The sequence below is a fragment of the Medicago sativa genome, chromosome 7 (genome assembly GCF_051527215.1).
Source record: "Medicago sativa cultivar Bolivia chromosome 7, Bolivia_mono, whole genome shotgun sequence".
Lineage (NCBI taxonomy): Eukaryota > Viridiplantae > Streptophyta > Magnoliopsida > Fabales > Fabaceae > Medicago > Medicago sativa.
In genome coordinates this window covers 7284181-7356269 of record NC_140755.1, presented here as the reverse complement: position 1 = coordinate 7356269, position 72089 = coordinate 7284181, and the positions used below count along the sequence as shown (strand labels likewise).

Here is a 72089-nt window from a genome sequence, read left to right as displayed (position 1 = left end):
CTTTCTCTGGTTCGGTTTCTCACAGAAATTGTGGAGGATCGTGACGTCTGAAATCTACTAATCCTTTATTTTCAGCGTTTCGTTCTTCCCTTTGTTGCTTTCGAATATCCCTTTCATCCTTCGCAGCAGTTTGTTCTGCAATGGTTGCTGCCATTTCTGCCATAGCTTGAATAGCTCTTTCCATACCTCCTTCGGTATTGCTTGCTTCTCCATTATCTGCTTCTATATGATTATTTCTACGAATCATTGGGTTCCTAAAATTCATAATTGGTTAGAACCTAATTATTAAATAATATAATAATCTATACAAAGTTAGTACAAACAAACGCAATAAGTACGGACTTTCTCTAACGTTCCTGAAAGAATCAACCGTGCTCTGATACCACTAATGTAACACCCCTATTTTTTTTCTCACATTATAGGGTGCGTCACATACAATAAAAATCGCAAAATGTAAATAAATATAATCCGGCCGCGTCAAAATAATAATATTCATTTTTTTTTCTCGTCTTAACTATTATGTTTTTTTTTCTTTCTCACCATTTTTTTTCCGTATGTTTCTTTTTAAAACAAAGAAACAAAATAATAGCATGCTTCAGTATATTTCTTTAATAACATTCTTTCTTTTTTTCTACTGAATGTTACATTTTTAAAATAATACTCCTAATTATATTAACTAAAACACATATAAGTCGATGTCCTTTGACATATACTTGATCGCTAGAAATTATCACCTCATCGAGAAATTAAATCTCACAAGTAGAGTTATTTACTCACACATAATCACTTAAGCACATAACTTATGCAAAATCTTTAAAACTTATTAGTAGTAATTTCCCGTACCTTCGGTTTCTTCGAAAGTTGTTGTTATATTGTTTCCGTCTAAAGCAGCTCCAATATCACCTAGAATACTCATCCAAAATAACTATCTATTAGACTATAGTTATAATCAAGGTTATACTGTCTTAGGCTTTTCATACTACATAAGACTAAAATAAAAACCCATTTTTAATTTATTCATTTCTAACTAACAAAAAGAATCCAGCTTTTTCTCCATACTCTCTTTTCTTAATTCTTTTTTTTTTCTGAAAGTGCTAAAGACATAATACTGAACATGAATTTCACAGCGCACACAACACCATCCGAACTCATTTTTGCCCTGCTGTATCTTCATCGTAAGTCTAACCACAGTAAAGGAACTTTGTTTCCATATATTTATGACTTTCTTTTTGTAGAAAAATGATGTCTTATTGTGACGAAAGTTTGTTATATTTACAAGATTTTTAAGTATACTAGAATCCAATAGACAGAAAATTTATCATTAGTCACTACAACTCATTCAACAAATGTTATACGCACATATTGTTTTCTACAACTTTGTTATGAGAAAAATTCATAACATCCAAATTTAAGTTTTTATTCTAAAAATAATAGTGTCTTTAATTTCTAACTTTTAACACAAATAGTGCAGAATAACTTACGGTTAACACAAATTTAAGTAAACAAACCTGGTTTTCTAACTTATGTTACTACCTTATATAATCACAATCTTTAAAGGCCAATTTAATAGCCAAGTAAAAGGTGTTGTTATCTCTTAACTAAAACAATCAGTGCAGCCTAAATCTATGAGGTAATTCCTCTTTGTTCCATGATCTTTAAAGGATAAAGAAAGAGCAAAAATAAAACCTATTCTTTCTTTAATTAGTAAGGTACAAGGTTATATAGACATGAGTAATATAAATGAAAAGTTTGATTGTGTCTTTTTGTTGAAAGTGATGGTGTGGTGGGGTATAGATCTAGTTTTGGAATTAAGAGTAACTTGAAAAATCAGAATTCCAGTACAACAATATAAAACAAGAGAATAAAGAATAAATATAGATTGAAGAGAGAAAGTTGAGAAAAGGAAAGGAAGAGAGAGAGAGAAGACTAACCTGGTTTTCTTAGAGAGAAGAGAGTTTTTGTGGTGTGTGTTGGTGATTAGCAAAAACCCTTATTTATAGGAAAATGAGTGTGTACTCTTACTAGAAAACTTACGGTTCCTATCTTCTTCCTTCAATTATCCATTCCATTTTTTTAATTTTTTTTTTTATTAGAAACAAAGTAACGATGGGGAGAAAGAAAATTTTATTCTTTTATATTTTTTTTTCTTTTAACAACAAAAATACTATCCCCCCCCCCCTTTTCAATTCTTATATTATTATTCTATTATTTATTTTAAAACACTTTTAAATATAAGTTAAATTTTTGGATGTTACATTTTCCACCCTTCAAAGTCTTCCCTTACCCTCCAAACTCGCAAACAAAGCCAAAATGAATAATTAAAGTTTAATGTGAATAGTCCTATTGGTACAGTAGCTGGGATTGATTTGTAAGGACTAGAAACTAAACATTATTTCCTTCCAAAAAGAAACTAAACATTATTATGTGGCTATCTATGAAATTAAATCAAGCACTCAGACACAAATAATTAATGTAATTTAACAAGATCAAATTATGTGGTTATTCAAATAATTTGATCTCTGATTGAAACAAACATTAATCTGATTTTACTTCCCAATCAAAGGGCTAAGGCTAAAAACTATAAAGCATAGAAATATCTCTGCAGGGAACAACAGTAAGAAAGATCCTCCAGGTTGTTCTTAGAGCATTAGTAAACAAACATTTTGTCTAATCTTAAGGTGAGAAATTGTATATTTCACATGTCTATTTCCAAATAGATTTACAGCAAAATTGGCTCTTATGAGAAAAGTTAAATTCCTCGATAATCAACATCATATTGAAGGTTAATTAGTACAACATATACTGAGAAATAAGTCAAAACTTTATGTTACACAGCCAACCGTGATTATGAGGCTGCAGCAGATGATCTTTGAGTCTTCAATCCAAACAGATCATCAAATAGCATTGGCGCCATGGGAGGAAGATTTGCCGGTCGAGGAGCCATAAAGTTTACTATCTTTTCATGGACATTGTACCTTCAATAACAATTCATTCAAAAACTTACTCAGTTCTTAAATGCAAAATATATATGACAATGGTAGAAAAAGGAAATGTGTGGAGATCATTCTGTACCTTATCTTACGACTTTTTGAGGCACGGCGATCAACAATTTTTCTTTTTTTGGTTTGCATTCTTTTCAAAGCATAGAATGCTTTCTCTGTTCAAATGAGAATAGCCACAAATGAGAACATGTAATTCCATACATGCAAAAGAGTCTTATTTCAAGAGTGGTAACTGACAATAATGTTATGGTGATAAACAGCACAAGTAAATTCCAGCTTTTGTAAATGGTAGTACGAACACGAAGTACTAGATAATTATACATCCTTTACCTGTTTCTTAACATTCCAAATGTTAAAATATAGTTTATAAATAAGTTATACATAGACGTCCAATCTTATTTTACCATTGTCATATCTTTAAAATTATAGTTCTTAAAATTTGTTTAGTATGACCACATTGAGGAGATGAAATATGATTGGGCATCTATATAAAACTTGTTTACATTGTCAGTGTATGATTATTTACATCTATGCTTCTTTACGATCCTCGCAAAGGCATGGTGGGGAAAATAGCAAAATTTTCAGTTCAGAGGCAGCAAGTATTAGACAATCTTCACATTTCAAAAACCAAAGTGAAATTCAAGCCAAGTGCCTACCGTGCCAGTGAAAAATATCTTTTTCTATAAGCTAAAAATATATTCAAATAAAGGAAAAAACAAAATCCTAGGTTGACATTCACCTAACCCAGGAAAGGGAGGGAGGGAGGAAAATACAAAAGCACGTTAAAGAGTGTTGAGTTCCAACCTTAGAATGCGTAGTCAGGTATTATAAACATTTCGTCAAAAAACAAAGGTATTATAAACATTAAAGTCAAAGTCAAAACTGGTGGCAGTCGCATATGCAACACAAGATTTATAAGTCATAAACGCCAATACATTTTATTTATAGAGGAAGTCTTGCTTGGTCACAAGTATTTGGACACACCATTTGGACGCACACACAAAATTATATATCATTTACTTATTTTGAAAAAACACATTATTTAATTATTTTCTCTTTCAACCTTTTCTCAAATGTGTGTGTGTGTGTCCAAGTATTTTTCTTATTTATATGTATCAGTATACATGGATAGCATATTTATTTCATGAACATGAAAAATAAAGGCTCAAACTAGTTCAATGGTACTAGAAGTAAAATTATTTTAACAAAAATAAAATTTTAAAAAAAAGTGCTACCAACAATCATTCTAACATTATCTTCTCAATATTCCATTCTTATTGTCTGAAATTTATTTGGACCCCACAACTTTATGTTGAAATTATTCTCAAAGTGGTGGAACCTACATGAACTTAACCAAATAAAAAAATTGAGTGTTGAAAAGAGTGTTAGAGTGAGTGTAGCTAAAATTAGTCAACCAAAAAGAAATTGTTTACCTGATGATGAAGGATCAATTGTCTCAAAAAATTCTTTCAATAATTGCTGATAAAATTCAGAATCGTCCAGAAGTTCAGGATCACCGTCAGCATGTGTTTCCTGAGCACAATTAAATTCAAAACTGTGATGTTCAAAACTGAAATGACAAAAAAAAAAAAAAAAAAAAAAAAAAACAAGGAGTATAACGAGGGGACGTGTAAAGTGAAAAAAAGGACTTGACAATATCACAACATCCCAATGTTGCAAGACAAACTCAAGTACCTATATTGTAATATTAAGTTATTACAAAATTAAACACAGACTTTAGTAATGTATAAGGCTTACCGGTTCATTAGAGCTATCATTAACCTCGGCATCCTGGAAACATAAGCCAATAAGTGTCAATGACAAAGGGTTATAAATCAGCTTCTAACTGTTTTGAAACAACTAAGATTAAAACTGACTTACTGATCCAAATATTTTAATAGCTGATCTTCTCAGTTGCATCTGTTTGATCATTCTACTGGGATCTCTCATATAAGCAGCAACTTGATGGCTGATATCCTGCAACACGAAACAAATCAGGAGTAAAATAATTGGCTTGTCACATGGTAAAAATCCACAGTCCAGTCACAGAACTTTACCTGATTAAAAGCATGCAATTTTCCTTTAATTGCAGCAGCACCGGTTGTCACTTGTGTCATCCTCTGCCATTTGTTAATTGACTTGTCCCTGAAAGTTGCCATACTGCAAGATACAATTGTGAATAGCATCAGCCAAGCAGCCAGGTAAAAAGAACAGCAAATTTTAAGATAAAAATGCAGCTAAAGTGAAAAACATATGGCATGGATAAGTTACAAGCATAACCGACACAAAGATGAGGCTCTTGAAACCTCTGTAGCATCAACACTTGATAGAAGTTGTATCTAGTGTCTGACACCGACACATGTGATTACATTCAAATATGCCATTTTTTTCAAATTATTACCGGTGTCAGTGTCGTATGTGGTGTCTGTGCTTCATAGCATGAAACAAGAGATATAAGTATAAAAAATGCAATATTTCGAGAAAATGAATGCCTATCACAAAATAGGGCAGTTAGAAGGTTATAAAAATACCTGCTGTGCATCCGAGAAATCTGTGACCACTCTTGATCAAGATTGTCATCCAAATTGTGAGAATCTTCTAAATCTTTTGATGACCTTTCTGAACCTTTATTAAAAGAAACGAAAAATTTGGTTACTTTGGAAGTTAAAAGTCACGCATTAGAACTCCATCATCTCCAGCACAAATCAATGTTTTCAACAAAGCTGTCCAAGAGTTTATTAAAACAAAGGAAATTTTGGTTACTTTTGAAGAGTAAAGTCACATTAGAACATTATCATATCCAGCAAAAATCTAAGTTTTGAACAATGTTGTCTTAGAGTTATTAAAAGAAAGTTTATTAACCTTGGAATTTGAAAGTAACATTAGAACAATATCATATCTAGCACAAATCAATTTTTGAACAAGATTGTCTTAGAGAGGACAAAGGCAAGTTTGGACAGTGCTATGTCTGTGCTAACAGATGATAAAAAGAAGAAAAAATGGACACAAAATTCATCATAGTTTGAGAAAAAATGGACACAGAATTCATGTTAGGTTTCACATTTCTCCATCTGCTATCAATCACAGTAAAGAGAAATATTTGGGCCATGAACGGAAATCTGCCAATTGGACGATCCCCTTCCTATAATGATTGTAAAGAAGTAAATGGTATAGATTAACCATATAGACAGATAACCTTTCCTATAATAGTTCTTCCCTAACAAAAAAATCATAATTTTCAAGTTATGACTGGCTCATGACACACACTCAACTTTTCCTTCTCTCCATTCTTGCGGCCCTTTTCAACTAGAATAACAAATGGGCTCTACTCACCATACTTCATAGGTAAATCTGGCTAAACAATATGATAATCTATGACAAAAGAAACATGTTGACATCTCATGAAAATATTCAAAATGGGTTAGTGCTGTATGCTTCAAGTACATGACACCAAAATAGAAGCAAAGCATATGGTCCATAGTATAACAGCTATATAAAAGGGGGGAAAATATAAATCCCTTCCACATTCCTAAAGCAACTGTGGTACGAGTATTACCATTGCTTACACAGAATAATCTATAGATAACTCAATAGTAACTACAAAGTACAAAGACATTGCACAAACATAAAAGACAGAGATTGGGAAATAAGAACATGAAGAACTCACCATTACTGGCTTGAGCAACTGATGGATTCTTTGCGATCAGAGCCTGGAACACGAAAAAAAGATCAATCAATAATGAATCTTTTACATAAACAGAAAATCACTTGCTAATAAATTAGAGGAGATTGAACATATTAATGTCAATAAAACAAAATACTGACTTCATAGTCTTCATATGACGTGACATGGACCTGGTTTGAATGAATTTCTAGCTTATGGTAGCTTCTCAGTTAGAATAAGTTTATGGTTCTTCACTTACAAAAAAATCTTATAATGTTATAGATGTTAGGACTGAAATTAAAAGAGAGCTTTAGAAAAAATTCAGATGCAATAGTTCATTCAACGTGGACGAGAAGCTATTTTTAAAATAACTCTGTTATTGTACGATTATTATCATATTTATTAGAGATTCAGAAAAAACTGAGACACGATAGCTCATGCAACTTAGATGAGAAACTATTTCTAAATGACTCAGTTATTGTAAATTATTATCATATTTATCATTTCAAAGGTGTTTGTTGAGAAGTTCATCCAAACTAGCTCATAGAGAAACATAGAAATGAAACAACATTCAACCATTCTTTTATTTAGATATTGACACAATCCACACCTCTTGAAGTTCCAATATAGAATCCAAAGTCTCCTTGGAAGAAGTTATCAAATCTTCATATGCGCCTCTAACTGTCTCGTCTGATTCACAAAATGATTCTTTTATTGATTCCTGCAGAAAATTAACCATGTTTGGCCATGACAATTAGATGGATAAAATAGTAAATCCCATTGAATCACAAAAGTGGGGGAAGGAAAATACCTGGGGTAGCCTATTTGAATTTGAGAATGGCTTCTGAAGTAAGAATCTAAGCTCAAGAATTTTGTACCAGAGGGCCTTCAGTCAAAACAAATTTTGATGGTATTATTATAATTAATATAAAAAGCACAAGTTCCAAGTCAAAGTTACTACTTTAAACTTCTTAACATGTGCAAATTTGCACATGATAGAAAAACCCTTATTATAAACTCAAAAGGATCTATGGCAGATATTATAAACTCGTGATAGAAACCACAAAATAATACTGAAGCAATCGTGAGAGAGCTACAAATGACAAATATCTGAGTTAATGATTAATAAACATTTTGCACCCTACTACAGTACAAAGCAAATAAGGAAACAGAAGAATAAATAAATGACAAAAACTCCAAACACAAAAGTCTACTCCATAGTGAAACAGAAAGCACACCTTCTGGCTTTTCACAGCTTGCCCTTTCAGGAGATCTTCATCCTTATGATGCTTCAAGTTCTTCAAAGTGTTTCTGAGGTCAAAAAGACAAAATTCACATATTTTAGAATCCACAGAATCTCATAGATTAAGCAAAGGAAATAATACAATAAGTTCCCTGTAACCCAATTCCTCTATAACAACAGCTAGTGAGATTATTCATGAGCCATCGGGTTATATGCAGACCAGATTTCTCACATTGACATATTGCATGGCAACCAATGTATCATTCCACAATAATGCCAAAGCAACATCATGCAGATATTATGCAATCCTTAATGTTAATAGAAGCAAGGACTCTCAGTCAAAAAGGACAGTGTTATTGATAAATGATACGAGACAAAAACAACAACAATAATAATAAACTAAATTTGTACTAATTAGATAGTCCAAGGGTATGATTTAAATTAGATTAGTGCCTAGTGGTAGCAGAAAACAAACAAATTAACCTATGTAGAGTATTTAAGTAAAAAACAAAATATTTAATGCAAATTAAACTTTTACTCAACACAGACAGAACCAGTAAAACAAGTAAAACTTAAACCAGAAACAAAGTCTTCAACTGAAACAAGTCCAAAATATGCAATAGCATAATTCTTAAACTTTGAATCTAGCAATAAAGCAAAATCAAGTAGTAGAAAGCTCCCACCATGACAAGGCAAGGAAGGGTTGGACCCATTATGGGTCTATTGTAGGGTATGAAACCCTTACACAAACATGCATGGACACCAAACAGCGACACTGATAGTGACACGTAAACACTGTTAATAATTTAAGAAAATGGAATTGATTGGATATAACCATATAAGTTGTATCAGACACCAACAAGTCTCGAACAGACACCAAACACTCCCTTAATCTAAATTGCAGGTGCTACATAGAATGTATGTAGCTCTGGCCTCTGGAGCATTGATATTTGTAAAATGGTGAAGTGCCCGTACTGAGCACGTACTTGTATTTGCAAATGCAACTATAAATCTAGCAATAGCTAGCTATGAAGCACCAACATTTCGTTTCAAAAGCAATTTTCGGTGTCTGACATGTGCCAGTGTCCGAAACCAACGCATGAGGTTGCATTCAATCACTTCCATTTTCATAAATTACGGTGTGTACATGTTAGTGTGCGATTTTGTGTCATTGTCAGTGTTTCAAAGCTAGCTAACAACAATAACAGCCAAGTCTTATCCCACTAAGTGGGGTCAACCACATGGGTTAAAACAACGCCATAATTACCTATCATATAACATATCTCTATCTATCTAACTCATTAATCTCTAAATCTTTCTTAATAGTTTTTCTAGGATCTTCCTCTGGCTCTAGTGATTTGACTACCCTCCATCTGATCTACTCTCCGTACTATAGAATCCACAAGTCTTCTATCTACATGCCCAAACGACCTAAGCTTAGTTTCCACCTATGAAGCACGGATACGCACGGACACTGACACGCCGACACCGCTAATAATTTGAGAAAATCACATAATTCAGTGTAATTATTTGTATCGAGGTCGTGTCGGTGTCAAACACGACACGTCTCCGACATCAGGACACGCCTAATCCGAAGAGTGTCCGTGCTTTATAGGTTTCCACCATCTTTTCTACTTTAGATGCTACCGAAATTCTCTCTCTCTCTCTAATGTTCTCATTTCTAATCTTATTCCGCCTAGTCTTACTACACATCCAAAGCAAGAGTCCCATATGGGTTCTTTACCAATCTTACAGCTAGCCAACAATATAAATTAAAATAACATCAACGATAAAAACAAAAGCGTATGCATAAATTACAATCTTACAGCTCCTGTTCTTGGTGATGAAGATCCCTGTACTCTTTCTCAAGTTGTTCCATTTCATCATCTTTCCATCCACTTTCCTCTTGTCCCTCATCTTCTTCTTCCTCATCACTTCCCTCATCCTCTCCATCTTCCTCCTCCTCCAACTCGCTATCATCATTTACCTACACCATCACAAAAATCAAAATTCAAAAACAAAAAAAAAAAACAACGAAATAACAAAAAAATGGAACAGTGAATGAATTGCTACCTCGTTATAGGACATATCATCATCATTATCATCGTATTCATCGAAATCACTGTCACGTTTTTGCATTTTTTTAGATTTTTTTGCAGAACTACTACCCATTTTTGTAAAACCTAAACTCAATTTTTTTTATGAATGGTAAAGAAAATTATACTGCTTCAAGGTTTATGAAAGAAAAAAAAAGCGCTTATCAAAACGGAGAGGCGTGGCTGCAACGGAAGGGAGAGGGAGGGGAGAGACAAGGGTTTTAGGAGTTTATACTGTTACTACTACTATTTTATTTTTAAATTTGTAAATTATTAAGCGTTTTTGTTGAAAATATGTTTTTTTTACAAGAGAAAATACATTGTGTTTTAACTTTTTAATTCGATTTTAACGTTGAAAATAAAAATAATTATCGTCTCGAAAAAACCATCAACTCATTCAACCCTAAATTGTGCTGATTCAAAAAAAAAAAAAATCCAACCTTAATTTGTATTGGTTTGATTCAAATTTTATTTTAAAACTCAATCGAAGCAAAACAATCCGCATGATTATTTTTTACCACAAAACTAAACCTAAACCAAATCATATCTCGAAAACTGCTAGACTCAATTCTAGTTTTTTTCTTGTCTCTAGTTTGTCATGTTTCTGAAACAGTTTTACAAATCAGACACCGTACAACTAAAGTTGTCATGTCATGTTCTTCATTTTCTAACAAATCAACACACCTTATGTCTTAAACTCATTTGATTAAAAACGATTTGTTTGGTTACTTTGCCTCTTTATTACGAACTTATAGTTTATTTTAAGGTCATGTTAACGAGTGTCTTCGGGGCACTCTTTAAGCATTCTAAATAAACAATTATTATTTAAAAAAGTTAAATATTTCGATTTCCAATGCATACACACATTTTCATAAATACTTACTATTTCTTGTCCTTAAAAAGTGCCCCGGAGGCACTCATTATCATTTCCCTTATTTTAATTAGTCTATAGGTTTTCACAAACTTATAGTGTGTCCTCGTCAGCTTAGCTCAGTTGGTAGGGACAATGCATAAAATATGCAAGGTCCGAGGTTCGAACCCCGGCCACCAACAAAAAAACAAATATATATATATATATATATATATATATATATATATATGCTAAGTCAAATATTAATTTAATATGTCATTTCAATTTATTTTTAAATAATGTCATTTCATATTTATAAGTTGGTTCAACCGCTAATTTTATCAAACGCTACAAATTCAATCAGTTAGTGTATTCACTATCAGTTATAAATTAGTTTAAGCTCTGTAAGCTATCTTGTCAGTTATTAATTATTTTTTTACCAAACAAAACCTAAAGGTAATTTTCGGTCACAATCTTACCTTTTTCATGCAAGAGGACACGTAACATCGTCTAAGACATCAACTAGCAAAGTATGACTAAGTTCAGAAGGACAATTAGTTTAAATTTTAAGGGTGACACTAGAGGTAGCATTGATCTTGGTTCGTCAATATGCATATTCAATAAAAGTCAAATGTAAATTATGAAATGAAATTGTCGAATTTGCATGATGAGAGGAGCATATGGATGAAGAGGTGAAGTTCATTGAATAATCAATCCAATTGCAATTGTAGAGCATGATACAAAAATAATACTTTTGAACTTTCACTTGTTAAACGAAGATCATTAAGAATGGCATACATCTTAGTCTTAAGCTAGAAGCAGTCTCAATAGAGCATGATTAGAAAATATTTCAAAGTTTTTGGATAAATTTGATGATGTGGATAAGAAATTGATGACTTACAGCATGAATATCGACTAAACCCAAGAAGTGGTTTTACATATTCCAATATTTTTTGTCATAGAATCTTGTATAATTTGTATGGAATGAGATGAGAGTATCCAAACTCTCAATAGTGTCCCGACAAGGCAACCACCAGGGCCGTTCCTACGAATATGGAGGCTCGGTGCTTGAATTGAAATGAGACCCATAATAAAATAAAGATGTATTTTTTTTAAAAGAACAATGTCAGTGTTGTTTTGGAAAGGGGAAAACGTTAATCTCTAATTGAACTTGTCAGCCTCATAAAATTAAACCATAAATCAGCCAATTTAGCAATTTGAAAAACTCATAAAATTAATCTCTATTTGAAGAACTCATAAAATTAATCTCTATCAATCTCTATTCCAGCATTTAGCAATTTTGACATTCAACAAAAATCAGCCAATTCCATGAAAGGAAGTAAAAGAAAAACGAAACACTGATGGTGAGATGAATGGAACGCGCGTTGGTATGTATTAGAGAAAGAGTATTTTCTTTTTTAGTGGGGGGTACTGGGCTATAAATTTTTTTTCGAGGCCCATACCCTGGGGAGGCTCGGTGCTATAGCGCTGCTTGCACCCCCTAGGATCCGGCTCTCGCAACCACTCTTCTATCGGCCACTTCTAACATTCTATTTTAATTAACAGGTGCATTGGAGTATCACAAGGTATCTCAAGGGTATTTTTATTATTGCAAAGGTATTCATGTTGTTGCGGCTCTCTCACTCCCATTGTTGTCTCTCCCTCTATGTTTATTTCTCCCTATCTCTTTCAGATCTACAATTATCGAAGTAAGAAAACGTAATTCATTACGTGAAAAAAAAAGGATGAAGACCAACGACAGCGACAATGTCATGGTTTGCGAGATCTGGACGGGATGGTGGTGATGGAGATAGCAAGGAACAATTATTTTTGAAATCAATTCATTCTTTTATTTTTTTTTAATTTTTGAAAACGAAAATCAATTAAAAAATTGCAGAGCAGAAACATCGACGGCGTACACCTCAGCACGAATGACGGTATTCAAAGGCAGCAATTTGAGTGTTGAACTTTGACCCTGTTTAGGTTTTATTGAAAAAACAAACAAACCAATGTTGTGGGAATGAAAAAAAATGATTTGATGTTTCTTTCCATTGCATGACAAAGGCATAATGGAATAGAGAGAAAGGTGTGTGTGCGACAGCAAAGGAAGAAAGGAACAATGATGTTGATGTTCATTGGGTGTTACCCCTAGATTTGTAATTACAATACCATATGGGTTTTTGCCCAGATGATTAACCATATGGTGGAAGGAAAGATGCAGTTTTTTATGTTGGAGAAACTGAAGCGGCCTTGAGAAGAAGAGAAAATAATCACATGGTTTTAATTGGTTTTAAAGTTGAAAGCATCTTAGCCTTTGGTTTTAATCTGATGGCTGATAATTGCTCCTCTTATCTCTCACTATAACAACTCCTCTCACTTCATATGTCCTATATATATATATATATATATATATATATATATATATATATATATATATCTAAACTTATCATCGCCTTTCCGTTTTGGATCCAGGTACCTCTTCTACCTAACTCTAATTGAATGACAATTAGAGGCTAAACTTTTGTTATGACTTAGTTTTAACTTAGTAAATTTAAGTACTAATACGTTGTCATGATCATAATAACTTTTATTTTAACATAAAAGAATTTTGGGACGGATCTGGTGATTCTTGTTTCAGACAAAAATCTCGTTTTTTCCCGGGGAGGGAGTTAGAGATGTTGCTTGTCTGTTGTTAACTTGAATTTTTGTCAGATTACTACGTTCGATGTCTCGTTGAGAGCGTTGCTCTTCTATCCCTGCGGGTTGATAGGTTTAGAGACTTTTATAAAAGTTTTTTAAGTCTAAACTTCTTGTTACTATGATCATGAGAAAGTTTTAATACTTTGTTCTACTTTGTTATTTAACTATGTCATAACACTGTTCGCCCTTTGTTTTCTTCATGGAAGAACCAGATCAAAATGATCTTACCACCAATCAAGAATTGGTCGAATTCCCAAACAATTTGGAAAACTTAAACAAATGGGTAATACCCTCTGTTCTTAAAAAAGAAATTTACAATTTTGGGATGTTTGACTTTAAGTCTAGAATGGCTGTTAAGACCATTGAACAAAATGTTAGAATCTCAAAAGATTCTCAAGATATATATATGTTGTGTAAAAAGGATTTAGAATCCTTTAAAGAGTATAAATATATACATGTGGGGTTAATACAAATTGCTATTAGACCTTTAACTCTGCTTGGCTTAAATACCAGTATAATGGCATACGTTAGAGATGGCAGATGCAATAATTTTAAAGAATCTTTAGCTGCTGTTATTGAGTCCAGTTTATGTCATGGACCAGTCTATTTTGATATAGCACCTAATTTGAGTTTATCTTTGTCTGATAAACATTTATTTGAAGCTTTACAAATGAATATTCATACTAATGGTTATGATTTTAAAGCTGGAAGTCAAATTATGACTGTTTGTTATAGGATATATTTTAAGGTGTTAAATACCCTTAATCCTAAAGCTAGACAAATAAGTCATCCTGGAACCACTACTTTGGTTAATACTAATTTATTGACCTCTAAGGTTGCTACCAATAGACTTATAAGATGGGAAGAATTAGATTTCCCCGATAATTGGAATCTTCCTCGTATCGTTAACCCTGAACCTATCATGAATAGAAATGTTGAACAAATTGTTCAAACTACGGATGGAGATGTTGAAATTCGTTTTAGTCCTCAGAGAATTTGCAGAATACCGAGAAGTATATCTTCTAGATATTCTTCCAACAATTTTTATTCTGTGCCTAGTAATATTTCTAGGAAATCTTTTTCAGAAGCTTCGACATCTAAAACTAAAGATGAATCTGAAACTGTTGAACACGTAATTATGAGTGACAACAAAATTCCTTATGGAGTTTATGAGACTAATAACAGTCAAAAGGAAGGTAAAACCTCCCCAACCCAATCAGATTTTTAATGGATCTTACGCCTAATAGTCTGTGGAGAAAATTCATAAATGATGAATTTATGATGGAAAAATATTCCGATTTCAGAAAATGGTTTTTCAAGAAATTCCCAGATTGGGAAAGAGAAAAAATTAAAGATGATTATTATGAACATCTCAGGATAACTCAAGAGTTCATTAGATTTGTTGAATGGTTTATAACCTATTTTCTTACTCAAAATGAAAAAGAAATTTTGACTCTAAAATCTAGGTCTTGGTATATTATTGGGCAAAATGAGCCTATTCAATCGCCTTTCCCTCCTGAAAAAAGTTTGACTTTGGGAACTGACGTTGAAGCTGTTGCGTATTCACACACTAATTTAGGACCTAAAATAGGTAATACCTTAAATAGCCTTAATGAGTTAAACTCTATAATCAAAGCGCAAAATTTTTCTAATGCTTATTTGACTCGAATCGGAGATCAACTGTTGTCTTTAGATAAAGATATCGCGTTTTTAAAATTTTTAGTTGAAAAGAACATCGACAATCAAAAGATTATAATTGACCATTTTGAAAAAAAGGATATTCCTTCAACTTCAACTTCAAAAGGGTTTTATGACCAAATTAGTGAAACTCCTATAATTCAGCCTCCCACTAAAATTGAGAATTTCAAAATTGATGATAATTCGAATGAATTTATGAATACCTTGTAAGAAAAACTTAAGAAATTAAATCTTAATGTTATTTCTAAAGATGAAGATTCAGAAAATGAATCAAAAAATTCTAATAAGGATTTTGAAAATATTGATGAATTGGCTACTATGTTCAATGATTTTAGTCTTAATGAAAAGGCTGATATTAATACCGTTTATACTAAACGCGGAGTTGATAAAATTTATTACGATAGACCTTCTCCTCAAGATTTGCTTTTCGAAGAAAATGAGGACATTGTTCAAAACTCGTACTCGGGTAGATCCATTTATGAATGGAATATTGACGGTCTAAATGATAGACAAATTGTCACAGTCATTCAAAAAATGCTTATGTATTCTACCATTTGTAAACATCAAGGAAATTCTGATAGAAATATTGCTAGTTTCATAACCGTTGGTTTTGTCGGTCAACTTAGAGGTTGGTGGGATTGGTATCTCACAGCTGCTCAAAGAGAAGAAATTCTTTCTCATAAAAAGACCATTAAAAATGAAGCCACAGGATCTGTGACTAATACTAATGAAGAAGACGCTGTTTATACCCTAAGTCTTTCTATCATAAATAATTTTGTTGGTACTAGAATACCTGTTGGAGAACGTATTTGCACTCTTTTACAAAATTTACGTTGTCCTTCTTTGACACATTTTAGATGGTACAAAGATACCTTTCTATCAAGACTTTTTATGATTGAAAATCCTAATGACAGTCACTGGAAAGCTAAATTTGTTGATGGCTTACCTCATCTTTTTGCCGAAAAAATTAGGCAATCGTTAAGAAATAAGAATGATGGGATAAATATTAATTACCCGGAATTAACTTATGGTCAAATTACGAATACTTGTATTCAAGAAGGCCTTTCTTTGTGCAATGACATAAAATTAAAAAATCAGCTTAAAAAGCAGAGATTAACTGAGAAACACCAATTAGGTGAGTTTTGTGAGCAGTTTGCCTTCGACTTAGGTAAACCTACTGTTGAAAGAAAGAATAAGAAGAAAATTATTTCTTCTAATGATACTTCTCAAACTAAGAGAAAGAAACATCATAAGTCTTCTAATAAGAAGAAACATAGAGAAAATTTCTCTAAAAAATCTAGGGAAAATTTTCCTAGTTCTAAAAACAAAAGGAAAGCTGATAAGTTTTCAAAAAATATTACTTGCCATAAATGCGGCAAAACTGGTCATTATGCCACTCAATGCTGGACGAAAAAACAGCTTAATGACATAGAAGATGATAATCTTAGATCTCAACTTGAGAAAGTTTTATTTAAATATTCTGATAATGAATCAGAAGATAATAATGATGTTATAGATCAAATTGATGATTCTTCAAGTGATAACAAGTCTAATAAAAGTTCAGACTCTGATTGTCTTTGTAATGAAGAGATAGACTATTGGAAACAAATAGTCGAAATGAATGGTTTAAATGTTCTAACTGCAGAACATGATGAAGCTTTAAAAGCTATTGATAACATTTCAGATAATAATCTGAAAAGAAAAATGTTAGAATTTCTTATTAAAGATGGCTCTAATAAGGATAAAGGTCCTCAAATTATTGAGACACCTTATAGGATCAGTGAAGTCTTATCTAGATTTCGTGAAACTAATATTAAAGAAACACCTGTTTCTACTGATGATTTAAGGAGAGAAATTAATCTCTTAAAAGGAGAAATATCTCAAATAAAGAGAGATAATAATATATTATCTCAGCGGGTTTCTAAATTAGAAAATTTAAAGATTGAAGAAATTATTCAGGACATTCCTAAAATTGAGGATTCTAAACCTTCTACTTCCGAAGAAAAATCGGAAAATACCTTTTTAACTACTCTTCAAAGAGTTACTTCGCAAAAATGGTTTGTAAAAATTACTTTAGTCATTAATAAAGAATATATTCTTAAAAATGAAATAGCCTTGGTTGATAGTGGTGCAGATTTAAACTGCATTCAGGAAGGAATCATTCCTACAAAATATTTTTCTAAAACTACTCAATCTCTAACCCAAGCTGGAGGAGATAAGCTTCAAGTTAATTACAAACTTTCTAATGCTTATATTTGCAACCAAAATATTTGTCTACCAACTAATTTTATTTTGGTAAAAAATTTAACTCATAGAGTTATTTTAGGAACTCCGTTTTTGCATAATATTATGCCCATCAAAAATATTGATCAAAAGGGAATTACTACTTTGATTGACAATCAAGAAATTACTTTTGAATTTATCACTAATCCTCATACTAGGATGCTTAATGAAGTTAAGGATATTCTTAACAAAAAAGAAAAACAAATATGTTTTCTTAAAGAAGAAATTAGTCTTCGTAATATTGATAGTCAACTTAAGAGAGCTGAGATACAAAGACAGATTAAGTCTTTAGAGCTTCAATTCAATAATGAAGTTTGTAATGATTTTCCTAATGCTTTTTGGGATAGAAAGAAACATATTGTTTCTCTACCCTATATTGATGACTTTAATGAAAGTCAAATTCCTACTAAGGCTAGACCTGCTCAAATGAATGATGCTTATCAAGATTTATGTAGAAAAGAGATTCAATCTCTTCTAGACAAAGGATTAATTAGAAAATCTAAATCTCCTTGGAGTTGTATTGCGTTTTATGTTGATAACGCAGCTGAAAAGGAACGTGGTGTTCCTAGACTTGTTATTAATTATAAACCTCTTAATAAGGTTTTAAAATGGGTTAGGTATCCTATTCCTAACAAGAAAGATTTGCTTGATAGATTAGCAACTGCTGCTATATTTTCAAAATTTGATATGAAATCTGGTTATTGGCAGATCCAAATTAAGGAATCTGATAGATATAAAACTGCTTTTACTGTTCCGTTTGGACAGTTTGAATGGCTTGTGATGGCTTTTGGATTAAAAAATGCGCCATCAGAATTTCAAAAAATTATGAATGATATTTTTGAGAAATACTCAAATTTTATTATTGTTTACATTGATGATGTTTTAGTCTTTTCAAAAACTATAGATCAACATGTTAAACATTTAAAAATCTTTAAAGACGTTAAAAGAAGTGGGCTTGTTGTCTCTGCGCCCAAGATGAAACTTTTCCAGACCAAAATTAGATTTCTGGGTCATACCATTGATAAGGGAACTATTATTCCTATTAATAGAAGTATTGAATTTGCTTCTAAATTTCCAGATATTATTCTGGATAAAACTCAATTACAAAGATTTTTAGGTAGTCTTAATTATGTGTCTGACTACTATGAGTATTTATCTAAAGATACAGCTATTTTGTACAATAGGTTAAAATCCAAACCTAAGCCCTGGACGGAGGAACATACTCATGCTGTTCGTAGGATTAAGAGGAAAGTCAAAAATTTGCCTTGCCTTTCTCTAGCCAATCCTAATTATTTCAAAATTGTTGAAACTGATGCTTCCAATTTGGGTTATGGGGGAATCCTTAAGCAGGTTAACCCTACTTCTAATAAAGAAGTATTAGTTAGATCTACTTCTAATAAAGAAGTATTAGTTAGATTTACGTCAGGAAAATGGAATCCTACCCAATCCAAGTATGCTACGGTTAAGAAAGAAATGCTTTCCATCATAAAATGTATCTCTAAATTTCAGAGTGATTTACTTAATCAAAAGTTTTTGCTTAGGATTGATTGTAGTTCGGCAAAACCTATTATTGAAAAAGATGTTAAAAATCTTGTAGCAAAGCAAATCTTTGCTAATTGGCAAGCTCAATTATCTGCCTTTGAATTTGATATTCAATATATTAAAGGAGAAAATAACTCTCTTGCTGACTTCTTAACTCGTGAATTTTTGCAGGGATATGACAACCCCTTATAGGGGAAGAGGAGGTCGTGGCCAACATGGTCGTGGCTATCAAGGGAACAATAATATGTTGCCCCAAGCCCAAACTGACCCTAATATTCCAGTCATTGGTAACTGGTCTATGGTGCAGTACAACAGAGGAAGACCTAATACTTCCAACATAAAGAAGGAAAAAGAAAAAGCATCTTCTTCGACCTCAGTCAAAAGTAAGAATATTTCTTACAAGCAAATAACTCTGGAAGAATCTTCCCAAGAGTATTTAGAAAACCCTATTAATGAAACCATCATGTATATTGATGATGAAGATCTTTCACTAAATAATAGTGATGGTTGGACTATTAAAGACAGGTATTTGGATACTAGATGTTACCCAGGTATGGCTGGGAAATCTAGACCTCATCTTGAGATGCTTTTGATCGGATCAGGATCAGTTACCATTACTCATAATCACCATAATGGTAATACGAAAGACTTTATAAGTTTTTCTAAATGTCACATTAACAAGATTTTACTTCCTAAAGACTGGGGAATAAACCCCAATAATGAAAAGGCTATTATAGATAGTCAAAACAATCCTATTAATTTCAACTATTGGGATTATGTTAACGCTTTTACCCAAATGTTTTATTACCAGAACCCTAAGAACAAGCATTCTTGGTTCTTTTCTATTAACCCAGAAATTGTGGAAAAATCTATCCCTAACTGGTTCTTTTCTTGGTGGCAAAAATTTGGCCCATCTTTAGAAATTCTTCCTGAAGAAATACAAAACTTGTATACCTCTTGGTGTAATACTAGCCCTTTAATTGAAAAGGTTGCATCTAGTAAACTTATTACAGGACAATGTCCTTGTCTGTTTTTCTGTAAATTTCAAATTCCATGGATTTGGAGATGGAATATCACTATCTCTAAAGACCGGTTTAATGTTCCCATTCTCCAAAGAAATTTCTTTTACAAATTTTGGACTAATATGAGTTCGGACGACCTTAAAATTTTGGTTGATAAAATAAAGACTTCTATTTCTTCAGATAAAGTCAAGAGTGTTAAAAATTCTAACACTCAAAACTTCTCTATGAACGAAGTAAAAACTTATTTTCAGAGGAAATATCCTCAAGAAACTAATGATCAAATTAAGGTCAGAGTTCTTGATTTCATGAAAGATCAGTTTTTCTGCTCTTTCCCAGAAGATAATATGTCAGTCTCATCAAAAGGATCCAAAGAAGTTGATGAAGACGAAGATGTTCTTCCTGGTGAATCCCAACCAGACCCCACAATGGAAGATATTTGGGACTCTATGATTGAAATTGTCGCTAGCAAAGCCAAATAATTTCCCTCAGCAATTAACTCAAAGAATCTTTTGACGGACAAATGGTCCTTTTCAGCTTTTGCTTTAGTCGTAATCAGCTTTAGCTTTAGCTTTTTCTTTTTCTTTTTGACAACTTTGTTAAAAGTTGTTTGTAATTTTGTGATTATTGTTAAAGTGGCGATGGGGCCCAATGAGCACCCGGCTTCGGCAATAATGTTGTTTTGTCGTTTTTAACCGGCCACCGAATGTTTAGGTTGCCTTTTACCGGTTCAAATAGTGAACCTTTTTTCCTTTATAAGGATCACTTGTTGTTTGGTTGAGGCACGCTTTGCTTCCGCATCTTGTAACCTTTTTCAGTTTAATACATAAATTTTGTGAATCTTTGTCTTTAGTTAGAATTTTCTTAAGATCTTCATCCAAACTACTCAATCTCTAACCCAAGCTGGAGGAGATAAGCTTCAAGTTAATTTTCATAAAAAAACTATGTAATCATTATATCATTATTTTATCATAAGTAACATCTTATATTTGCAAGACAAAATTTCTATTTATAGATTCCTTAACTATTGTCTTAAGGACACAGGTTAACAAAATTTATATTTTAAATAGGTTATCGGGTATTGTCTAGTAGATAGAAAATGTCAGTGGAATAGGAGAACTTATTAAAGTGGTCACTGAGTTCAAGCTTTCCGGCCATATGAGATTAATCATCAATAAAGAGAAATCCTTCACCTTAATAACATGATTAAAGTGGTCACTTGCAATTTTTTGATTAAGTTTAGATGATTACAAGGAAGAGAACCAATTGTAATTTTGATGTGAAGGATTGGAAATAGAATTTTAGATCCCTGTCATTGTTTAATTTTTTTTTCTTTCTAATATTCGTTTGTTTCAACTAAATGATTTCATGTCATCGCCTACTTCTTTATTATTTGAACTTAAATAGTGTAATGACTGCTATAATTATGTTGAAGAATGTATATCACTCCTTCTTTATTATTTTTCATTTGATTTTATTAAAATTGCTACTTTATAATACCCAATTTATCATTCCCTTGATTTGCGATTACCAACCTAAAATCAATTCTTATTTGGTGAACTGCAACAGCAAATGATTCCCTTAACACAAACTCCGGAACCCTTGGTCAAAATCAATTCATTCTTTTATTTTTATTTTTGAAAACGAAAATCAATTAAAAAATTGCAGAGCAGAAATATCGACGGCGTACACCTCAGCACGAGCGACGGTATTCAAAGGCAGCAATTTGAGTGCTGAACTCGGACCCTGTTTAGGTTTTATTGAAAAAACAAACAAACCTATGTTCTGGGAATGAAAAAAAATGATCTGATGTTTCTTTCCATTGCATGACAAAGGCATAATGGAATAGAGAGAAAGGTGTGTGTGCGACAACAAAGGAAGAAAGGAACAATGATGTTGATGTTGATTGGGTTTTACCCCTAGATTTGTAATTACAATACCATATGGGTTTTTGCCCAGATGATTAACCATATGGTGGAAGGAAAGATGCAGTTTTTTATGTTGGAGAAACTGAAGCGGCTTTGAGAAGAAGAGAAAATAATCACATGGTTTTAATTGGTTTTAAAGCTGAAAGCATCTTAGCCGTTGGTTTTAATCTGATGGTTGATAATTGCTCCTCTCATCTCTTACTATAATAACTCCTCTCACTTGATATGTCCTCTCTCTCTATATATTGAGGATATTGTTTCAATTAAAAAACAAATGGCATTTACACTAAAAAAATTAAATTAACCTTTAAAATTGCATTTACTCAATAATTTTACTAATCCAAACACACTCTAATTGATTTTTTACATATAAAAAACATACTCTAATTTATTTGTTTGATTCCTACGTATTTAAATTTGCATTTTAAGCTCTATACCAGTTTGTACCACACGTTCGTTACAACAATGTCAAGTTGCAACTGTAATGCTCAATTATATAACATTAACTCTTTTTTTTTTTTTGTAAAGAATAGCATTAACTTGGTACTACGCACAGACGATGGAAGGTCGGAAAAAAAAAAAAAAAAAGAGAAACCAATGAAATTGAACCCAGATATTTCCTCTCAAAAGAAAAAAAAAAATATTTAAAGAGAATGCTAACCAGTGCCCAAGGACAATTGTTAAACATATAAAACAAGTAAATTTTCATAAAAAAATTATGTAATCATTATATCATTATTTTACCAAAAGTAAACATCTTATATTTATAAGACAAAATTTCTGTCCTCGTGAGCTTAGCTCAGCTAGTTGGGACAATGCATAAAATATGCAAAGGTTCGGAGTTCAAACCCCGACCACTACCAAAAAAAATAAGACAAAATTTCTATTTATATATTCCTTAACTATTGTCCTAAGGACACTTGTTAACGAGATTTATATTTTAAATAGGTTATCGGGTATTGTCTAGTAGATAGAAAATGTCAGTGGAATAGGAGAACTTATTAAAGTGGTCACTGAGTTCAAGCTTTCCATACGAGATTAATCATCAATAAAGAGAAATCCTTCACCTTAATAACATGATTAAAATACGATAAATGCTTAGATATTTTGAAGATTGGTTTGTACCACGCAGATAAGATTTATTCAAAAGTTAAATTTATTTTAAAATAAACTAATATATAAATATGACATAACATTTGATTATTTTGTAAGTAGTATCATGTAGATAAGATTCATTTAAAAGTTAAATTTATTTTAAAATAAACTAATATATAAATATAAAATGACATTTAATGATTTAATAAGTAATACATGTTCAGTCTCATAAGTCCTAACTCAACTAGCAAAAATGCCGAAACTGTTGGGTCGAACGTCATGATCGAGGTTCGAACCCCGGTTCCCCCACTTTGTGTGTGTAAGTTTACGATGATTTTGTCATCTCTTCTATCTAACAAAAAAAAAAAAGTAATACATGTTCAATTAAATTCTAGAGTATTTACCATAAAATAATAGGCAAATTATATGCTACACCCAAAATAAATACTTGCAAGTCAACCTTAAAGAAGTAACCAACGTGTCGTTGGGGCATTGGACCATTGTACTCATGTATACCGAGATTTTCGCTAGGAGAAAAATTTCCTTTTCAACTTAATTTTGATTTATTTTGGTACAATTGAATTTTGAATTCTATAAATAGCCATATTTATATTACTTTTCTTCATATCATTGTTTCACCCAAAACCATTTCTCTTCAATATCTACCTACCAAACAAAAATGAAGTATCTTATTGCTCTTTGTATCACGATCTTGTGGGCATGTGTATACCCTTTATGGCTGACTCGAACATTGTCTGAACCATCTATTGTTGAAGCACATCAACAATGGATGATGAAATATGGACGTACATACACAAATAGTTCTGAGATGGATAATCGCTTTAAGATATTCAAGGAGAATTTGGAGTATATAGAGAAGTTCAACAATGTCAATAACAAGAGTTACAAACTTGCCCTAAACCTATATTCTGATCAAACTAGTGAAGAGTTTATTGTTGGAATATTTTGTTATTTAATAATATTCCAATATCATTATGTGGGCAAATATCGTAATAATAATTATATTAGCTATTTATCAATTGTGAGCCTTAATTGATTAGTGATCAAATTAAGTAATAAGGCTATTAGATTTCTAATTAGATAATTAATTAAATATTTAATTAGTTGATATGGACTCAATGAGTGGATGTCCGGATGGCCCATTAACGGAATAATGGGAAACCCTAATGGCCATCCAATATAAAAGAGGCTATGGTCCCCAATATACCGTACACGGCAAACTCTCTCTTCTCCCCATCTGAAGAGAACTTGAGGCATAAAGGTACCGGTTGAGGAAGAACCAAATTAGCCGTCGCTAACGTTCTTGTTTGTTTCAGATCACCTCTCTCTATGTTTACCGTTGTTGTTAGTTGCTGTTGAAAGGGCTGCCATGAAAGCTTTATCCAGGTATTCCTAGTACCCTAATTCTTGATATCCTTGATAAATCAAACATGTCGTAGATCCGATCATAATCATGTTCAATGTTTTGTTTGCTTCCGCTATTGATTCATAATTGTTGAACATGTTTTATGAAATCTGTTTTTATTAAGACCTAAATTTCCAACAAGTGGTATCAGAGCAGGTCTTCATGTTTGATTTATTGAGATTGATTGTCAAATACTTTGGATTTATTCATGTTTGAGTTTTAGGTTTTCACTCGCATGAACTCTATTGTTGAATCCGGGGATTTCGATAATTTTTTACCGATTCGTTATGCACTCTTAATTATTGAATTTGGGATGCCCTTCGTGGAATCATTGTTAATTCTTTGTTTTCGAAAGAAAAAAAAAAAAAAAAAATCTGATTCGTTGAATCATTGTGAATTTTTGTTTTTTGTTCTTTTTTGTTTTCGGCAATGTTAATCCAATTTGTCATGATATTTGACACTGATGGTACTCAACCACTCTTGCGATTCATATGTTTGTTACATTAATCGATTTTCTTTTGGTTGTTTATCATTACTATTAATTCTTAATTTGTTTAAAATGTGGCATGTACTGCTTCGGTTGTTTATCATTACTATTGATTCTTGATTTGTTTAAAATGTGGCATAAATGTGGCATGTACTGCTTCGTTCCATGATCAACATCTATCATAATCATAATTTGTCTAACTTTTTTGAATGGCACATGTTTGAATTTGGTTCTCGTTTATGAACACCATCATTTTAATTTGGAATATTCGTTAATGTTCGGAAATAATCAATTGAATTCTGGTTCAATTCTTATTTTATTTTGGCCTTTTTTTTTTTTGTATCATGGTTGAATTTGGATCAGCAAAAATATTTTTTTTGTTGCCGTAAAATATTTTAATGCCAATTTTGTGCATAAGTGTCTTGCTTTAGTAAATTTGAGACACTTTTAATTTCTAATTTTTTGAGTTGTCTTTTGTGATTTGTTTCGAAAGAAATTAAATTAGTTATAATATATATTTCACTAACTATATTTTGATATCACATTGATAATTAATATTGTCATTTGAGAATTATAATATAAGGATAAACTTAGTTTTATAAGGATTATAATTCTCGTAATTATTATATTTGTGATAATAAGGTTCATATTTGGAAATATATATTTATATCGATTATGTTTTATACATTTGGGTGACAACTGATTTCATTTTTTTTTATTTTATTTTATTAGAAAATGAATTTTGATACACATAGATCTTGTACTTAAATGTTTATTTTGGGAAATAAGGTAAATTAAGTTTTGTTATATATATTTGGTTGTTATATATACTTGTGGTATATCGGTTGCTTAACACATCTCAAAATATTTTGAACCAAAATGAGTAGTACAACATATTTCAAAATAAGTTTTTGATTCTTTAAATTTTGAAAATATTGATTCTAGTTTTGTTTGTTTATTTATAAACATATAAAGTTTGTTTCCTTATTTAGGAAATAATTCAGTCTAGAGTTATTCATTATTGAGTCTAGAGTTATTCATTTTATTTAAAGAATCATTTGGTATATGTGAATCAATTATGGCATGAATATTTTTAGCATGATTCAATTTTCTTCTGATTTAAAATTGAATATTTGGTTTTGAGCATGATTGTGATGTCTGAGTTTATTGTTATTAAGTTTCTACAATGACATTATTATTATTTTTCCTCCAATCATGCATTTTGGATATATTTCATGCTATTTATGTTGTTGCTTTAATGTGATACCTGTAAATGTATTGTCATACACACGTTGATGTGATTTGTGACTTGCATCTTCTTTCAAATTCATGAGTTCGTCTTCACACTTAAATATTGTCATACACACATTGGTGTGATTTGTGACTTGCATCTTCTTTCAAATTTGTGAGTTTGTCTTCACACTTAAGGGTTGTCAAGTGACCTTATGATTACTTAGCGACATAATGAACTAATTCGGCCTACATTAAGTCGGTAGTGCCTTGTAAATTTAAGACATTTCCCATTTGGCTTGTAAAATTAAGACCATTCCCACTTAAATTCATTTATTGAATTGTCTAGTAATTTTGGTTGAGTTGGTTGAAACAACAAGTTGCAAAAGTAACCTCTGTTGCGTAGATTTGATTCAGTTAGAATTACAAAAGATGTAGTATGTAATTGTTCATGCGAGCTGTTTTAGTCGGCCAAAAGGAAGGCGCAGTTTGGCCGGATAATTACATACCTGCGATGGTAAATATGCGGTAATTATTAAGTTTTTCCATGTAGATAATGAGGATGTCAAAAGACACCCATTATCTGACCGGACCTCTTAAGTTTTATCCATGTGGATAATGAGGATGTCAAAAGGCACCCATTATCTGACATGACTTATTACCATATTTGATCATTGCATTGAGATTTACCATTTGCAGTTAATTCTTAGCAGTCAAAAGATTGTGTTTTAATGGTGCTTTGGTATCTTGTTTTTTGGTCTTTTAATTTACAACTTGTGATGATAAATATGTGGTAATTCTTAAATTTTTCATGTGGGTAATGAGGATGTCAAAAGACACCCATTATCTGACAAGACTCTTAAGTTTTTTCATGTGGGTAATGAGGATGTCAAAAGGCACCCATTATCTGACAGAACTTATTACCAATATTTGATCATTACATTGAGAGTACCGCTTGCAATTAATTCTTAGCAATCAAAAGATTGTGTTTTAATGGTGCGCTTGGTATCTTGTTTTTTGTCTTTTAATTTACAAATAAAGATCAATTGTGCATGTCTTACAATTAATTAATTTTGACATGTCTACTAATGTTGTGTGAATGTAAAGTCATTCAAGTATTTAAGAGTTTACATCTACACTTGTGATGGTAAACACAAGACAATTATAAGAATTTATTCTGTCATAGTAAATTGTCATTGTTTGATCATTGTTATAGAATACCACTAGCAATTGATATTATTGTTTAAAGACTTGATATTGATGATGCACTAGGTATTTTAGTGAGTGCTTTTACTACTCTTGTTCTCTCTAAACTAATATAGTGTATGTATCTGCTAATTTGAGTTAAATTCCTTAACTCTTAAAATTCTAATTTAGGATTTAAAGAAGAACATTAACATTGTTCTTGGATCTAGACCTTAAATAAGGTTGGTGAAACTCACATTCTCTCACAAATTCAGCAACTAATGTGAGAATTAAGTTTGACAAGTGCGTATACACCAAATCTCATAGGTCACGTGAGATCATAAAGTTAAAATATCATATGTATTAGAGGTGTTATTTAAGATGACAAATTTGTTGTCATATTTTCTTTGCTTAAAGTGCTTTTAAAGCAATATAGAGAAAGACAAGCTCTCATTGGAGAGTGGGTATTTCACTAAGGTTATTAGGCAAATAATATGTTAGGAGCACATTATGTAAACATTTAATCTTGCTAAGACACTATAATTTCGACTATCATATGACTTGTTCGAAAATTCAGTATTTAGTATTCTCTTTGCACAATTAAGTTTATAACTGTTCCAGTTAGAAATGATCATTTAAATGATCAATTCATAAAGTGTGCAAATAAGGAAAAGTTGAAGCAAGAGAAAATAAAATAGTGCTCATTCGGAAAATACCTCAAAAGACAATGGCAAATAAAGGAAAGTAGTCTTGACTAACTTATGTCCAATGATGTTGAAAGATATATCAATTTAGAATGGACAAAGTTGATAAAGATTGCTTTATCCATTTTTTGAAATATTTTTGGATTGTCATTAATGGATTATTTTTTGTATTTAAAAGACAATTTAGTGAATCATTACTTGGATTGATTTTTGTCTTAATTTCTCTTTGCATAAATCAATATTTTTTGAGTTTTATTTTCAAACGATGATTCAATGTGTCTTTTAAGTTCAACTATTAGAGTCAATTTAGTTATGACTTGTGACATTCTATATTGTTTAACGGTTTGAATATTATAAGTTTTTCGTCCCACAAATTAAGGAAATTTTGAGACACAAATTGTTAAGTTTTCTTGAGGATATTGAGTTTGGGGGAGAGATATGGTATTAGAACAAAATTGAATGAGGAAGAATTAGTTTTAAACTAATTCATATAGTTACTATTATAGTATTTTTGGATCCTCATGAGGACATTATTGTTCTTTCTCTCAATCAAGTTAAGAAATTATTTCCTGTAGATCAAACTCAACACCCTCAAGAACTAGGGCTTCTAGTATCATTAAGAATTGACTGAAAAGAGAAATTCTATTTAGTTTAATTGAAAGACTCTATTAGGACAGTCATGATACTAGTTTGCTTATTATAATTTTGGAGCTGCATAAGATGGATTTCAATTGGTGACATTAATGATACAATATGGTGCAACTGAATAATACTTTTGTGTCAATAGATACAAAGTAGATGGTTTGCAAAGTCATGAAATCCACTTTATGAGTTAAGAAATTTGTCTCTTTAGTGTTGCCACAAATTCTTATAAAGCAATTGTCTCATTTGGTTTTGAGATAATATTATGGAGAATTGTGGATTTAGCAAGTTCAGTGGGAGTAAGTTTATATTCCTAGTTTAATATGTCAATTTTATTTTATTTAGTCAGCGATGATATATGTTTGTTATGTGAAACCAAGGAAATCTCTAACAAAAGTTAGTGATGAAAGATCCTGGGGACACCTCTTTTGTATTAGGCATTTCAATACTTAGAGATTCTTCTCAAGGTATTATTCGGATATCACAAAAGAGTTATATCAATAAAGTTGAAAGTGAAATGACATAATTTTTGGATGATCTCAATCACCGAGAGAGACTTTTCAGTCTCAAATATTGCCCATTAGAAAATTTATAAATTCAGAAAATTAAGTATTTTCCTACGCTTTGTCTATAGGATTTTTATGTATGATCTTATTTATATGCATTTGGAAATAGCATATATAATCAGATTGTTTGGCAGATACTTGAGCAATTCAAAGTTTGAATTGTTGAAAAGCAACCATAAGGATTATTAAAGAGAACAAGAGAGCTTATGCTCACGTAAGAGATCTGACAATTTGGAGATCATTTATGTGTCAGACTCTGGCTTTTTGGATGTAAGTAGATAATACACATCCTAACTCAATAAATGACTGTAAGTATTTATGTCACTTGGTTGCATATAGTAAAAGGTAATGAAAGACCACTCAAGATATATAGCGACATAATTCAGTCGTATAGTTATTTAACAACAAAATTTATAAGATTCATTACCTTATAAATTATTTTTGTTAAATGATAGAACATGTAGAGACAAACTTTATGCTATCTATACTACTAATCAAAGACATGACACATAAGGTCTTCCATATGGTTGTTGTCATTAAGGATGTCTTGGATTAGTGGGAGTCTCTTTTATCTTATGTTCTATACTTTAGTTTTGGTATCGATACAGACTTTATGTTATGATTTTCTGCAGAAATAAATTTTATGAGGTTATTATTGTTATAACCATTTTTGTATCATTTGTGCAAATATTGAATTTGCAAACTTCATTTTGATCTCACTGAAGTTTTTAGTTGGATCAGTTGGAAATAGACATGATTTAGAGATCACATTGCATGAAATTTCCATGCCACTCATCCATATCGATCTATGTCATCAAGTGCATTGATATGGTGGTCGTCGGGGTTCCGTCACGTTATACGTCAGTGACGACAGCCGCGGTGGTCCCATTATTAATGTATGAGGTGGACCAGATTGTAAGGTTGAAATCTAAAGATAAATAGCATTCAGTTGCGCGCCTAAAGAATTCTGATATAATTATTAAGATATGTAGCCCAAGTGGGAGATTGTTGGAATATTTTGTTATTTAATAATATTCCAATATCATTATGTGGGCAAATATCGTAATAATAATTATATTAGCTATTTATCAATTGTGAGCCTTAATTGATTAGTGATCAAATTAAGTAATAAGGCTATTAGATTTCTAATTAGATAATTAATTAAATATTTAATTAGTTGATATGGACTCAATGAGTGGATGTCCGGATGGCCCATTAACGGAATAATGGGAAACCCTAATGGCCATCCAATATAAAAGAGGCTATGGTCCCCAATATACCGTACACGGCAAACTCTCTCTTCTCCCCATCTGAAGAGAACTTGAGGCATAAAGGTACCGGTTGAGGAAGAACCAAATTAGCCGTCGCTAACGTTCTTGTTTGTTTCAGATCACCTCTCTCTATGTTTACCGTTGTTGTTAGTTGCTGTTGAAAGGGCTGCCATGAAAGCTTTATCCAGGTATTCCTAGTACCCTAATTCTTGATATCCTTGATAAATCAAACATGTCGTAGATCCGATCATAATCATGTTCAATGTTTTGTTTGCTTCCGCTATTGATTCATAATTGTTGAACATGTTTTATGAAATCTGTTTTTATTAAGACCTAAATTTCCAACATTTATTGCTTCATACACTGGACTCAAAGTTCCTAACCAACTTTCTTCCTCCAAAATGAGGTCAACTATGATGCCCTTCAACCAAAATGATGTTGTTCCAACAAATTTTGATTGGAGAGAGCAAGGAGCTGTCACCGATGTTAAGAACCAAGGCAATTGTGGTAACTATTATTATAACCCTCTACTTAACTTTTTTCTCTTAGCAATTTTTTTAATTAGTAATTTGGACAATGAATTTTGAAACATAAAAACAAATCGTCCATGTTAAGATCATCTCCAATTATACCACTAAGTTTTGGACAATGAATTGATGAGAGTTTGTCAAAATCACTATAGATTTTAATAAAAATTATGCTTTGAAATTTTAACAAAATCAAGATGTTGATCAACGTAATTTTGTCAACTTAGTATTTGGACCAAGATCAAAAACTTTTTTGTTTATCTTAAATAATCATTACTTACATTCAAGTATTATAACTACATTCAACTTTATAAAAAGTCAGAAAAACTTATTTTTAGCTTAGTCAGACGAGTTTTTATGTATAGACAACTAAACACTTGAACTCAAGTGGTTAATAACATTAAGTTAAGGTCGAATTATTCAGAAATTCGAGTTTAAATATTAGCCAAATTTTGAATTAGCATGGCCCATTTTTCCTCAAAATAGGGTGGATAAGACAAACAAAAAAGAGTAGGGTAATCCATTTGGGGCTGGCTTAGTGGTTGGCTTGGGATCTTGGAGTTTGCTCCTCCAAAGGTCTCAAGTTCGATTCCCTCTGGTGCCAATTTTGGTGGGCTAAGTCCATACAGAACTTGCTCTGGCTTTAAATGGGGCCCTCGCAAATGGGCGGTGGGATTAGTCCCCTCAGATTAGTCGATTCTTGGATTGGATACCGAGTTTTCAAAAAAAAAAAAAAGAGTAGGGTAATCATTTTATAAAAAGTGACTTCTCTATTGTAGCAGAATTTAATTTGAGAATAATATCCAATGACATAATTTAACCAATACATGTTGTAGGATGTTGTTGGGCATTTTCAGCTGTGGCTGTCGTAGAAGGTATTGTGAAAATAAAAAATGGTAATTTGATCTCATTGTCTGAACAACAATTGATCGATTGCGATGAGAAGAGCCATGGGTGTAACAGTGGTTATATTCAAACTGCTTTCGAATCTATAATACAATCTCAAGGTATTGTTAGAGAAGATGATTATCCATACCAAGGAAATGTTCAAACCTGCCAATTACAAGGTCAGATATCAGTCGCGGCTCAAATAACTAGTTTTGCGGATGTAACTGCCATTGATGAACAACAATTATTACAGGTTGTGGCACAACAACCAGTATCGGCTAGCATCGCCGTCGCTCCTGAATTTCATCAATACAGTGAAGGGGTTTATTCAGGAACATGTGGAACCCGTTTGAACCATGCTATTACTATAATTGGTTATGGGATAAGTGAAGAAGGGATGAAGTATTGGTTGATTAAGAATTCTTGGGGTGAAAGTTGGGGTGAGAATGGCTACATGAAGATGTTAAGGGAAAATAGTGAATCTGGTGGTCATTGTGGCATTGCCATGCATGCTGTTTACCCTACCATATAGTACTTTTAAGTTTCAAATGAATTTTATTGTGTTGTTATAGATAAGTTTCATATTTTGTCTTAAATTTTTTTTTGTTGAAGCTCTTTGCTTCTTTGTGTTTGTGTTTGTATTGCATTGAATCCAACCTCTATATCATATCAATAAGGAAAAATAGATATTATCATACCTTATGTGTTATATACAATTGATTTGCTTTGTAGTAATGTCTCTAATATAACCAAATACCACTTTCTTTCTTTCTTTTGGGAAAAAATGTACAATACTAGATGTGATTGGAGGGAATGTTATGTGATTTTTTTAAGAAAATTTTAAATTTATTAATATAGTCCAATCCAACATCAAAGTGATAATAGTCTATCAACCTTCTATGAAGGATTGGAGAGGTTCCATCCTTATCATCTATTAAAAAATTGGACTAAGAAAAAAGTACAAAGTCTATATAACACCACGAATACTGCTATTCTCCCAATACGTTTTGCTCATTCCTAACCAAAATTTCAAAAATACCCTTGCATGAGTTAACTCACGCATGCGTTAATCTTTGTGTGATTTAACTCACGCTGCGTGAGTTAACTCAAACGAGCGTTTTTTCATGTTTAACACCTGCGTGAGTTAACTCAAGCGGGTGTTATACCCAGTGTGCGTTAACTCACGCATGTGTTTTTTCATGTTTAACACCTGTTTGAGTTAACTCTCATAGGGGTATTATGGGAAATTTGGTTGGGAGTGAATATTTTTTGTTGGGAGAAGAGCAGAATTCTAACACCACAAATACAAAGGAACGACATCTATTGGCCAATAGACACTAATCAAACACCAAACTAAGTTACATAAAACAATACTCATACACCCTAATTACTACACAGTCCATCACTAAAATATTTTTACTATTAAAACAAGATCAAAATAAGCAAATTGGACAAACCATAACACTCCAAAATGCTCTACACCATACATGAAACAACTCCTTTAGTTATGCCATTCATAATTATACTTTACTTGATCTTGTAAGTTGTAACAACATCTTTGTGAAAAACGGATGTCATCAATCCTACTCAATTCCAAGTTGCATACATATTCACTTGCTCCTTTTTGTCAAGATTAAAGGAGTTTAATGTGTGTGTTATATATATATATATATATATATATATATATATATATATATATATATATATATATATATATATATATATATATGCCAAGATATTGGCTTCCCAACTACTTCGCCTTATATCAATAAGCAAATCATCCCCTAAAATAAATCAAATCATCCACGCAACACATTTGAAAGGAGTTTAATGGCTTACACTTACACCATTACACTAATAACAAGATATTTGTTATGAGTTAGTTAAATATTGAGGCATTTAATAAAATATGTTTCTTAAAGAAAATATGTTTCTTAAAGTCTAGGACTAATTAATTGTTGTTTTTGTCTTTGAAACCAAGAGAATTTTTTTCTTTTTTTTTGGTGATCGGGGTTTGAAATAACAAGATATTTGTTATGAGTTAGTTAAATATTGAGGCATTTAATAAAATATGTTTCTTAATTTGTCTTTGAAACCAAGAGAATTTTTTTTTTTTTTTTTTTTGGTGATCGGGGTTTGAAATAACAAGATATTTGTTATGAGTTAGTTAAATATTGAGGCATTTAATAAAATATGTTTCTTAAAGTCTAGGACTAATAAAATATGTTTCTTAAAGTCTAGGACTAATTAATTGTTGTTTTTGTCTTTGAAACCAAGGGATTTTTTTTTTTTTTTTATGGTGATCGGGGTTTGAACCCCGGACCTTGCATATATTATGCATTGTTACTACCAACTGAGCTAAGCTCGTGAGGATTGACAAAGTTTATTTATGCAACTTAAGAAAGTGATGTTCCTGACGCGTTTATTGTAAAATATTTAACTAGTTGGCGGGGAAAGATGTGTTGGGTTAACGATCTTGAGTTTATTTTGGTTTCTGCTTCTTAAGTGTTTGGTAATAACAAGATTATTTGGGGCTTAAAGCTTATGACATTGTGCACAAATATTCAAATAAGATGTATCAGATTATTTATCTTAGGGTTAACTACTAATTAGACGATTGTGTAGAACATATAAACAATGAGATGCAACTGAGTTTAGCTGCAGTGCAAAGTACCTACATTCCCATGATCACATGTTGGTGACCGTTTGATCATGATCGAACGATCTTGATCTAACCATTTTTCACTTATTAAATAAAAATTATATTATATATCCTTAAAAAAGTTATATTTTTTATAAAATTTTCCAATCAAAGAATTTGATTCGGTAGGGTTATGAATTCACAGTTCACACCATGCCAGATATATCTCCTAGCTTCCTATAATAACACCTAATTTTGTTACTTGTAATTTAATAAAATGAAATGTAATATATTCAAATTTGCATTTATATTCTGCCAATGATAAATAAATTTACATATTTTCTTGTTGAATAAATATATAGAATTACATTATTTCAAGAAAATAAAAGCATTTACATTTACATGTAGTATTTGTGAACATATATAGTCATTGGTCTTGAAATTGTTGCATGCCTCAACTACTATTCTAATGAGCTCCCCTTTTTCACATGATCAAATTTGTGTTTTTTTTTTTAACAAAATATTCATTAACAATATATGATGTGTGAGCTTTAAACATGATACAAGCTACCATGCAACCGGAGATAGCAAGTATTAAGAACTCATGAACATCTTCTCAAGATAATAAACACACTATTATATAGTTAGTTTTAGTTAGTTATAACCAGTAACTTGTTATACAAGTTACCTTGTTATCTTTCCATTACTATATAAATGATACATGTACTTCAGATCATTCATTCAATAGATTCAGTTACATTGATTCTTCTCTTGTTCTTGATCTCATAATACGGTATCATGAGCCTTTCAAGCTCATGCTTTAAACACTTTGTTTCTTCATTTTTCTATTTGAATCTCATCGATTTCTGGTTCAATTCGGTGTAATCATGATGATTTTCTTCTTTTCTCATAAATACTAAGTTTTTTCTTCGATCTTGGTTGACAAAATTACACAATTTATCCTTTAACTTAATTTTAAGTAACACTTTCATCTTTATGTTTTTTTTTTGTCTCGATTTAGTCTTTTTATGTTATAAAATGTCAACATAGTTATCCTTATATCCTTTATCTTTTTTTTTTTGGTCTCGATTTAGTCTTTTATGTTATAAAATGTCAACATAGTTATCCTTTTTTATGAAAAAAAAATTCAAAAACTCCAAAAAAATCATCAAACTCTTAAACAAACCCAAATCTTCATGATACAAATCTAGAAAATCAGATTTCATTGAAAAAATCTCATAAAAACAATAAGTTGTTGTCACTTTATTATAACACAAAGTACTAAATCATGACAAACAAAAGATAAAGGACTAAAGTGTTACCTAAAATTAAGTTAAGGGACAAATTGTGTAATTTTGCCATCTTGGTTTTATTCAAGCTTCCATGGCGCACAACACCAATGCTTCAACCAGCACTATGCAGTCACTGATCCTGCATTGAATCAAGCTTCTGAATATTATGTACACCATAACGAAGGTCCCAATTCTGTGATTGTTTCTCCGAAACTTGATGGATCTAACTACTTGGCATGGACACGAGCCATGCGCGGAGTTTAGGTGCGAAGAATAAGTTTCAATTTGTTGATGGTTCAATTCTAATTCTTGCACCTCATGAGCATGTGTGGGAACGATATAACAACCTCATTCATTCATGGATTGCGAATTCGGTTAGTTCACTGATTGCTCAATCTATCATCTTCATTGAAAATGTTATTGATGTTTGGAAAGAATCGAAGGGAACACTTTTCCCGACGTTATTCATTCTTGCATCTCATGGCTTTGGTGATTTCTTCTTGACCACTTTGATGGCATTACGATTGGATATATCTAAAAAGAAAGACACTCTGAAAGCCATAACAACCAAAGTGTACCTGCATGGATAGCCTGGCTATCATGCACTCTCTCTGTTATATTGTTTTTACTAGTTCTTACACGTATTGGCGTTTCATGAAGAAGAACGCTCAAATTCGATGGTCTGAAATTGGAAGCAAAAACAATATGAAGGATAATAATAACACACATGAGCTCATCACCATTGAGAAACCTAGTGGAATGGCAACGTTTGTTGAGTGGTTAAAACAATTTCTTTCGTTTCCACAACTTTTTATGTGTTTGTTTTTAATCAATAAGTCTTTTGGATTATCACGTGTTTAGATAACCGCATTCGTTTCTTTTAATTAATGATTTTGTTTCTATTATAACTTTATTCATAAGCTTTTCTTTTCTTGTTTTAAGTTTGTTTGGATTATCCTGCATTTAGATAACTGTATTCATAAGCGTTTTTTATGAGATCCTAAGGTTCTCTCCTTTGACAAGAATAATAAAGTCAATATGAAATAAAAGAATCGAATTGATTTTGGTTAAAAGTATTATTTTTTGCAGGTCATAATATGTCTGTCTTGTTTTTGCTATATCTTGAGTTATACATGTCCTATTGAGATGAATTTTGATAAAAAAAAAAAAAAATTATGAGAATTTGGAAGCTTTGCTTCTTTTTGGTTCTGGATTGAACCATGACTTGATCTTATCAAGAAACCACGTTTCTTGCAGTGATCCTTTATCAAGCTAAGCATTTTCTGTCTATTTCCATCATTCTTTAATTTTAATTACAAATTTCCTCCGTTATTCACAAATATACAAAAATAAAAAAATTACATCCCCTTTTGTCCTTCATCGGTTATTGTGAGCATTAAGAGATTATGTTAGTGTAAAGGACTATTTTGACTAACAACTTGAACAGTCAGAAACTATTTTAGAATTTTAATACATTGAGGGATTATTGTGTCTAATCACTACACATTTAAGGATCAAAGTGACTATTACCCCTACTTTGTACCTAAAAGAAACCTTAACCATCCAATTTCTTATATCGCAAGTCACTTTTTTCTTCTTCTCATAAGTGTTTTTGAAAAATGGAATCTTTTCAAATATTATGTGACAAAGTTTATTTATGCAACTTAAGAAAGTGATGTTCCTGACGTGTTTATTGTAAAATATTTAACTAGTTGGCTAATGATGAATGGAAAGATGTGTTGGGTTAACGATCTTGAATTTATTTTGATTTCTGCTCCTTCAGGTTTTGGTAATAACAAGATTACTTGGAGCTTTAAGCTTATGACATTGTGCACAAATATTTAAATAAGATGTACAAGATGATTTATCTTTGGGTTAACTACTAATTAGATGATTGTGTAGAACATATAAACAACGAGATGCAACTGAGTTTAGTTGCAATCCAAAATTCCCTACATTCACACGATCGCGTGTTGGTGACAATTTGATCAAGATCGAACGATTCTGATTTAAGCATTTTTTTTTACTTAATAAATAAAAATTATATTATATATATCCTTCAAAAAAAATTATATTTTCCTTGGATACAAACATGACTGCATGGAATCCAATTTCGAATTCGCGCACATGAAGAACGGTGGAGGTGTAAAAAAATTAATTAGAGAGAAAAATAGGAATGTGTGTAAATATAAATCATAATATTATTTTTTTTCTAACATATCATGCTTTAAATCAGTCCAGCTACTGAAACTAAGTTTACTTTTATTTCAGAAACCAATTCAAAGAGAATAAGAATAGCTATTATTATGGTTCGAATATTGGACCAACATTTTATTTCCAAAAACATCCATTAAAATTTGATTTTATGAATGAAAAAACATCAGTTTGTAAATTGTATTTAGGATTATTTGGATATGAACATTTCTAGATCATAGTTATATTTTTTATAAAATTTTCCAATCAAAGAATTTGATTCGGTAGGGTCATGAATTCACAGTTCACACCATTGCCAGATATATTTCCTAGCTTCCTATAATAACACCCAATTTTGTTACTTGTAATTTAATAAAATGAAATGTACTAAATTTAAATTTGTATTTATATTCTGCCAATTATAAATAAATTTACATTTTTTCTTGTTGAATAGATATATAAAATTACATTATTTATAGAAAATAAAAACATTTACACGTAGTATTGGTGAACATATATAGTCATTGATCTTGAAAATGTTGCATGCCTCAACTACTATTCTAATGAGCTCCCCTTTTTAACATGATCAAATTTGTGTCTTTCTTTCTAACAAAATGTTCATTAACAATATACGATGTGTGAGCTTTAATACATGATATAAGTAAAGCCACCATGCAACCGGAGATTGCAAGTCATAAGGACACATCAGCATTATTTCAAGATAATAAACACACTATGATATAGTTAGTTTGAGTTAGTTATAACCGGTAACCTCTTATATAAGTTACCTAGTTATCTTTCCATTCCTATATATATAAATGATACATATAACTAACTTGTAATTCAGATCATTGATTTACATTGATTCTTCTCTTGTTCTTGATCTCATAATATGGTATCATGAGCCTTTCGAGTTCATGCTTCCGCATTAGTTTTCTTCTTCCTTTTTGCTTGATTTTTGTTTAGATTCTTGTTGAATCTTCCATTTTCTTTGCGTTTTGTTGCAGAAACACTTTGTTTCTTCATTTTTCTAAACGAACTTCATCGATTTCTTGTTGAATTCGGTGTAATCGTGTTGATTTTCTTCTATTCTCATCAATACTCTGTTTTTCCTTCAATCTTGGTTTTATTCAAGCTTCCATGGCGCATAACACCAATGATTCAACCATCATTGTGCAGAACAATGCAATCATTTATTGAATCAAGCTTCTGAATATTATGTACAGGAACTTCTATTCTACACTCACAAATTGAGGTGCACCGATGCTCTTGCTTCATAAATTTATAAATTAACGATCATTTTTATGAAATAAAGACCTATTTGTCAATATTTATATTTTGGAAAACATCATTTCACTGTTTATAACAATCATATTAATTTTTTTACATTTTCTCAAAAAATAATCAATATTCTTTGTTATGAGTAATAAAAATTCAGAAAAATCAAATTTTATTTCGTCTATGCTATTGGTAAATAAGATTTAATTATTATAATTGTCAATAATAAAAAATAATTCTTTTTCTTCAAAAAAAACTCAATTTTTTTAATTATTAATTTAACGATTCGGTGTACCGTAGAATTTGCCATTATGTACAACCTAGAGAAGGTCCCAATTCTGTAATGTTTCTCCGAAATTTAATGGACCTAACTATTTGGCATAGACACGAACCATACGCAGAAATTTAGCTGCGAAGAACAAGTTTCAATTCGTTGGTACAATTCATATTCCTGCACCTCTCATGATCCTAACTTTCATGCGTGGAAATAATGTAACAACCTCATCCATTTATGGATTGCGAATTCGGTTAGTTCTTAGATTGCTCAATCTATGATCTTCATTGAAAATGTTGTTAATGTTTGGAAAGAATTGAAGGAACGCTTTTCCCGACGTTATTGTTAAACTTTTGATCCATTAATTTAACTTGCTATGCAAGTTAACTGGTCTTCTATGCTTAACTAACCATGTACCTCACTTAGAGTAGCATAACCTCTTAGTGAGTATTGTTAGAGACAATTGTACAGTTAGAGAATCTTATGAGTTAGTTACGATCTACGGTTCCTTTTATATACTTGAATGTAATCAACTCATAATATTCAATAACAAAGATACAATTCTTACATTTTTCTCTCTTTCTTCTCTATCAAGTTTTCTGGTTTTCTTTATCATCATCATGAAGATGCCATGAAGTTTTTCATCCTTGCATCTCATGGCTTTTGTACTTTCTTCTTGATCACTTTACCGATTACAAAGATGCTGTGAAAGCCGCCAACAACCACCATGTACCTGCATGGATTCTGTCTTTTCTCTCTATCTTATTTAACTTAATTATTTAGTTTTTTTTAGAGAGAAAATATAAACAAAAATAAATACAGCAAAAGGATGTTTTTTGTAGAGAGAAAATATAAACAAGGGTTAATTATGTTTCTAGTCCCTATAAAATAGCGACCTTGTACGTTTAGTCCTTACTTAATTTTAATAGCATTTTTAGTCCCTAATTTTGTTTTTTACCCTGAGTATTAGTCCCTACTCAATTCAAATTTGTTTAATTTATGCTTAAACTCTTAAATTTTTGAACAATTTTTTGCAGACATGTTTAGAACATTACTAAAAGTTCCTCCGCAAAAAATTATTGCAAAATTTGATTTCTACATCCAGATTTTATTACTTTTTATCTTTAACTTTTGTCGTTTTAAAAAATTCATATTTAATTCATTTCATGTCTGAAAATTCTAAATTTTAGTAAACGAACCTTTCATAGTGTTCTAATCTTGTCTCAAAAAAATCGTTCAAAAATTTAAGAGTTTAAGGATAATTAATCAAACTTTGTTTTAGCAGGGACTAAAATTATAAGTAAATTTTTTTTATAGAGACTAAAAATGCAATTAAAATTAAGTAAGGACTAAACTTACAAGGTCGCTATTTTATAGGGACTAGAAACATAATTAACCCTATAAACAAAAATAAATAAAGCAAATGGATGTTTGTGTGAATAGGCGCATCTCTTCTAGAAAAATGATTAAATTTAAATTATTCTGAATTATATATACTGTTATATATGAACTATCCATAAGATTACAAATGTCCAATTTACTTAGGCTGTGTTTGGTAACCCCGAGAAGCTAGCTTATAGCTTGTTGAATTACCTTAGCTTATAAGCTTGTTGGATCAAAACATGACGTGTTTGGTAACAAGCTTTTCTCACGAGCTTATAGCTTTTCATGAGAAGCTAATTCAAGTAGCTTTTGAGCTTAAAGCTTATAGCTTTTTATATTCTCTTCCAATTTTACCCTTATTAATTTAATTTAATTTATTTTTTAATAAAAAAACTACCCACATTTATATGTAACCACCCACTTTTTCTTTAAAAAAAACGTAACTACCCACATCAGTACACGGGTACCATTTCTCATGTTGTAGTTTTTTTATATTTTGTTTGTTCCTTTTCTTATTACCTTGCTATTAATTCATATAATATAATTATAATTTTAAATAAAATATACAATAAATAGTAAAGCAAATGTTTAGTATAAAAAAGTTAATTGAGTTCATAAAACACATTTATCATTTTGGGGATGAAAATAATTTGAATATTTAAAAAGACATAAAACACATTTATCATTTTTGAGATGAAAGTAATTTGAATATTTAAAAAGAAATAAATTAAGTAAAAAAAATTGGATGTATATAATTTATAAAAAATAAATAAATAAACATGTCCTTTTATGTCATTTTATATGTTTCAACCACTTCAACAACTGATTTTACCAAACACATTATTTTTAACAAATGAGCTTTTCAGCTATAAGCTACCAGCTATCAGTCATCAGCTATCAGCTAGCTTTTTCAGCTATCAGCTAACTTATCAGCTATCAACTAGCTTTATAGCTTGTTTTTACCAAACAGAGCCTTAAAGTTTTGTTTTCTTAGTGATCGAATTTGTGTCTTTCTTTCTAACAAAATGTTCAATAACAATATATGATATGATGTGTAAGCTTAGTGATAGTAGATTAACTTTGTAGCTCAATGGACAAGTTGGTTTAAATCTCAAAAATTAGTTGTAAAATAACATTTAACATGTGTTTGGTTGCAAGTTTTAAAACCGCGGCGACCAACAACATCAAATCCCAGTACATTTTTTTTGTCGTGAAATGGAGAAACTAGAATTTCCAGCTTCATGAGGTGAATTTTTAGCTCCATGGCGCAGATCCAATAATGCAATTAATAATCTTTATTTCCTTTTTTCCCATCTTTTTAAAATACTCAATATAACGGAGAAAGGATCCAAATTTCTTTCAGAATGAACAGCTCGCCTTCCATATCCATACCTATGATAACCACTTAACATAATTTATTGCTTTTTATAAGGTTTTATACTCATTTTTATAAATTCTTAAGCATTTCAGTCAAAAAAGTTTCTTAAGCAAATGCTAGGAGTACCAATTTTTGCTATGGAAAGAAAGATCCTATTATCTCTTTTCCTACAGTTAAGGATCAATTAAAGAATCAAAATCAAAAAGATTTCAAAAATAAAACCTGTATCTTAATTAATAGTCCAATTTAAATTAAAGAAATTGCGACTAATTTGAAAAAAACTGCATAAATTATTTGTGTGCAAGAAATCTGAATTTGGTGTCATAACTTATATTAAACAAAATATATTTTCTCGTTCTTTTTTTCAAAATTATTTGTTGGGGAAGGATTCGCGATTTCTATGTAACAAGTTAATATTTCTTTTTATTGTCAAAAAAAAAAGTTAATATTTCTTTTATCCGAAAAATATGATTGGAATGGACGGATGGTACAAAATATTATTTCAAAAAAAAAAACTTAGAGCACAAATATCGGCAGGTGCTTAAATTTATTTTTCAACCATGCCACAAAACTTGTCAGTTAGGACACCACTATTTGATGTGGTAAGAGTGGTACAAAATGGATACGTAGCAAACTTTGGCAACGGTAGAAATTCTCAATTCTTACACCTCTAAATAATACTAAAATGAATTGAAACTTGCTTTTGCTAGTAATATTTTCTTACATTGCTTTTGAAAACTGAAGCTTAAATATTTTTATCGTTTTTTTTTTGAGAGGTAAATATTTTTACCGTTGTATAATGGCTAAATTGCAATAGCAAAGGCCAGGGCCGGCCCAATGTATTTTTAGGCCTAAAGCAAAATTTAAATAGAGGTCTTATAAGTGCGTTTAGAGAGAATAAGACAAAATTAACAAAAAAAAATTCATAAGTTCCCTGAATGGAAATTAATTATATATGATGTATGTTAGACACCAAATAAATATTAGTATTTTTTCAGCTAGAAATCAAACTTTGGTATGTCACATTGTGAGAGTATATCCTCTTTCGCTATAATCAATTCCGTTAGTGGCGACCTTTTTAATATATATATATATATATATATATATATATATATATATATATATATATATATATATATATATATTTGTGTACGTGTGCGCACGCGCGCATGCACGTACACGTGTGTGTTGAAAATAATATTTAATATAGACATTATTTACCAATTGTTAGAGATCATAAAATAACAAAATAATATTGAAATGATACAAATATAATTTTTTACTTTTACAAATTTTAATTACACACTACTTGTCTTAATATATTTAGAACAATCGACATTGAATTCGATTGATAGGAATCTAAAGGTGAATGTTAGTAAACTAGTGGTATTAATTTCCAGAGTTTAAATTTGAGATGTTCTTCTTAGAACTCATTCGTTATCCCTTAGCTCAACAACCGAATTATCTACTAGAAACAAATTGGGGATTTTAACATTTGCATTTTAGTTATACATATACATGGGAACCCATATCCCCTTCGGTCACTCAATGTACAAATTCATGATTTTGGAAATCCACGATCATATGATCAAAATCAAATCGATGCTCTAGATCCAAGCTAGGTAATTTATGTTGTTAAAGAAAATCAAATTTTGTCTAGACTATTTGATCTCGATCGGAAGGTTATGGATCCCTTGGCTTTGTGAATACTTGTAGTGAATCTGGGTTCATGTACATTACATTTTTTTAATATTACTTTTTCTAAAGCTACTTTTTTTGTCATAATTTACAGAAAGTACCACCAAAGATTGTTAAGGATTTGGGTGAAGAGTTGCGGAAGCATACATTTATTACTCTGGCTCTTGTGGTGATAAGTGGGAAGTGAGTATTTTGAAGAAAGGAAATGACATATATCTACAAATTGGTTGGGAAAAATTTCTAATAGACAACACGGTGATGCTTGAAGAGTTATTGATTTTCACATGTGATGGGGAGAACAGGTTCCAAGTGCAAGTTTTTGGTAAGAATGGGTTGGAGAGACCATGCTTCAAGAAAGTTCAAGAACAAGAAGAAGTAGAAGTTGCTGCAACAACTCCATTAACTGTGGCCAAGAGAAAGAGGGGTGGATCGAGAAAAGGTCCTTCTCCCGAGAGAAAGAGAGAGAGAGAGAGAGAGAGAGAGAGAGAGAGAGAGAGAGAGAGAGAGAGAGAGAGAGGGAGATCCATTAACTGTGGCCAAGAGAAAGAGGGGTGGATCGAGAAAAGGTCCTTCTCCCGAGAGAGAGAGAGAGAGAGAGAGAGAGAGAGAGAGAGAGTGCTTTAAGAAAGAAAATGCTGAAGTTGTAGCAACAATTGTGGCCAAGAGAAATGATGGAAGAACAAGGAAAAAAAATCCTACTAGTGAGAGAGTATGCATCAAGAAAGAAGAAGAAGTTGCAGCAAAAACCATGTCTATGGGTAAACCAACAAAATATCTTGTTTGTGAGAGAGTAAGTGTAAAAATGGAAGAAGCCAAATCTGCAACAATGGTGGCTGAGAAAAACAGGGGTAGAACAAGAGAAAATTCTGCTGGTGAGAGAGTATGTATCAATAAACAACAAGAAGAAGAAGTTGCAGCAACTATCGTGTCTATGAGTAAACCAATAAGGTATCCTGTTCGTGAGAGAGTGAGCGTAAAGATGGAAGAAGCCAAATCTGCAACAACAGTGGCTGAGAGAAACAAGGGTAAAACAAGAGAAAATCATGTTGGTGAGAGAGTATGCGTCAAGAAACAAGAAGAAGAAGAAGACAAAGAAGAAGAAGCTATAGCAAGAACCGTGGCTCTGGGTAGATCAAGAAGAACTCCTGCTCGTGAGAGAGTATGAGCCAAGAAAGAAGAAGCAAAAATTGCAGAAACAATTGTGGCTGAGAAAAAGAAGGGTATACTAAGAAAATATCCTGCTCCTACATACTGTTATTTTAATGAGATCTTATATACTGACCACCCTAGGTGGCAGTACCACTCCCATACCACCCGTTGTGCCATTTTTAACAATAATTTTTTTTTTTGTCTTTACCAAGTTATACCAAAAGCATAAAAAAAAACTTTTTTTCGTTTCTCTTTCTTTTCCATTTAATCCCATCTCTATCTCTCTTTCTCCCACCCCTTTTCCAGTCCTCGCTTGCGATGCAATTTCCTCCACCATTTTCGTCGTCGTCGTTTTCCAATCTCCTTCCCGGTTTATGACTATGTCGCCTCTCTTCCTCATCGTTGCCGTACGCGTGCTCTATCTCTCAGATATGAGACAGCGTACGACTTTGGTGGTGATGGACGGAGTTTTGTGTGGTGGACGGAGGGGCGTGTGGCACATCTGAGGCGATGGGGAGATCTAAGGTGAGGCCGACGCTCGACGTTGATGGTTGTGAAATCTGAAGGCGAGGATGGTGGTGGTGGCGATGGAGGGTCGTGGGGAAAGAGGAAGAAAGATGGACAGAGGTGAGGGAGACATAACGATAAGAAGGAAGAGGGCAATAAAACGACGGTGGGCGGGGTGAAGGTGGAAGGAAACAATGGTGGTGGGCAGTGGCGGAGTCACTCACAACACTGTGGGGACTTCTGCCTGCACAAATGTTTTTGGAATACAATAATATACCTATGTATACTACTATTAAGTTGTAATTTTGACTAGTTGGTTGATATTTTAGTTGATTTGTTCATTAGTATGCATCCCATGAAAAACATCTAAACTCCTTAATTCATGTCTCTCATAACTTGATAGGGCGTATAATTAATTTAATATTTCATATTTTGGATCATAATATTTTTATAATTGTGATTATATTTTATTTCAACAATCAATTTAACAAATTTTTAATGTATAATCTATATAACATGACAACATAAGAAATGATTGTTATTCTGCATTTTTTTAAAAAAACATTCATATATTTTCATAATTTAAAAAGTGGTCGAGAATATTGTGATATATACACACACACTTATGAAAAAATTAATATTTTTGATATTATATATACGTAAAAAATTGCCCCCACAACTTAAAATTCCTAGCTCCGCCACTGGTGATGGGGCGACTGTGGGTGGAGCGGTTGAGAGAAGAGAGAGGGATAGAAGATCTCTGTCGAAAGAGATGAGGAAAGAGAGTGGGGTTGAGGTGAAATTACTAAAATACCCTTGTCACATAAGCAAGTGGTACAAAGTGTACAAAATGGAGGGGTCAACCTATTATTTTCCTATTTTAATTAACTCATATAAGAAAACAAATTATCTATGTGTGTGTGTGATTTAATTAAGATATGTTTAAGGACAATCCATATGTTGGAGTTAATTATTAGGATTTATATAGTTGTTAAGATTGATGGTGTTTTTATGGTTTTATTTTATGTGAATGATACTGCATTGAGCATCAATGTGGATGGTCATTTTTCTAATTGTTTCTGGATTTCTAATTGTTTCCTAATGCGCTCTACTTTTTTAAAATGATCAAATTTGTATCTTTCTTTCTAACAAAATGTTCATTAACAATATATGATGTGTGAGTTTAGTGATAGTAGATTAACTTTGTAGTTCAATGGACAAGTTGGTTAAATCTAAAAAAATACTTGTAAAATGACCATTAACTAACATTTAGCATGTGTTTGGTTGCGAATTTCAAAACCGCGGCAACCAACAACATCAAATCTCAATGCATTATTTTGTCATGAAATGGAGAAATAGATTTTCCAACTTCATGTAGACACGAATTTTAGCTCATGGCAGTGGCACACATCCAATAATACAATTAATAATATTAATTTCCTTTTTTCCCATCTTTTTAAAACACTCAATAATGAAGAAAGGATCCAAATTTCTTTCAGAATGAACAACTCACCTTCCATATCCATACCATAATATCTCTCAAAAAAAAATATCCATACCATAATAATAGTCATAAGATATTAATGGTCTCTATTGTCACCATCCCACACCAAATTGATAACCACTTAACGTAATTTATTGCTCTTTATAAACTTGTTTATTTTGGACGTGGACTTATAAGCTTGTCTTTTTCTCATTCTTTATAAGTTCTTAAGTATTTTTATGTAAAGAAAGATCCTATTATAGAATCAAAATCAAAAAATCTCAAAAATAAAACCTGTATCTTAATTATTAGTTTAATTAAAAATTAACAAATTTTGAGTAATTAACTGCATAAATTATTTGTGTGCAAGAAATCTTAATTTGGTGTCATAACTTATATTAAACAAAATATATGTTCTTGTACTTTTTTTTCCAAAATCATTCTAAATTTTTACTCGAAAAATTTGTATATCTATAACGAAGACTCTCATATATCACAACAAATCTGTTGAGGAAGGACTCACGATTTCTATGTTCTTACTTATGCCGCATGATTCCATTTCTCACCACATTTATCATTTTCCATCTATAAAACCTACTATTTGACATAAAATAAGTGAAAATTTAAGCAAAATTATAAAGAAATCAATACACATTGCATACAATTCTTTTTGCAAAATTTGGTGAAGATACAAACATGAAATGGTTGATTACTTAGCAGTTAATCAACAAAGAAGATTCTTTTCTCTACACCCCAACTCATTCAAGTATATAATAACGTATTGCCTTAGTCTTGTTATGGCCCAAAAACCTTTCTCAAATAATATTCCAAATAAAGATGGTAAAACTCAAACCAAAGCAAGGGCAATGATGTCATTAAAATAAAACGGTGCATAATTGTCAAAAGAGACATTTCTAATTCTACCACATTGTATTAACCAAATAATGACCATAAACTTTTGTAAAAAATACCTAAAATAAAACAATTTTTCTATGTGGATAAGATATTGTGCATGCAACTATAGAGACTAATGTCTTGAATCCAACATGATCGTTTTAAATGAAAAAAACATTTAACATTGCTTTTTGTTTAAAACTTGATTTGAACTCAAAAATTCTAGTTTTCGAAAAAAATACAGTTACCTCAAAACATTTAAAAAACAATTACCTTAAACTTTTGTTAAAAAAAGAACAATTACCTTAAACTTCTATCCTTAAACTTTTCTGAAGAGAAAAAAAGAACAATTACCTTAAACATTTAACCAAACAAAATTACCTTAAACTTTCCTAGTAAAAACAAACAATTACCTTAAACTTTTGTCCAAAAAAAAAACAATTACCTTAAACACATGTCTGTCCCTGATGTTAGACTTTCTCTCTCTTCTCAATCAAAGTTTCTTCTTTTCTTCCTTTTTCTTCATTTTCACACAAATTTCAAGAACACCCATTTCACAAAATCTCATCTTTTCTTCATCAATGGCGGATCCAATCCCAATCACAAAACCCCATTTGCGGATCCAACCAAAACCAATCAAAAAAGGTAACTCTTGTTCAGATTTCATCATAAAGTTTCTATTTTTAGCAATTTTCATCATTGTTCTTCCACTTTTTCCTTCACAAGCTCCTGAATTTTTGAACCAACCCATACTCACCAAGTTATGGGAGCTTCTTCACCTTCTTTTCATTGGCATTGTTGTTGCTTATGGTCTTTTTAGTAGAAGAAATGCTGAATTAGAAACTAATGATAGTGATAATAATAATAGTGCTAATTATGTTTCTAAGTTTTTTCCTGCTTCAACTATTTTTGGTGATGAATGTGAAATTGAGAATTCATGTGGGTTTGATGAGAATAAGATGATGCATTGTTGGAATGATGGGTCTAATGAGGGTGGTAATAGTAGTACTGTTGGTGTTTTTGATGAACAGTACAATACCGAAAAATTGTCGAATTATGATGATAATTTTGGTCATTCAGTTGGTTTTGATGGTGGAAATGATGGAACTAATGTGGTTCAATCTTGGAATTCTGAGTATTTTTATAGTGAGTCTGTTGTTGTTGCTCAACCTTACTTTGGTAATGTTGAATGTGGTGAGGTTGTTGGTCATAAACCTCTTGGATTACCGGTTCGAAGTTTGAAATTGGTTGAAAGAGAAGTGGATGGGGTTGGTAAATATTTCAATGAAAATGGAAGTGATTCGAGTTTAGGTTCGAGGCGTTCTTCTAAGAGGTTGGATGTGAGTGAAGATAGGGAATTTGGGGATATGGATCCTGCCAATTTAGAGAAACAATTTAATGATACTGCTGTTGATGGTGGTGGAATTGCTTCGCCTTCGCCTATTGACTGGAATTCAAGGTTTGGAAGGATGGAGAGGGAGAAAGTTTATGGCAATGATAATGGTTCTTCGCAGTTTAGGCCTCTTTCGGTTGATGAGACTAAGTTTGAAGGACTTGGCTCGTACTCTTCACAGTCTACAACGTCGTTCTCTTCTCATGCCGGTATGTATTCTTCTTCGTTTGATTCGATTGCATCTGATAATATCAATATGTATTCCTCTTCGTTTGATTCGATTGCATCGGATAATATCAATACGGGTTTTCAAGACGAAGAAATGAGACAACAGAAGGAGGATTCCTATGTGCCTGCTTTGGAAAAGAAGAATTTTCGAGACAACAGTGTGAGACGGAGGAAGACTTCTTCGTTTGTGCCTGCTCGAGAAAATATGATTTTCGAAGAGGAAGGGATGGAACAAAGGATTCAAAGAAGAGATTCGGGGAAGAAGGTATCCGAGGGCCGTTCTTTAAGAAACAGAAGAATGGGTACTAAAGGGAAACATGCTGCACATTTAAGGCCAATGTCTGTTGATGAAACTCAATTTGTCGAATCGCTTAGTTCACAGTCTTTCCAGTCGACAGGATCTTTTTCTGCCAACGCGAGAATGTATTCTTCGATGGACTCGATTTCTTCAGACACTATAGACTTCCAAGAGGAAGTTGTGGAACAAAAAGAGACTTCCCCTTTGCATACTTCGGAAAATATGAATTTCCAGGAGGAAGATATGCATACTTCAGAAAATATGAATTTCCAAGAGGAAGATATGGAGGACAATAACACTTCCTATTTGCATGCTTCAGAAAATGTCGGTTTCCAAGTGGAAGATTTGGGACAAAAGACTTCATTTGTGCCTTTTTCTGAAGATATGAATTTCCATGAGGTGGATTTGGCGACGAAGATTTCTCAGGTATCTTCAGGAAATGAAACGATGGAACTTAGAGGGAAATATGCTGCTGTTTCTCATCCTTCTCATTTCAGGCCAATATCTGATGATGAAACTCAACTTGAACCACGTATTTCACGGTCTTTGCAGTCTGTGGGATCTTTCTCATCTCACACCAGTAACACGAGTTTGCGTTCTTCCATAGATTCTGTTTCATCAGAAAATATGAATCCGCTGCAGGAAGGTTTAGGGGAAAAGAAGAGCTTGTATGGATCTTCTTCCTCTTCTTCTTCGTCTTCTTCAAGTTCACCATCATCTTCGGCTAGAAGGAACGCCGAAACTTCATTGCAGCCATTTGTTAGCTTGCTACACGATGACATGAAGAGTAATCTGAATGATGACTTCAAGAATAAAAGTGGGGCAGCAGGCGAGGATCCACCTGGGAACAAAGAGCCGGTGATGCATGGTTTGCATTCGGACTCAGACAGGCCAACAAGTCTAGCAAAAGCTCTATCAAGGGGGAAATCAGTTAGAACAAGAAGAGCCAGTGGATTGCCTTCAGGGACGATGAAAGTTGATGAAACGTCTAGCAAGCAAGCCGATGAAAAGGTTGTTGTAAAGAAGCCGGATAATGTTGATACAACAATGAGAAAAGATAAAATGAAAAGCAGAGAACCGGATCTTCTATTCAAAGGGATCAGTAAGAAAACTCTTGATTGCTATTTTCCAAATCATGATGAGGTTTCGTTGGCGAGTCATCGTAAGAGAGATAAACCAGAACCATCAAAGAGTGTGGAAGACTTGGATAACAAGCTTGAGAGCCTCCAGGGTAGCTCAGACGAAGATGTGGTGTCTGAATTTGTCAATGATTCAGGATTGGATTCTGAGGTGGATAAGAAAGCTAGTGAATTTATCGCCAGGTTCAAAGCTCAAATTAGGCTTCAGAAAATTGGATCAATTGAAAGATCAAAGGGTCAAAAAATCTTTGGTGACAACAATGTTAGGTGACTTGTAAACTATATTGCTGTACTCTCCATTAGTTCATTTAACCAGATGAATATGAAGTTCATCAAGAGGTTTTTTTAATATCGTGTTTCATCGAGCTTTCTTTGTTTTAGGAGATTCAGTTTATAGTTCAAATTCTGTTATTTTCTGGCAGCAGAACCTCCACTTGTGTATTTTCACATACAACTAATTGCTTTCATGTGCCTCCTTTTCTTTCCCAATTTAAATATTACCATCTTAATTTTCTGTCTTCTGTAACATAAATTGGTAAGAATCTGGTTGCAATGTCTTTCTGGATACAAGCAACAGAATGACAGGATCAATTGATATCAGGTGTCGCATACCGACTTGAGACTCGACACCAAATTGTATCAGGTTTATTCATTAAAAACATGAATTCGAAAAAGTATTATTAGTTAAGTATGTGTCCTTCAAGCTTTAAGCCATATCATAACGCAACTCAGATGTGTCGCATAACATCTATGCTTACTGCTGTCATCACTCTCATTTAAGATCATTATCATTAACTATGTATGAATGAATCAGATATAGATTATTTAATTGTAACAAATTAGTCTTCTACTATTTTGTTATAACAAACTAATCCTCATAAGAGTTGTTCAATCAGTTCCATTCATAAGTTTATTGATCCTTGTGGAAAAATCAAACTAGAGAACTCTCAGCGTATATGAACATCAATTGTTTATGATCTTGACAGAGATGGCGTATAATATAGCATCTTGCTGTATTATAGTCTTGAAATCAGTTAGAACAAGAAGATATGTTTTCCTTACTTAGTTGCTTGGTGCCCTTATGATTCAGCTGTACTTGCATATGGAGGTGGGACAAATGTACCGATTATTACTCACCTTCCACTTTTGTTTTTCTTAGTTTTTGTTATATTAAAATATGAATATTCTTCTATTCTAATTAATTACTTTAAAGTACATGACAGATCATACGTTATTTTTAACATATTTTTCTGTCATTTTTAGAACAATTACATATGGTTTTCGGGATATTTTGAAATATTTTAATTTGGAGTCATGTAATTCTAGTTTTCCCGAAACCAAACTGTTCTAAGGTGTTTGATGTAATTCAAGGCAAAATCATGCAAATCGGCAAATCAAAACATCTTATGTGGATTTAGGAAGACAAAAAAATGAAGTTTCAAGAGGCCTATGAAGACATTACATGAAGGAGAAATTATGTTCCAAGTTCCATGGAAGAAAACATCAAAAAAGACTAAGTAACAGACGATTACATGTAGAAAATAGTGTTGAGCGCCCCTGGGTGCTCAAAAATACACTCATACGCCCCTAGGTATGATCCATGCACCCCCAAGTGTGGTCTGCGCTCCCTAGGATGTGCTGTTACGGGAAATAATTGTCATCTTACAATATTTTTAACATATTTTTTAGTCATTTTTAAAAAAATTGCATATGATTTTTGGGATATGTTGAAATGTTTTCATTTCGATGTAATTCTAGTTTTCCCGAAACCAAACATCTTGAGGAATTTTTTTGATGTAATTCAAGGCAAAATCATGCAAATCGGCAAACTAAAACATCTTACGAGGATTTAGAAAGACAAAAAAAATGAAGTTTCAAGAGGCCTCTGAAGACATTACATGAAGGAGAAATTATGTTCCAAATCCCAAAACAAGTTCCATGGAGAAAAAAAAACATAAAAAAAAGACGAAGAAACAAAACGATTACATGTAGAAAATAGTGTTAAGCGCCCCCGGGTGCACAAAAATACACTCATACGCCCCCTGGGTATGATCCATGCACCCTCAAGTGTGGTCTGCGCTCCCCAGGATGTGCTGTTACGAGAAATAATTGATTTTTGCTACTTTTTGGTTGAAAAAACCCAGTTTTCAACCCAAACCCACTTGAAAACAAGCTTATAAATAAAACTCCTCTCACAAATTCTCATTCAGAACGAAACGGTTCTAGATGAAGACAAGCACTAGGAGTTTAAAGTAAAGAGTCTCTCTCCTCATCCTTAGTCTCTAGGGTATGTTTTATTATACTTAGTCTCTAGAGTATGTTTTATTTCTTTTGTAATCTGTCTTTAGTTATCATGAGTAACTAAACTCCATTGGTAGGGTTCTAAGATGGACCTTTATTTTATTTGTTGAATCTATTTAATTTAAGTCTTTTTATTCAGTTATTTTATGAGTCCTATTTAATTTTATTATGCTAAATATTTAATGCTTTCACTCAAATTAGGGCATACCTGAGATAATGGTAACTAATCACTCAAATTATGGAGGTGACATACCTAAGATAACGGTGAATACTTACTCAAATTTGGAAGTACATAAGATAATGATGGATAATCCACCCGAATTAGTGAAATTGCAATACATAAGACCCCACACTACAAACTAGTGAATGTGTACGAAACTACTCTAAGATTGACGATCCTACAACCGTATAGTGCCATAACTGACGTGTGAATCCGGTGCAATCCAACAACTGGAGGGAAAAAAACCCCACGAACTCATCGACTCGGTTAAGTACCATTTAACCAAATCCTTGAATAGAAGGACTATTATTTTGCAGTCAAAAACTCAAGCTCACTACTTATCTCGTATTTTATAACAATCTTTCTACACTTTATTTGTAGTAATTTGAGCAAATCATGTACATTCTTTGTGTGCTTTACATTTGATACTTATATAAATTATTATTTACAAAATATAATGAATAATTTAAAACTAAAAATTTCCTAAAAAAATAATAATTTTAAAACCAAAAATATCACTCCACCAAACATATAAGTTCTAAATGATTTTGAATTAAAACACCGTAATGGTTGGTATAATTAGGAAAGGGTATAAGCTATGTTGTGTTTCACAATGTTTTTCCTCATATTTTAAATGTTATAAGTCCCACATATGAATATACTAATATGTGATCTACGTTAGAAAAAAGAAAATGGTGAATTGAATTACAAGTCTTGTAGGAACATAATGATTACTCTTATACTCATAAGACATTAGATAAGTCTCATTGTGAACTACAAGTCATGTGTTTCCCCGACTCTTGCTTTTTTTAAGCATGCATATGTTCCTTTTATAGATTTTGTAAGAAACTAATTTAGGGTCCGTTTGTCACGGATTAAAATAAAAGTGATTTTCACATAAAATAATTTAGAGATTATTTTTTAGAGATTTTATGAAAAATCAGAATCTATTTTGCGTTTGTTTACCGTAATAAAAATCACTTGTTAAAAAAAATAATTTAGTTTGTTTGGATCCGGCTATATAAAAAATCCAGCTATATAAAAACGATTTTTTTGTTACAAAATTAGTTCAATCTTTAGATCCATATTTTCTCTCTTCTCTAAAAAAAATCTATTTTTTGAGAAGCTGCTCTCAACAGCTTCTCATTTGAAGCTGTTTTTAGATTCTGATTTTTTCTCTAAACAGCTTCTCATTTGAAGCTGTTTTTAGATTTTTTTTAGATTCTGATTTTTTCTCTAAAAAAAATCTATATTTTGAGAAGCTGCTCTCAACAGCTTCTCATTTGAAGCTGTTTTTAGATTTTTTTTTAGATTCTGATTTTTTTAATAATCTGTAACAAACGGATGCAATATTCTTAAAAGTGATTATTTTCTTAAAAAAAGTGATTTTTTCCTAAAAAAAGCTATAACAAACGGGCTCTTAATATTCTATCCTAAACTACTTTTTTTTATTTTTAGTTTGTAGACGAAATCAATATTTGAAACTCACACACATAACTTAAAAATCTTAGATCACAAGACTTATTTCCCGTTTATAACACATGAAAGAGGGATATAATCCGATATTTTACTCTTTCTTGTTTTTCAAGCATGTGTATGTTCGATTTCCACATTTTTTAACAAACTAATTTAATATTGGAAAATGTTAACACGGCTCATTAATATTTTATCCTAAACTAAAACACAAAAACTAATATTTTTTTGGCGTTAATCCTCCGATTTCCAGCGGAAAGAGACCCTTGTAATCCGAAGTTAGGTCGTGAGGTAAAGATAGTCTGACCAAGAATTGTTCTACCTAGAAATCGAACTCGGGTTCTCCTGAATAATTCGTTCTTGGTGAAACTCATTAACAACTTGAGTACAATTACTTGGTTAAAATAAAAAATGAAAACTACATGAATGTGGTACATGAATAAAAACTACTCATTAACAACTTGAGTTCAATTACTTGGTCAAAGAGAACTTCCACTTGTTTATTTTCACATCCAACTAATTGGTTAAATTTTACAATCTTTATTTTTGGTCTTCTGTGACACAATTTATTAAGAATATGATTGCGATGTATTTTCTAGATACAAGCGACAAAATGATAGGATCAATTGATATCAGATGTCGCATACCGACGCCAAATTGTATCCATCCATTTTTTTATATTATGTGATTGAGGTTTATTCATTAAAAACACGAATTCGAAAAAGCATTCTTAGTTAGGTATGTCTCCTTCAAGCTTTAAGCCATATCCAGAAGAATAAAATTCACCAAAACTTCATTGCAGTAGCACCCCTTTGTTCCAGAAGCATAGTAAGTGTGTATTGGATTGAAATATCCACATATATTGTATATTTCTTAGCAAATCTTCTGAGTAAAGAACAAAATCAAATGAAAAGTAATCCAGGAAATACAATCCTAGCTAGGATCTAGTCATATATAAATTTTATTATAATCAGATACAAATTTTATTACAAACAGAATCAAATCAAAATAATAAAAGGAAACAAAGGATAATAGAGCAGAATCACAACAAAGCACCACAGTTACATATTATCTCATGCACTACTACATTTTTTTGGGCTTAATCTGGTTGGTAAGGGAAGGGGCACTGATAAACCAGAGTTTGACTGAAAGGTAAATAAAGTTTGACCAAAGATTATTTCAGCCTAGATTTGAACTTATGCTCGTCTTAACGATTCGTCCTTAAGTAAAGCTTATTTATTAATCACTTGAGTTTTATCACTCGGTTGTCAAATACTAATGCTTAGAGGGATGTATATGTAAGTTTACAGACTAATCCATCTATACATTTTTGTTGCAGCTCATTGTCACCAAATATTTTACACATCTCTTCTGCTTTACATATAATGAAGAAATTAATTAAATATTGCACAATCTTTATTGCTTTTGCCGTAAAAACAACTGCAATGTTGGAATAAAAATAACTAGTAGAAAACGTAATTCAAAGCACACGCTCTTTCAAACAACCTTTATTGCTTTTACATACAAAGGAAACTCTTACAATATGCTATTACAAAAACAGAAGTAAACTAAAACATATGAGAACCATAAATAGAGAGGACTAATATGTTTATTTCTTTGGACTCACAAGACCCTTTTAAGCCATAACACAAAAACATTTCACTACTGTCTCTTAAAAATCTTATTTAGCAATATTATTATGGTAACGCTACGGCAATCTCTACACCGTGCAAATACTTGTGGAAAGTAAGTGCTTCCCAATGCAACTCCAGCAACAAGTCCACCACCATATCCAATCAGAACAACTGTCCAGTATAATTCAAAGAAAGACTCTGAGTCGTCATCATCATCATCAGAAGTAGAAGGCCCTGCATGATCTATACACTTCTTCAACAACTGATCCCCACACAGACCTTGGTTACCCTCAAATGAATCATCTTTGAATGTAGAAAACTGATTATTTTGTGGTATAGGACCTGTGAGATTGTTAAAGGACACATTAAAGAACTCCAAAAAGGTGAGTTGTGTCAATTGTTGGGGAATCTTCCCTGAAAGACTATTGAGAGAAAGATCTAGTGCTTCAAGGTTTGAAAGCTTCCCTAAGGAAGATGGAATGCTTCTAATAAACATATTATTTGACAAGTTAAGCAAAACAAAACCATTCAACTCGCCTATCACTTGTGGTATCTCTCCACTGATTTTGTTGCTTGAAATATCAATGGCTATTAAGTTGTATAAATTTTGAAGCTTCTCATAAACCATGGCCAACCCTTTATTTGACATTGTGATTGAATAAAATTTATCTTCTGACATACTATAATGTCCTGCATTGTTCAACGTCGACCATGAGTAAGAATCATACTGTAATTGACTTGCGTTAGAAGTATTCATTGCTTTCCAACTTCGGATCATTTCTGTTGGAAGATTGCCAGAGAATTCATTGTGAGAAAGGTCAATGATGTGAAGCTTGGAAAATGTGCTTTTCATCTTGCCATGGCACCGAATGTCTCCATGGAATTCATTGTTACTTAAAGACAATACCTTAAACTCGGGTAAATCTCCCAACCAACATGGAAATGAATCATTGATATTGTTATAACTAACATCAAAGAACTCTAACCTTCTATTGTTGACCAATGCCCTTGGCAACTGACCTTGCAGATTGTTGTTGCTGAGATAAATCATCTCAAGGGCATTTCCTATCATGTATGTTTGAGGAATGAGGCCAGACAAATTGTTCACACTTAGATCTAGATATTTTAAAGATTGGCTAAAGTTACCCAAACATGAAGGAATGTTGCCTCTTAAGTAGTTAAACGATAATTCAAGGGTCGCAAGTGAACTAAGATTGCATATGGATGAGGATATTTCTCCTGTCAATGAATTGTCGGAAACAACCAAGATTTGTAGACTTTCTTTCTTCCACAACCAATTGGGCATCGATGTTATACTGTTGTCTGACAACGTAATAACTTCCAGATTATTAGGAAACCAAGTGAAATGAATAGAATGAATTCTTATTGATCAAATGGGAGCTTACAACATGTATTTATAACAATGTTTCAACGTATGCTAAGCTACCATGCACTAGCTATAGGGGAAATAAACTCTAGGGCACAGTTACTTGCGCAGCAAGTAACAGCTATCTAAGTGATATTGCTATCAGCAACATCACTGTGTAATACCCCCCCACAAGTTGGAGGCTGATAGATATTGATCAGACCCAACTTGGATAAGAGTACATTGAAAGTCTTGGGAAGCAATGCTTTGGTAAAAAAATATGCAACTTGATCTTGGGAAGAAACAGGAAGCAGTTTGAGGATTCCAGCTTGATCTTGGGAAGCAATGAATTGTCGGAAACAACCAAGATTTGTAGACTTTCTTTCTTCCACAACCAATTGGGTATCGATGTTATACTGTTGTCTGACAACGTAATAACTTCCAGATTATTAGGAAACCAAGTGAAATGAATAGAATGAATTCTTATTGATCAAATGGGAGCTTACAACATGTATTTATAACAATGTTTCAACGTATGCTAAGCTACCATGCACTAGCTATAGGGGAAATAAACTCTAGGGCACAGTTACTTGCGCAGCAAGTAACAGCTATCTAAGTGATATTGCTATCAGCAACATCACTGTGTAATACCCCCCCACAAGTTGGAGGCTGATAGATATTGATCAGACCCAACTTGGATAAGAGTACATTGAAAGTCTTGGGAAGCAATGCTTTGGTAAAAAAATATGCAACTTGATCTTGGGAAGAAACAGGAAGCAGTTTGAGGATTCCAGCTTGATCTTGGGAAGCAATGAATTGTCGGAAACAACCAAGATTTGTAGACTTTCTTTCTTCCACAACCAATTGGGTATCGATGTTATACTGTTGTCTGACAACGTAATAACTTCCAGATTATTAGGAAACCAAGTGAAATGAATAGAATGAATTCTTATTGATCAAATGGGAGCTTACAACATGTATTTATAACAATGTTTCAACGTATGCTAAGCTACCATGCACTAGCTATAGGGGAAATAAACTCTAGGGCACAGTTACTTGCGCAGCAAGTAACAGCTATCTAAGTGATATTGCTATCAGCAACATCACTGTGTAATACCCCCCCACAAGTTGGAGGCTGATAGATATTGATCAGACCCAACTTGGATAAGAGTACATTGAAAGTCTTGGGAAGCAATGCTTTGGTAAAAAAATATGCAACTTGATCTTGGGAAGAAACAGGAAGCAGTTTGAGGATTCCAGCTTGATCTTGGGAAGCAATGAATTGTCGGAAACAACCAAGATTTGTAGACTTTCTTTCTTCCACAACCAATTGGGTATCGATGTTATACTGTTGTCTGACAACGTAATAACTTCCAGATCAGCCAGATCTCTTATAAATATTGGAATCTCAACTAAATTGCATGAATCCAATTGTACGTTTTGAATTCGAGAATCGATCACATGCGAAGAACTTTTTCCACTAAACAATGACAGTTTGTTTAATGATAAATCTAGAAAAAATAGCTTTTTGAGGTTCAGAAACGTGTCAAGCTCTAGCTTTCCATGCAAAAAATTAGAGCGTAGGTTCAACAAATCTAAATTTGTTAGGTTCATTATCCAAGATGTGGAATTTCACCTTTTATACTGCTATTTCTTGCATTTAGAAATTGTAGCTGGGTGAGATTTGCAAAAGATAATGGGATGTCATTGTCAATTTTGGCGGAGGATATATCCAAGAGAACTAATGATGAAAACTTACCTACCCACGAGATAGTCTCAATAGTAAATTCATTCAAACCAACATCCAAGACACTTAGCTTGGTAAGATTTGCCAAGGATGCAGAAGGATCACCCCTAAATTTGTTATTTCTAAGGTATATCCCCATGAGTTGTGTGAGGTTGCCAAGCGAAGAAGGAATATATCCAAAAAAATGGCAATCTGGAATTGATAGAATAACTAAAGAACTAAGTTTTCCAATGGATACTGGCAGTTTACCAGAGAAACCTGTCTGATCAAGTGCTAAGTCGATGAGTGAACTAGACTGAAACTCAGGCAAACTTCCATTGAGATTTGGATTGTATCCCAAATCCAGATATGCCAAGTTTGGAAGATGAAATACTCCAACTGGAAATTCACCATACAATTCAGAACTGTAAACAGATAGTTTTTTCAACGAAGTTAGATTTGTGAGTGTTTCTGGTAAAGTAGATGAAATAGTTACAAAACTAAGAAAAACGATCTCAAGTTTTGTTGAGTTTTGAATTATGCTTCTAAGACTGGACAATTTGAGTTGCAACAAATTGGATGTACTACCTTTAGGACGTACTATTGCTCTGAAGCCTAGATCAAGAGACAACAACTTGGACAACTGTGAAACTTGTGGTGGAATTTCTCCAGAAAATATGCTAAGAGAAAGGTCCAGATATTTTAGTTGTGAAAGCTCACCTATGTTCGATGGGATTTGAGAGTAATTGAAGTCCTTGTCAGCGAGATCAAGAACTCGAAGGGGTGCAAGGCGAAAGAGACTGCTATTTGCATCCATTGTACCATATAGTTGGCTGCTACTAAGATCGACGTGAATCACATGATCTGTGTGCTCATGACATTTAATGCCATCCCATGAGCAGCAATCTGTGCTGGTATTCCAAGAAGTTGTCTTAGGATAACCGAGAAGATTATCAGAGGCTAAGTTATTGATGACAAAGGCTTCCTTAAATTGCAACAAGGCTTGGCTTTCATATTGATGACACTTTAGCTGAATTTGAGGTAAACATGTGGTAAATGTGAAAGAGAAAAGTGAATAAAGGTAAAGAAATTTTACTAACAAAACAAGAGACCTGAGAAACACCATTGTATTTTAATATTTTGAACTGAATGTCTTGGATGAAATGCTAGACACATGCTAAGTGATTCTTATAGTAAATGAAAATATTTTCTAATGAAATTGATTATCATTGACCGTGCATTTTTGGTTTAGGACTAACATCACAAGTCTATATCTTTTGTTAACCCATTAAAGAGGCTACCATTGTCTCCTTTATCATGTAGTGAAGCTTTCTTCATTATCATTTATCTTCCACAAATTTCACTTTCTGTCCATTCATATCTTTTGTTTTCCAATAGCATTTGTCTCTATTGTTTGACTCAGCAATTTGCTCTGATTTTCTTGCTACTTGCATTTTTGAAAAACAATTAATATTTTGACTTAGTCAATTGTTTTCTTCTTTCATATCTCTACATTTTATTATTTGGTTGTATGTATAAAATTCAATCTAGAACTGACTTTCCATATAAGAGCTTGCACAAAATAATTGATAATCACTTTATTAAGTTAAACATGTGCATAATCCGAATAACAAAAGCTACTCTATTGTAAAATTAACTAGTTTTAAATGTAATTTTTTTTGATTAAAAAAATGCATTTCAGGACTACAAATATTAATTATCATATATATATAATTTTATTGTAAAAACTTCACTTTTATCTTGATCTTATCAAATGTCGTTTTATTTGTCATGATGTAGAATACTCACTTAAAATTAGGGTTAATAAATGTTCACCCTGTAATATTAGCGGTTTCTTATTTTCCCTCTACAAAATTAGTTTTTTAGATGCAAAAAATGCAGCTCTAAAACCAAGTAACCCGTCAAAAACCGTTACAAAAACCTCAACAGCTCATCACATAAAAAAGAATTCATTTTGCTGCGAAATTCTCCAATAACTTGAAGTAGCAATAAATGTCACAAAAAATGGGGGTTTGAATTGTGACCCTTTTAAAATTTATTTCTGAAACTTAAATAGGGCCCGTTTGTTATGGATTAAAATAAAAGTGATTTTCACATAAAATAATTTAGAGATTATTTTTTAGAGATTCTTTAAAAAATCAGAATCTATTTTATGTTTGTTTACCATATCAAAAATCACTTTTTTTTTAAAAAAGTGATTTTTAGTTTGTTTGGATACAACTTTCAAAAAGTGATTTTTTACTATAAAATTACCATAAAGGACACAATTTTTTTCCTTTCAAATATAACATGTTTGTCCAAAAAATTTATTTTTTTATGTATGAAAACAAGTATAATTAAAAAATGCATTTACGTTGTAAAAAAACATACTATCTATGTATTTGTCACGTTCAAAAAATTTACACAAAATATTACATAAAATTATCAACATGAATTCAAATAAAATAAGTAACATTTTTTTTTTGAGAGAAATAAAAATGAGTAACATAACATATTCGTTAAAGAAAAATTAACATATCATATTGATTTTTATGAAACTGCACATATTACCCTCAAGCCCCAAGCTATGGCAGTATAAGACACCCAAACAATTACCCTCAAAACCCAACAATAACAGCGACAGTGACATTCAACCAGAAAAAATATTCAAAACAAACAAAAACAACATAAAAAAATATAATAACAGAAAGAGAAACACACAAAATATATATATATATATATATATATATACACACACATACATACAGGTTCAACTATGAATGAATAAAAAACATAATGGAATTGCTAACCAAGGAAGAGGGACCTCACTTGTTTAGAGATTAGAGAAGAACAACGATTAGGCTGTGAAAAAATAAAATAATAGGAAGACTAGTCTTTGTGTATATATAGCAAAACAAGGATTTGATTGGAATTTTAGTTTTTCTAAAACATATCTTTTTTCTTAAAAATTCCATAACAAATTTCTCTCTCCTCTGAAAATAATCTATTAAAAAAAAAAGCTGCTCACAACAGCTTCTCATTTGAAGCTGTTTTTAGATTTTTTTTAGATTCTGATTTTTTTGAAAATCTGTAACAAACAGATGCAATATTAAAAAAAGTGATTATTTTCTTAAAAAAAGTGATTTTTTTATAAAAAAAAGCTGTAACAAACGGGCTCTAAGTATATAAGCTCAAGAAAATTCTTGGTTAGTGTTAAGTGAATAATAATTATAATATTAGGACCAGAGAACTCTGGATAATAAAATAAATAAAGGACCAGAAAGTTCTGGAATAAAATACTGAAACAAATAAAGCAGTAAAGGACCAGAAAACTCTGGATATATAACTGAAATAAATAAAGCAGTAAAGGACCAGAGAACTCTGGAGATATTAAGAATAAGATAAATAGGACCAGAAAGTTCTGGATAATTATTAAGTAGTTGGTTAATTATTTAATTTTAGTTTAAGGACCAGAGTACTCTGGAAAATTAATATAGTTAGTTATTTGTTATATGTGACTGCAAGAAATTAAGAGATGAGAGAAGAGAGAGAACACAAGAGTTTTATCCTGGTTCGCCTAACCGGCTACGTCCAGTCCCCACACTACGTGTGATATTATCCACTATAGTATCCTGCTATCAGAAACTTCTGAATAGCACTATAATATGTTGATCACACCAGATCAGTCTGTTACACTTTGTATTATAAACCTCAGCAGGCTTCTACGATTCTTGATCACACAAGAAAAGTTCTATCTCAAACTATTAAGCCCAATAGACTTGAGATCTAGTTACAATTTGTATGGTGGTGGGTGTTGGTAAAATATGGAATCTCAAAAGAGATTTTAAAAGTATCTCATGTAGAGATTTCAAAATAATATCTCAAAGAGATATTTTAAATAATATCCCAACTTGGAGATATTATCAATACAAACTTTCAGAGATATCTTAGCTACAAGAGAAGAAAGATATTTGAAGCTTGCTTTGTTGTTGTTGAAGAGCTTTATGAATACTTCTTTGAATATTCACGTGAATGAGAGAATTGAATTCTTTGTGTGTAAGCTCTTGAGAATTGCCTTGCTATCTTGTTGTATTTATAGAGGCTGAAGTGGTGAAGTTCACTTGAAATTATACATGAACATACAGCTGTTAAGCTTGTACGAAAAACAGCCCATGTGCTCTTGCTTTTGATGCTTGATGCACAAGTGTTGCAAAAAATTTGTTATTCCAAGTGAAGAATGTTCTGAAGAACATTCTCTTCTTTCTAGCCATTTGAGACAGCCCACGTGAGGTTGTAGTACAGTTGTGTATGAGTTGTAATTGGCTGTGATTGAATGACATCATCCTTATCCATATTTGTAGTTTCACCAGAATGTTCTCAAGAACATTCTTTCTTTGTAAAACAATTTTGTTCTTCTTTCTTTATGGCACGTGCTTTTCCAATTCCTTTTTAAATGCAATGGCCTTTATGTAATCATTTGATATTCTTTCCATTTATGTCATATATCCAAAGTATCTTCTTTTGGTGAGACATAGAGAATATTTTACTTCTTGAATTTGTTCCAAAAAGTCCAATTATGTCCTTTTGCTTAATTGCTTTGATAAGGACGTTTTTAACTTGTCTTGTGAGCAAAGAACCTTCTTCTTATATTAAGAACATTCTCATGAAACATTTCTCACAAAATTCATTAGTAGATAACAAGTTAAAAAACAAGTATTAAATGTTTGTAATCTTTAAAACATCAAATAAGGATTTTGTCCTCAACATAACTCACAAAAACAAACAACAAACAAGCAATAATGAGTAATAATAACTAATTGGGATTGGGGAAAAATAAGTGAACAGAATTACTATTATTGTAACTTAATTTACATTTTATAGCGTAAGTATTTATCATATAAATGCTTATAAATAAGCTATTTCTGTAACACAAGATAAAATAATGTAATTCAACAACCAAAATTAAAATTATGGATTAAAATCCACAAAACTTCAAAACCATTTACATAGGTACCTATTATTTTATAACTAAAACAAATCATTGGACTTGATATAAGAGTGCCTAGACTATCTACTTGAACCACTTTCAAATTAAATAAATATAAATATCATTTTTGGGAAACTACATCAAACATGGAAGAAAAATATAAAATGCATTTGTAACCATAAAAATATTACAATTAAATCTCACGATTTATTTTGAATTACGTCTCACAATTGTTGTAATTCCTTTCGTTACAGTATTCAAATGAAAAAGAAAAATTGCATGTTTTAGATGGTGACCTTTTGTAAATTGCAATAAGCTCACTACTCATCTAGCATTTTATAGTCACCATTCTTTGTGTGCTTTATTATTTACAAAATATAATGAATAATTTAAGACTAAAAATATCACTCCACCAAACATATAAGTTCTAAATGATATTGAATTAAAACACCATAATGGTTGGTGTAATTAGGAAATGTTATAATCTATGTTGTGTTTCATAGTGTTATTCTCATATTTTAAAAGTTATAAGTCCCATATAGGATACTTTTGTGAGCTTTTGAGTCTTTATATACTAATATGTGATATAAGTTGTAAAAAAGAAAGTGGTGAAATACATGATTGTGTTGTTCGGGAATGATTTATCTTACATATTTATATTATTATAATATGACATAATCATCTTCTCCGAAACACAATTATGTGTTTCTCTGACTCTTAATTTTTTTTAGCATTCATATGTTATGTTTCTTTTTTATATTTTGTAAGAAACTAATTTAATATTCTATCCTAAACTACTTTTTTTTTTTAATTTTTGGTTTGTAAACGAAATCAACATATGACTCACACACACAACTTAAAAGTCTTAGATTCACACATGACTTATTTCTTGTTTATAATTCATTATTTTACTGTTTCTTATTTTTCAAGCATGTGTATGTTCGATTTCCACATTTTTTTAAGAAACTAATTTAAAACACAAAGACTACTCTTTTTTTTAGCGTTAATCCTCTGGTTCCCAATGGGAAGAGACTTTAGTAATCTGGAGTTCGGTCGTGAGGTAAAGATAATCTGACCAAGAATTGTTTTACATAGGAATCAAACTTGAGTTCTCCCGAATGATTCGTCATTGGTGAAACTCACTAACAACAACAGTTCAATTGTTTGGTTAAAAAATAACTAAATGAACGTGGTACATGAATGGAACTATTTTTCTTTTAAACACTTTCGTTGGGCAATTTCAAAGAGAACTTCCACTAGTTTATTTTCACATCCAATTAATTGGTTTCATGTACCTCTTTTTCTCTCTAAATTTAAATTTTACAATCTTTATTTTCGGTCTTCTTTAACATAATTTATTAAGAATCTGGTTGCGATGTATTTTCTAGATACAAGCGACAGAATGATAGGATCAATTGATATCAGAAGTCGCATACCGACTTGAGTCTGGACACCAAATTGTATCCATCCATTTTTTTCAATATTAAGTGATTGAGGTTTATTCATTAAAGACACGAATTCGAAAAAAGTATTCTTAGTTAAGTATGTCTCATTCAAGCTTTAAGCCATATCCTTAAGAATAAATTAACCAAAACTTCGTTGCAGTAGCATCCCTCGGTTCCAGAAGCATAGTAAGTATGTATTGAATTGAAATATCCACAAATATTGTGTATTTCTTAGCAAATCACAACAAATTACCACTTACGTATTACCGCAAGCACTACTTCATTTTTTTAGGCTTAATCCGTGTAACACCCATACTAGACGTATCTAGATAGTCTAGCAAGTGAGTTAGTTTAGTACTGGATACATTAAAACATTTACAACATAAAAACTTCGAATAAATTTCTTATACAACAAATGCGTTCGTACAATAAGTTTACAACTCAACCTTTCAAAATATTAAAAGTGCATCCTTGAATATTCATATCTTCCTGCAGCGGGTACGAACGAACACTTGTCGCAACGTCCATTCGGCTACTAGCTTGCTAAACCATCCTGATGTCTGAAACAAATAAGGATTGGGATGAGACATAATGTCTCAGTGAGCTCCACATAATCCTAGGCTATAGGCAACCACGGGGGAAACCTACGGTCACCACGTGTCTACAATACAACCTGCCGGTTGATTATACGTGTGTGGGAACATGCTTTCCTAGACGGTTGTGCATACTAGACCCGTCATAGGCCCTTCTTAACTTGTTATAGGTTTCACTTCTTATACGTGTCATGGCGGTTAAGGGGAATCTAGAACCGCAATGCCAAGAATACGCTCTACGTATCGAGGCCTAAGCATAACATAATCATGACACGATTCTAAACCGGACGATTATGGGAAACCTAAGATCGTCACCGGCATATCTTTCTTTACTTGCTTCTACTTTCTTGAATATGTTGTATCTAACAACATATCATCTCTTATCACAAAAGTGATTCTTACTTTCTTACTAGTTCTTGACGATCTATGTCAAGGCTCTATGAAATAACATATGCATGCTCAATAAATATGCATAGTCAGATTCATTGATTATGTTAGCGTGTAACAAGCAAACAATATCTGAGTTCATTTTACGGATTAGTCCCGGGTGGAGTAACCCTGGAAGTTAATCCCTTACTACCGGTGAAATGTCTAGCTAGGGCGCACCGAACTCCCTTAGTGACGTGCGGGTCCCTTACGGCTTACCCCGTTCCCCTTGGAGAACCTTTTATATCCAACCTTGGAAGGAATACAAAAGACACGGCACCTTAACTTAGTGACATGCGGCTCCCTTGCGGCTTAACCGTTCCCCTTGGGGAACCCCTTGAATCCAACCTTGGAAGGATTACAAGAGACATGACACTCTTATTAAAATCTTGGTCTTATGCATGTATGAAGGTTATACCTAAACATACTATCTCTTTTACCTCGGATCCTTAAACGATCCCACTAGAGATAACTATATGCTTGCTTAACTTACTTTGTGAATAGATTTCTAATCGATTCACGTCTTGCCATACTCGTATGGCACTTAGCTCTTATGCGAAGATGATTCTTATATCACACCGCAACTTATCAAGCATACTTCTCATGTCTAGCATTCTATTCTTTACTAAACATTCTAGTTCTCGATAACTATACCGAGGCTCTAGCTTCTTCCCTTTCCTTAAAGATTAACTTGCTACCCGATTCAGAACATAATTCTCTCGTTCGCCATGCTATGTTAACTTGTCAAATACTTGCTTTTTATTTTAAGAAAACTTTGCTCAATATTATCAAATAGAACCTTGGTTTGAGGGGTTTACTTTTATAAGAAGACTGCACAAGAAAAACCGAGCCGAAACCCACCAGAAACGCCTTAAGCGAGCAAACAATGCACGAATGCACTGTTTACTCGCCTAGGCGAGTACTCTAGCTCGCTAGGCGAGTTGCTTGCTCGCCGTGGCGAGTTGGTGGCGAGTAAACACCCCAGACTGTGGGTTTTGCTCGCCTGGCGAGCTGCTTGCTCGTCGTGGCGAGTTGTGACAGTCCAGCACTTGTAAAAATGGTGTTTTTGACCCAAAAGCCTCAAAACCAAGTGTCTCTATGCTTATTATGACTCTATTGGTCATAGAAAACCTGTAAAACAGTCTCAAGACAAGTATTCACAAGCAAAGCAAGCATGGCAAGAAAAGGGCAACTAACTATTACTTAAAAACCCTAGAATTTACATAGTTTCCTTACAAGAGTGAAACACATAAACCATGGGTGGAAACTATCTAAGGAACTCACCTAATATTGCAGCATCAATCAAACTGACAACCTTCTTGCTCAAGCTCAAACCCTAACTCTTGATCTTGATTCCAAGTTTGTCCTCAAGCTTCAAATCAAACCCATGGTTAATCTTTGCTAGATAAGTTGCTAACATCCATAATGATCCACCAAGCTTTCAAGCATAATCATCACTTCACAAAGAACCCTAGCTTTGATCCACTTGCTTTCTTGTACTTATGATCTCATAAAAGAAACATTGCTTTACTTGAATCAACAAAGAAACCATAGCATAAACAAACCCTAGCCTCAAGGACTTCTCTTGGTGAGGAGAAGAAGTAGTGAAATTAACCAAGGCTTCTAGTTGTTCTTGAGGGAGGAGAAGAAGAAAACCATGTTGTATGATCCAACCCTAACTTAGGAATCCTTGAGGAAGAAGATTTGATGATTTGATGAGGTAGGGAGAGAAGAGAGAGATGGCGTGGGAAGTAGAGAGAAGGGAGAGAAGTTCCCAACTTCAAACCCTAGAGAGAGAAAGGAAAAATGGTTATGAAGATATTTGGTGCCAAAATCCAATAAATATCTCTTTGAGTGCAATTACCAATTTTCCCTTGCCTTAATCGTGTTAAATCCGACACTGATACTTTATCCGAAATAAGCTGACATCTCATAATAAATATTTTCCATTACGCTTACTTTCCTTAAACTTTAATCATCTGGCACGATCGACTGGTAATATACCGATACGGACAGGCGGAATATTACAATCCGGTTCCAAAGGGAAGGGGTACCAATAAATCAGAGTTTAACTGAGAGGTAAATAAAGTCTGACTAAAGATTATTTCAGCGGAGATTTGAACTTATGCTCGTCATAACGATCCGTCCTTACGTAGAGCTTTATTAATCACTTGAGTTATATCACTCTGTTTTCCAGTACAAATGCTTAGAGGGGTGCATAAGTAAGTTCAAAGAATCAACTAATCCATCTATATATTTTTGTTGCAACTCATTGACACCAAATATTTTACTATCTCTTCTGCTTTACTTCTGTAAACCTTTCCTTCCTCCTTTTGCATCACTGATCTCAAAGCCTTGTCCAAAGAATCTTCATTACTAGTTGCTTTTACTCCCACCATTTTTTCTTCCATAACTCTAGCAATCAAACCTTGTTCATTTTGCAAAGGCAACATAATAAGTGGACATGTAACTTGAAGACTCTCTATCACTGAACTCCAACCACAATGAGTCAAGAATCCGCCAATACACTCGTGTGCTAAGATTCTTAACTGTGGTGCCCAAATATTCCACACAAGACTGATTCTCAAGCCAATCATGTCGACTATGATAACCATCTTGCTTCTTTAGAACAAAAAGATAAGGAAAACCAGATAACTTTAATCCCATGGTTACATCATTCAAGTCATCATCGCTTAATGTGGCTTCATTTCCAAATGACAATCTGATACTGTATGATAATTTATATCTTATATATAGTAGCAAACTATAGTAACAGTATAAATTCTATAGTGACGGTATGAAAATCTGCAGTAACAATCAGATACTATATGATAATTTTATAAATAAAATTTGATGCTTTTTATAAATAAAATTTGATGCTATATGATAACTAGAAAATCAAATCCTACAAATAAATTTAACCAAAAATGTAGCTCTATAAACCAACTAACCCACCAAAAACCATTACAAAACCTCAACAAATCATCACATCAAAAAATTTGCTACGAAATTCTCCATTAACTCACAAAAACAAACAACAAACAAGCAATAAAGAGTAATAAGAACTAATTGGGATTGGGGAGAAATAAGTGAACAGAACTATAGTTGTAACTTTAATTTACATTTTATAGCGTAAGTATTTATCATATAAATGCTTATAAATAAGCTATTTCTATAACACAAGATAAAATAATGTAATTCAACAACAAAAATTCAAATTATGGGTTAAAGCTACACTAAACTTCAAATCCATAATTCAAAACAGAAATTCAACCAAAGTTATTTATTACAAATTATGGATTAAAATCCACAAAACTTCAAAACCATTTACAAAGGTACATGTTGAAATTTGGGGTCTAACTCATCCTTGTAAAATCGGTTCGTAAGGGGGAGTGTCTCCTCTTTATAAACTCTTATCAAGAGTCTTATCTATCTGATGGGGGACTTGAGTTTTTCCTAATACACCCCCCTCATGCTCATCACTCTTTGGGCTTGGTACGTGGATAAGTAGGTGACCCTTGAATTCGACAAGCACCGATATCATGTTGAAATTTGGTGAGTTATATGGTGTTGTGTGCAAGTGTGAGCTATATGTCCCACATCGAATAGAAAAGTAAAGGTTGAACACCTTATAAGTAAGATGACTTATAAACTCATCGCCTTAGGGTTTTGGGTAGGAGTGTGGCATCTACTATCTACTTGAACCACTTTCATTCATTTAAATAAATATAATAATAAAATAAATATATTCATTTTAATAAAATAAATATATACATTTAAATAAAAATAATAATAATAAAATAAATATATTCATTTAAATAAATATAATAAATAAAAATAATAAAATAAATATATTCATTTAAATAATATAATAATAAAATAAATAATAATAATAAAATAAATATATTCATTTAAATAAATATAATAAATATATTCATTTAAATCTCAAAATAAAATAAATATAATATCGTTTTGGAAAACTGCATCAAAATCATTTAAATAAATATAATATCGTTTTTGGAAAACTGCATCAAACATGGAAGATAAAAAATATTACAATTAAATCTCACGACTTATTTTGAATTAAGTCACACGATTGTTGTAATTCCTTAAATGAAAAAGTCATCCTTCTTTGTGTGCTTTCTACACTATAATATCGTTTTTGGAAAACTGCATCAAACATGGAAGATAAAAAATATTACAATTAAATCTCACGACTTATTTTGAATTAAGTCTCACGATTGTTGTAATTCCTTAAATGAAAAAGTCATCCTTCTTTGTGTGCTTTCTACACTTTATTTTCTAGTAGTTTGAGCAAATCATGTACATTCTCCTCTTTAAGGGGAGGAGTGTCTCCTCTTTATAAACTCTTATCAAGAGTCTTATCTATCTGATGGGGGACTTGAGTTTTTCCTAATACACCCCCCTCATGCCCATCACTCTTTGGGCTTGGTACGTGGATAAGTAGGTGACCCTTGAATTCGACAAGCACCGATATCATGTTGAAATTTGGTGAGTTATATGGTGTTGTGTGCAAGTGTGAGCTATATGTCCCACATCGAATAGAAAAGTAAAGGTTGAACACCTTATAAGTAAGATGACTTATAAACTCATCGCCTCAGGGTTTTGGGTAGGAGTGTGGCA

At 32.1% G+C, this 72089-nt stretch overlaps 4 protein-coding genes and 1 pseudogene across 4 annotated transcripts; 3 read left to right on the top strand and 2 right to left on the bottom strand.

Moving 5' to 3' along the window:
- Nucleotides 1-2615: 2615 nt before the first annotated feature.
- Nucleotides 2616-10212, bottom strand: LOC146903912 (uncharacterized). The gene is made up of 13 exons (XM_085725728.1): nt 9983-10212; nt 9736-9896; nt 7905-7977; nt 7478-7552; nt 7277-7387; nt 6670-6712; nt 5534-5627; nt 5060-5162; nt 4884-4979; nt 4761-4793; nt 4436-4535; nt 3073-3157; nt 2616-2975 (listed from the first exon to the last, which is right to left on the bottom strand). Exons 1-13 carry the CDS (start codon nt 10079-10081, stop codon nt 2846-2848), a joined length of 1203 nt encoding a protein of 400 aa, XP_085581854.1. The 5' UTR covers nt 10082-10212; the 3' UTR covers nt 2616-2845.
- Nucleotides 10213-23764: 13552 nt separating this feature from the next.
- On the top strand, nt 23765-32578 carry LOC146903911 (senescence-specific cysteine protease SAG12-like). The gene is made up of 3 exons (XM_085727389.1): nt 23765-24068; nt 30963-31138; nt 31995-32578. Exons 1-3 carry the CDS (start codon nt 23800-23802, stop codon nt 32576-32578), a joined length of 1029 nt encoding a protein of 342 aa, XP_085583515.1. The 5' UTR covers nt 23765-23799.
- A 3637-nt stretch (nt 32579-36215) lies between these two features.
- LOC146903910 (uncharacterized) lies at nt 36216-45963 on the top strand (annotated as a pseudogene).
- Nucleotides 45964-48445: 2482 nt separating this feature from the next.
- Nucleotides 48446-51741, top strand: LOC146903909 (uncharacterized). Its single transcript, XM_085726107.1, has one exon. It carries the CDS (start codon nt 48684-48686, stop codon nt 51543-51545), a length of 2862 nt encoding a protein of 953 aa, XP_085582233.1. The 5' UTR covers nt 48446-48683; the 3' UTR covers nt 51546-51741.
- Nucleotides 51742-56763: 5022 nt separating this feature from the next.
- Nucleotides 56764-61186, bottom strand: LOC146903908 (uncharacterized). The gene is made up of 2 exons (XM_085726106.1): nt 59905-61186; nt 56764-58069 (listed from the first exon to the last, which is right to left on the bottom strand). Exons 1-2 carry the CDS (start codon nt 61118-61120, stop codon nt 56931-56933), a joined length of 2355 nt encoding a protein of 784 aa, XP_085582232.1. The 5' UTR covers nt 61121-61186; the 3' UTR covers nt 56764-56930.
- Nucleotides 61187-72089: the final 10903 nt, after the last annotated feature.

Coding starts and splice junctions, on each gene's coding strand:
- LOC146903911 (XM_085727389.1), top strand. CDS start 23,800: ATGAAGTATCTTATTGCTCTTTGTATCACGATCTTGTGGGCATGTGTA. Junction 24,069..30,962: donor TCTGATCAAACTAGTGAAGA/GTTTATTGTTGG, acceptor GTTTTTATTAAG/ACCTAAATTTCCAACATTTA. Junction 31,139..31,994: donor TAAGAACCAAGGCAATTGTG/GTAACTATTATT, acceptor TACATGTTGTAG/GATGTTGTTGGGCATTTTCA.
- LOC146903912 (XM_085725728.1), bottom strand. CDS start 10,081: ATGGGTAGTAGTTCTGCAAAAAAATCTAAAAAAATGCAAAAACGTGAC. Junction 7,978..9,735: donor CATCACCAAGAACAGGAGCT/GTAAGATTGTAA, acceptor TTTTGACCTCAG/AAACACTTTGAAGAACTTGA. Junction 4,794..4,883: donor CTATTAAAATATTTGGATCA/GTAAGTCAGTTT, acceptor TTATGTTTCCAG/GATGCCGAGGTTAATGATAG.
- LOC146903909 (XM_085726107.1), top strand. CDS start 48,684: ATGTTAGACTTTCTCTCTCTTCTCAATCAAAGTTTCTTCTTTTCTTCC.
- LOC146903908 (XM_085726106.1), bottom strand. CDS start 61,120: ATGGTGTTTCTCAGGTCTCTTGTTTTGTTAGTAAAATTTCTTTACCTT. Junction 58,070..59,904: donor AAGAAATAGCAGTATAAAAG/GTGAAATTCCAC, acceptor ACTACTTAAGAG/GCAACATTCCTTCATGTTTG.